The sequence below is a fragment of the Oncorhynchus kisutch genome, linkage group LG4 (assembly GCF_002021735.2).
Source record: "Oncorhynchus kisutch isolate 150728-3 linkage group LG4, Okis_V2, whole genome shotgun sequence".
NCBI lineage: Eukaryota > Metazoa > Chordata > Actinopteri > Salmoniformes > Salmonidae > Oncorhynchus > Oncorhynchus kisutch.
In genome coordinates, this window is record NC_034177.2 from 24,882,259 (window position 1) to 24,954,347 (window position 72,089).

The 72,089-nt window shown below is 42.0% G+C and overlaps 1 protein-coding gene across 1 annotated transcript; it reads right to left on the minus strand.

The window, feature by feature from the left end:
• Positions 1-25,942: 25,942 nt before the first annotated feature.
• On the minus strand, positions 25,943-53,868 carry LOC109888642 (potassium voltage-gated channel subfamily G member 4-like). Its single transcript, XM_020479801.2, has 3 exons — positions 53,349-53,868; positions 47,278-48,186; positions 25,943-27,402 (listed from the first exon to the last, which is right to left on the minus strand). The coding sequence occupies exons 2-3, from the start codon at positions 48,025-48,027 to the stop codon at positions 26,533-26,535; spliced, it is 1,620 nt and encodes a 539-aa protein (XP_020335390.1). The 5' UTR covers positions 48,028-48,186; positions 53,349-53,868; the 3' UTR covers positions 25,943-26,532.
• Positions 53,869-72,089: the final 18,221 nt, after the last annotated feature.

Here is a 72,089-nt window from a genome sequence, read left to right on the forward strand (position 1 = left end):
CGCTGCACAGCTATTTTCAGGTCTCTCCAGAGATGTTCGATTGGGTTCAAGTCCGGGCTCTGGCTGGGCCACTCAAGGACATTCAAAGACTTGCCATGAAGCCACTCCTATGCTGTCTTGGCTGTGTGCTTTGAGTTGTTTACCTTCTGGAAGTTGAACATTCACCCCAGTCTGCTGTCTTGAGTGCTCTGGAGCAAGTTTTCAACTAGGATCTCTCTGTACTTTGCTCTGTTTATCTTTCTCTCGATACTGACTACTCTCTCAGTCCCACACTATGATGCTGCCACCACCATGCTTCCTCCAGACGTGATGCTTGGCATTCAGGCCAAAGAGTTCAATCTTGGTTTCATTAAACTAGAGAATCTTGTTTATCATGGTCTGAGTGTCCTTTAGGTGCCTTTCGGCAAACTCCAAGTGGGCTGTCGTGCCTTTTACTGAGGAGTGCCTTCCGTTTGGCCACTCTACCATAAGGGCCTGGTTGGTGGAGTGCTGCAGAGATGGTTGTCCTTCTGGAAGGTTCTCTCATCTCTACAGAGGACATGTCCCATCGGGTTCTTGGTCACCTCCCTGACCAATGCCCTTCTCCCCCAATTGCTCAGTTTGGCCGGGTGGCCAGCTCTAGGAAGAAGCTTGATGGTTCCAAACTTTTTACGTTTAAGAATGATGGAGGCAGGGGCCGCTAGGGGCGCAATGTGCGACCGATGTGTTTTCCATTTGCTCCAGTAGAATTCTTACATTTTATGTGATTTTTGCAGCAAAACCATACTTATTTTCAAGTATTAGTTTGGTGATCCCTTTCCGTAATACTCAAGACTACTTTGCTTTCAAATGTCAGCATGTCAACGAAACATAAGGCCCAAAACACGGCCTACGAGACCCATTTTTATCACCACTCTCTCCTCAGAGCCTGGAGACTCGCGCTTTACCCGGGGGTGCTACTTTGCCTGGTGGCGCTGAAATGAACTTTCTCAAGACCTTCAAACTGTTATGCTCTGAGATAGTTGAAATGAATACAAGAGGTTTCTTATACTATAAAAGCAGATTTAACTACTGTATCCTGCAAAATGAGAAGGTGCCATCTATCCCATTACTCAAAACAACAACAGAGTTTCACAACATGACGATTGCAGCACTGGAGACCTCAGCTACCAGTGTCTCCGACCTGACTACCTCCCTGGAGGCTGATGTGAAACACCTGGCTGCAGATCTGAAAAAGGTACAGGAGAGATGTTTGAGCTAATAGGGATTTTCTCGCCGCAACAACCTGAGACTGGTATCGGTACCAGAGTCCGCGGAAATGCCTCAAACTATGTTTAGTTAGAACTGTACTATTCCGATATATTTCTGGAGTTGGCAAACCCACTCAGGCTTATTTGATGTGATTGAATGTTTTGATCATCTAGTGTGCTTGCCTTAAAAGCATTGTCATTTTTTTCATTTTATTAAGGTTATGTAATTCCTTAGATTCCTTGCTGTCTCATTGACCTATTGAGTTTTTTTTTACATATTGACTCAAAAATATTTTTGGTTATTTGTCAATTGGATCCGTTTGTCTCGACCCAGTAAACAGTAAATGCTCTTCAATGTTGAAGGTTTTGAACATAATTTAGACCCAGCAAATTTTCAATGTTGCACAGACGTAGTTCTGTGGTCTTGGTTGAACGTTGTCACATTTTCTAACTAGATTTCTTTTGGTAATTTTACTGTGATTTGCTTACTTCAAATGAGAAGTTTTGGGCTGAGAGCCTTGATACATTTAACTTTTTAATTCTCTCAATACCTGTTATAAGACTGAATATAACTTTACACATCTACAAGTGGTGCTTTTCTAATTTCGTTTGCACATGGGATTCACTTTTACAGTTTTTTTACTGCTTGATTCACTAACACAGAACACTACTGTAAATGGTGGGAGTGCAATGTTAAACCCTGTGAAATGTAAGAAGGTGCTGACACATTTAAAGAGTTTGAACGCAAATGTTGCATTTCTGCAAGAGCACTTTAGGATTCGCAGGGACTGGGTTGGCCAACTGTTCCACTCTAACTTTCATAGTAAATCAAGAGGTGCTGCCATTTTGGTTGACAAATCTACTCCCTTTGTAGCTTCTGAGGTTATTGCTGATCCTAAGGAATGATACGTCATAGTAACTGGTAAACAGTTTTCTACCTCTCTTGTTTTGTCTAGTGTTTATGCTCCCAATTGGGATGGCAGAAGTTTAATTTCTACCTTTTTATCTGCTATACCCAATTTTAGATTCCCATTTGTTGATTTTAGGGGGGATTTCAACTGTACAATATCCCCCGTCCTCACGAAAAACTACAGTCCCATCTAAATGTGCCCTACTTATTCAATATTTTCTTCAGAAATATACTATGTGTGAGGCCTGGTGTTTCCTACACTCTACAGATATTCCATTTTCTCTCATGTTCATCAAACATACTCCTACATTGATGACCTCTTTTTGGACAAAGAACTTCTGCCTAAATTTCAGAGTTGTATCTATGAGAGTAATGTTATTTCTGACCATTAGTGCTTGAGCTAATTTCCCCAGCAACCACCTATGTGTTACCATGGTATCTTAACTCTATTTTACTCTCAGATAAGTTGTCAATTACATTTCTTCTGAAATCATCTTATTCCTAGAAATTAATTCAACCCCTGGTATGTCCATATGTTTCTTCCATATGGTAGTCCCTCAAAGCATACCTACGTGGCCAAATAATTTCTTATACAGCCATCAAAAAAAAAGTTTGTTCTCAGTGGCTTCGAAACCTGAGAGAAGCCATAGCTACATTGGATGATAAGTATGCAACAGATCCTTCCTCTGATCTAAATAAAGAATACCAGCGACTACAATCTGAATTTGATGAGCTCTCTACCAGACAAACTGAACAATTACTCTCACGAGCTTGATACAGAGTGTATGAGTGAGGCGACAAGGCCAGTAAACTCCTTGCACATCAGATCGGTAAATCTGAGGCATCACGTTTAATCACACAAATAAGGACCCTGTCCGGTACTACCACAGTTATACATTAAAAGATCAATGATCCATTCAAACACCTCTGAATCTCCTCAAGACCCTTTTGTTGTTTCAATCTTCCATGATTTGAATATGCCTTCAATTGATACAGACTCTCATGGTGGTTTAGAGGAGGAACTTACACCTGAGGAGATTGCAACTGCAGTGTTCGCAATGAAAAGTGGTAAATCACCAGGTGCGGACGGTTTTCCAAATGAATTTTACAGGACGTTTTCCAGTCTGCTTTGCCAATTCCTGTCTGGATTATTTGCAGAATGCCTTAATACATCAACGTTTCATTACTATTAAAGAAAAACAAGGACTCCCTGGAATGTGGATTTTCCCAGTCTCACTTTTTAAACTGTGATTACAAAATCTTAGCCAAGTAATGCATCAAGTGATACAGTCTGACCATACTGGCTTTATGAGAAATAGTCATTCGTTTTTCAATATTAGAGACCTTACATACAGTACTCCCCAGGGTCGGGGTCCCTGGTCTCGCTCAATGATTTATTTCTTCGGTGGCTTCGGTACAGACTATCAAAATGTCCTCTGACTATTTTCCCTTGCACCGTGGATCCAGACAGGTTTGTCCACTTTCCCCCTTGTTGTTTGTTTTGGCAATCGAGCCCCTCACCGTCGCACTGCGCTCTAATGATGCTATTCAAGGTATACTGAGGATGGGCTTAGAGCAGAAAGTCTCGCTATATGCTGACGACCTCCTTTTGTTTATCTCCAACTCTGATACTCCGTTACCACATGCCTTCTATTCCTCAACAGTTTGGAGCAATATCAGGGTACAAGCTGAATCTAAGCAAGAGTGTTATTTTTCCTGTAAATGAGGCCGCTTTAAAAGTACTCTTTTACAAGCTTTCAGTTTGGGATTAACTGTGATAAATTCACCTACTTGGGAGTTAAAGTAACAAGGAAATATTCAAAACATTGTTTCAAACTGTCTGCAAGGGCAACAATCTTTTACTTTTTAGAAGTCTTTACCTCTTTCTCTTATTGGAAGGGTTAATGTCATGTATATGAATGTGTTGCCCAAATGTTGTATTTATTTCAATGTTTACCTGGATCAAACATGAATGTATTTTATTTGGGATGGCAAGGTACCACGGATTGGTAGAAAACATTTACAGAAGCCTAGGTCATTGGGTGGTTTAACTCTACCAGATTTTCAGACATACTATTGGGCTGCAAATTTCAGAGCCCTTTTGTACTGGCTACAGACTGATCCTACTCACCCAAGACCACTGGGTCCAGATGGAGTCTTAATCATGTAAACCTGCTGCACTTTCCTCTGTGTTGTGCTCATCTCTCCCAGTGTCCCTAGGCAAAAGGTGTCAGTTCCGTTTCGCCTTTCACCCTCGATGTTTTTCTTTATCAGGCCCAATCAATCAGAACATTTTATTTCCTCCATCTTTAAATGATGGGGCTTTGGCATCTGGCACTCACTTGGCATCTCCTCACTAGTCAAATTTTTCTTTGATGATACATTTGCCTCTTTTGCTCAGCTACAGGAAAAAAATTCAACCTCCTCCAATCCCACTTCCTACGCCATCTCCAGACTAGGAACTTTGTTAGAGCTAACACACCTGCATTTCTCAATAGGCCTGCGAGTACAGCTATAGAGACCATATTTGAGCTAAACAAGCTATCAAAGTGTGCAATTTCAGATGTACGTATATGCAATCATTAATGACTTACAGAACCCTTCTTTGTTGCCTTTTTAAGAATGGATGGGAAAAGGATTTGGGGGAGGAACTTGGGGATGACACCTGGGATTCTGTGCTGCACACAGTGCATTCTTCCTCTTTTAGCAGTAGACACAGCCTCATTCAATTCAAGGTGGTTCACCGTATCCACTGGTCCGGGGCCAAACTCTGAAGAAAATTCTCTGATTTTGATCCTACTTGTAAAATAGAACCAGCCACACGGTTTCATATGTTTTGGGACTGTCATAAACTGTCTAATTTCTGCGAATTAATATTTAAAGGTTTCTCTGACATATGACAATGTTATAGATCCGTCACCCCTTACAGCCCTTTTTGGAGTACTGCCCATAGGTTAAGAATTCAGTTGGACACTGTTGCTTATACAACTCTTTTAGCTAGACGGCTAATACTACAGAACTGGAAGATGGCAGTTCTCCCATCTCATAAATATTGTGTGGGAGATGTTGTGCTCTCGGAAATTTGTCAAATTTGTCAATACATGTGGTAACTTCAAACTGTTTTATGATGCTTTATGATTGCATTCTTATTAAAACAAAAATAAGTCTGTATTTGACACCCTTGTGATTTACTGGTTGGAGGAGCATTTCTTTGTGGGTATTTTGTGAGGACATTAAGGCTGATGATGTGCCTATTGATTCTTATTGAATGTGACTTATGGATGCCTTATTCCTCTTGCCCTGTCAGATCCTAAAATGTGAGCTTGTTTTGCCCTGTTGCAGAAATATTTTGGTACCCTTCCCCAGATCTGTGCCTTGACAAAATCCTGTCTCAGAGCTCTATGGACAATTCCTTTGATGGTTTTTGCTCTGACGTGCACCGTCTCAATGATGATCAATGAAAACAGGATGCACCTGTGCTCAATTTCGAGTCTTATAGCAAAGGGTCTGAATACTCATGTAAATAACGTATATCTGTTTTTATTTTTAAAATATTTGCACAAAAAAAAACTATTTGCTTTGTCATTATGTGGTGGTCTCAGACCTGACTGCCCTTAACCAACACAAAAACATCCTATGGCATTCTGCATTAGCATCGAACAGCCCCCGTGATATGCAGCTGTTCAGGGAAGCCAGAAACCATTATACACAGGCAGTTAGAAAAGCCAAGGCTAGCTTTTTCAAGCAGAAATTAGCTTCCTGCAACACTAACTCAAAAATGTTCTGGGACAATGTAAAGTCCATGGAGAATAAGAACACCTCCTCCCAGCTGCCCACTGCACTGAAGATAGGAAACACTGTCACCACTGATAAATCCACCATAATTGAGAATTTCAATAAGCATTTTTCTACGGCTGGCCATGCTTTCCACCTGGCTACTCCTACCCCGGTCAACAGCACTGCACCCCCAACAGCAACACGCCCAAGCCTTCCCCATTTCTCCTTCTCCCAAATCCATTCAGCTGATGTTCTGAAAGAGCTGCAAAATCTGGACCCCTACAAATCAGCCGGGCTAGACAATCTGGACCCTTTCTTTCTAAAATTATCTGCCGAAATTGTTGCCACCCCTATTACTAGCCTGTTCAACCTCTCTTTCGTGTTGTCTGAGATTCCCAAAGATTGGAAAGCAGCTTCGGTCATCCCCCTCTTCAAAGGGGGGGACACTCTTGACCCAAACTGCTACAGACCTATATCTATCCTACCATGCCTTTCTAAGGTCTTCGAAAGCTAAGTCAACAAACAGATTACCAACCATTTCGAATCTCACCATACCTTCTCTGCTATGCAATCTGGTTTCAGAGCTGGTCATGGGTGCACCTCAGCCACGCTCAAGGTCCTAAACGATATCTTAACCGCCATCGATAAGAAACATTACTGTGCAGCTGTATTCATTGATCTGGCCAAGGCTTTCGACTCTGTCAATCACCACATCCTATTCGACAGCCTTGGTTTCTCAAATGATTGCCTCGCCTGGTTCACCAACTACTTCTCTGATAGAGTTCAGTGTGTCAAATCGGAGGGTCTGCTGTCCAGACCTCTGGCAGTCTCTATGGGGGTGCCACAGGGTTCAATTCTTGGACCGACTCTCTTCTCTGTATACATCAATGAGGTCGCTCTTGCTGCTGGTGAGTCTCTGATCCACCTCTACGCAGACGACACCATTCTGTATACTTCCGGCCCTTCTTTGGACACTGTGTTAACAACTCTCCAGGCAAGCTTCAATGCCATACAACTCTCCTTCCGTGGCCTCCAATTGCTCTTAAATACAAGTAAAACTAAATGCATGCTCTTCAACCGATCGCTACCTGCACCTACCCGCCTGTCCAACATCACTACTCTGGACGGCTCTGACTTAGAATACGTGGACAACTACAAATACTTAGGTGTCTGGTTAGACTGTAAACTCTCCTTCCAGACCCATATCAAACATCTCCAATCCAAAGTTAAATCTAGAATTGGCTTCCTATTTCGCAACAAAGCATCCTTTACTCATGCTGCCAAACATACCCTTGTAAAACTGACCATCCTACCAATCCTCGACTTTGGCGATGTCATTTACAAAATAGCCTCCAATACCCTACTCAACAAATTGGATGCAGTGTTTCACAGTGCAATCCCTTTTGTTACCAAAGCCCCATATACTACCCACCATTGCGACCTGTACGCTCTCGTTGGCTGGCCCTCGCTTCATACTCATCGCCAAACCCACTGGCTCCATGTCATCTACAAGACCCTGCTAGGTAAAGTCCCCCCTTATCTCAGCTCGCTTGTCACCATAGCATCTCCCACCTGTAGCACACGCTCCAGCAGGTATATCTCTCTAGTCACCCCCAAAACCAATTCTTTCTTTGGCCGCCTCTCCTTCCAGTTCTCTGCTGCCAATGACTGGAACCAACTACAAAAATCTCTGAAACTGGAAACACTTATCTCCCTCACTAGCTTTAAGCACCAACTGTCAGAGCAGCTCACAGATTACTGCACCTGTACATAGCCCACCTATAATTTAGCCCAAACAACTACCTCTTTCCCAACTGTATTTCATTTATTTATTTATTTTGCTCCTTTGCACCCCATTATTTTTATTTCTACTTTGCACATTCTTCCATTGCAAAACTACCATTCCAGCCCTTCTCACCTCATTTGCTCACATTGTATATAGACTTGTTTATACTGTATTATTGACTGTATGTTTGTTTTACTCCATGTGTAACTCTGTGTCGTTGTATCTGTCGAACTGCTTTGCTTTATCTTGGCCAGGTCGCAATTGTAAATGAGAACTTGTTCTCAACTTGCCTACCTGGTTAAATAAAGGTAAAATAAAAATAAAAAATAAAAATTATGTGGTATTGTGTGAAAATCATGAGGTCATTTATTTAATCCATTTCAGAATAAGGGTGTAACGTTACAAAATGTGGAAAAAGTCAAGGGGTCTGAATACTTTCTGACTGCACTGTATTTACAAGTTAATTATAATTGGCTTTTTGCTTAAGCGCAATCTGTACCTGATAGAGCAGATCTAGTCCCACCGCCCCAGGACGGTCCATTTACTCTATGCTGTTATAATTTATGCTATGCAATCCTGCGATTTCATTGAGGCAGTTCCCCCTCATAGCAAATAGCTGGAAAAACTTTCCAAGCAATGTTCGCATGGCCTATGCCCACACAGAGGCGGAGCTGCTGCTGCTGGCAGTCAGCGACAGTCAATGAGGGGGCGCAGACATTGACCACTTCCTCCTGATCCGGCTCACACGAAGGCTCGAATCCAGGACCTCTGCCTTGCTAGCATACGTGACCGCCCTTCTGACACGTGACAAACTAGTGCAAGTGGTGACACTTCAGGTTGAGGAATAGGTTTCACACATCCACATGTGCTAAAGGAGCATACAGACAATGGTGTATTGTCTTGCTTCCCCCCTACTGTGTTGTTTATTTTGGTTTTTAAGATTACATCTGTTCTTACATAACACAAAGCCATGGTGTGTCAACATATTCTCAGATTTTAGTCTACACTATGCATCACTGTAAGATTCTATGATATTTTCCCTTTCAAAAAAAAGATTGCAGTTTTGAAACTGCAGTAAAAGTGCAGTAACTGCAGTCGACTGTGGTATTTTGGACGTGGTCTTACATTGTCATCGTGTGTAAATGACTTAGCACTCTGTCTTTGGGTCACATATACAGTATGCACACAGGGGATGTTGTTGGGTTGTGTGTGCGCCTGTTAGTGGTAACCTCAGGTGCTCAGCTCTTGGGGACCATGGTAACTGCTGCCATTTCCTAAATCTGTAGTAGGATTTCCACTCAAACACATCTAAGAGCATCAGGATAGGTAGTCAACACTGACTTTCATCATTTGAGATCAATTCATGCACATTCAAATTCAAACTAAACTCGGGAGTGACTATATATATGGGAGTGACTATATATATGTCACTCTGGACTCAATCACCTGCCTGATTACCTTCCATATATATATATATATATAGATAGATATATATATATATATAGATATATATAGATAGATAGATAGATAGATAGATAGATACACACACAGTATAGATATATATATATATATAAGGTAATCAGCCAGGTGATTGAGTCTGATGATACGCGTAATAATGAGCAGCCTGATGACCTCGAGCACAGGAGATGGACTACACGTGACAGCACCCTTCCCTGACGCGCGGCACTATCTGTCCTGCGTATGCAGGACGCCGACCAGGAACAGGTCGGTTGCTTCTGCTGAGGCGCGCGGGAACCTGACGAGCCGGCCCAGGCGCGGGAGCCTGACGAGCCGGCCCAGGTGCGGGAGCCTGACGAGCGGCCCAGGTGCGGGAGCCTGTTGAACCAGCTGTGGATTGAAAGCCCCAGGCATCCCTAGTAGCTTCGACAATGGAAGCCTAATGAGCCAAACGAGGCTTGAGAACCTGATGAGCCAGCTGAGGCATACCCGGTTGCTTCGAAAGTGGCCCTTGGACCTGACCAGCAAAAAAATAAAATAAAAATCTCTGTTGCTTCCATTTGTTGAGGCAGTATGCTGTAACGCATACACTTGGAGTCAATAAGCAAGTACAGGGGGTGAATTTAATAATACAAAAAACATGGAACAATCCAAAACAAGAGTAGCTTCTGGACATGAGAAACATTACTAGTACTGCCTGGAGACAGAACCAAAGGGAGTGAGATATATAGGAGATATATGCGCATAACGATGGTGGAAGGTGTGTGTAATAATAAGTAAACTGGCGACAATGAGCGCCAGAGAGGAGGAGCGGGAGTAGACGTGACACTAACCAAGAAACAAAACAATCTTAAACCAGAAAATCTATATTTTAAATCTCATGGTAAGGAATTTGGGACTAGATTAGAGTCAAATTCACACGGTGTAAATGTTGAGTCTTACCAGTAGATGTTCGCCCCTGACCTCCAGGTCTAACCTGAAGAGTTGCCCTCCCACTAGCTGTGTCAGTATCAAGTCAGCTTATATATGTAAACAGACGGATATGGCAGGAGACTAATGGTAGGCTACATTCAGTCCCTGTGGGTATCTCTGAGTTCATTAACATTTATCCTTCCTCTAAGGCCGGGATTCAATCTGATGGCTCTTTGTCAGCGATGCATATTTTAAATGCAATGTTTCTGCAGAGACCACATTCACAGTAAATGCTGCAAATTTTGGCCAAATCGAAAATAACCTAAATGACAAGCATGCTATAATGCGGATCGAATGCTAATCGGATTGATTGCAGCCTACATTTTTTACTAACAATTTGGAAAGTTAATGTAAAACTATGAAAACCATACTGCTTATACTTAATTCAGAAAGTATTCACACCCCTTGACCTCTTCCACATTTTGTTGTGTTACAGACTGAATTTAAAATGGATTAAATTGAGAATTTGTGTCACTGGCCTACACACAATAGCCCAGAATGTCAATGGAATTATGTTTTTAGAAATGTTTACAAATGAAAAGCTGAAATGCATTGAGTCAATAAGTATTCAACCCCTTTATTATGGCAAGCCTAAATAAGTTCAGGAGTAAAAAAGTCACAATAATTGAAATTAACTCACTATGTGTGCAATGTTGTTTATCATGATTTTTGAATGTCTACCTCATTTATGTATCCCAACTATCTGTAAGAAAAAGGGCACCTATTGGTAGATTGGTAAAAAAAAAAAAAAAGCAGACATTGAATATCCCTTTGAATCGCATATCAATATACCCAGTCACAACAAAGATACAGGGGTCTAACCTAAAACCGCATAGGGATTTCACCATGAGGTCAATGGTGACTTTTAAACAGTTGCAGACTTTAATGGCTGTTGTAGTTACTTCACATTACTAATATAATTGACAGAGTGAAAAGATGGAAGCCTGTACAGAATAAAAATATTCCAAAACATGTGTCCTGTTTGCAATAAGGCGGTAAAGTAAAACTGCGTGGTAAAGAAATGAACTTTATGTCCTGAATAGAAAGCGTTATGTTTGGGGAAAAGCCAACACACATCACTGAGTACCACTCTTCATAGTTTCAAGCATAGTGGTGGCAGCCTCATGTAATGGATATGCTTGTCATTGGCAAGGACTAGAGTGTTTTTAAAAATTTGTTTAATGAAACGGAATAGAACTAAGCACAAGTAAAATCCTAGAGGAAAACATGGTTCAGTCCGCTTTCCAACAGACACTGGGAGACAAATTCACCTTTCAGCAGAACAATAACCTAAAACACAAGGCCAAATATACAATGGAGTTGCTTACCAGGACCACATTGAATGTTCCTGAGCGGTCTAGTTACAGTTTGACTTAAATCTGCTTGAAAATCTATGGCAAGTCTGACAAATGGCTATCTAGCAATGACCAATATGAGCTTGAATCATAAAAAAAAAAGTGCAAACATTGTACAATCCAGGTGTGCATAGCTTTAGAGACTTACCCAGAAAGACTCACACCCTGTTATTGATGCCAAAGGGAATTTTAACAATGTATTGACTCACGGGTATTGAATAGTTATGTAAATTAGATATTTCTGTATTTAATTTTCAGTTTAGCAAATCCATTTTAAATTCGGGATACATATTCATTCAAACATTTGATGAATTACATTCATATTTTTTTAAATTTTAAAGTCCACATTAGTATTCATAAAACATGCATGTGGTCCCTATACTCAGGGGCTGTCACGGTCGTCATATGGAGGAGACCAAGGCGCAGCGTGGTGAGCGTACATACTTCTTTAATTAAAGAACACTGAAGCTAATATGCGTCGTGCAAACAGACAACTAAACATAGACCAAGAACCCACAAACTACCCAAGGAATATGGCTACCTATGGCTACCAATCAGAGACAACGATAAACAGCTGCCACTGATTGAGAACCAATTCAGGCAACCATAGCCATATAAACACCTAGACATACAAAAACCCCTAGACAATACAAAAACTAACAAACCACCCTCGTCATACCCTGACCCAACCAAAATAATAAAGAAAACAAAGATAACTAAGGTCAGTGCGTGACACGGGCATCATGCATCCATTACTTTAGAGGGGGCACAAAGTATGTGAGGATGTACACTACCGGTCAAAAGTTTTACAACACCTAGTCAGTCATTCAAGGGTCTTTCTTTATTTTGACTATTTCCTACATTGTAGAATAATAGTGAAGACATCAAAACTATGAAATAACACATATGGAATCATGTAGTAACTAAAAAATTGTTTAATAAATCAAAATATATTTTATATTGGAGATTCTTCAAACAGCCCCACCCTTTGCCTTGATGACAGCTTTGCACACTCTTGGTATTCTCTCAACCAGCATTAATGAGGTAGTCACCTGAAATGCATTTAAATTAACAGGTGTGCTTTCTTAAAAGCTAATTTGTGGAATTTCTTTCCTTCTTAATTAATGTGTTTTAGCCAATCAGTTGTGTTGTGACAAGGTAGGGGTGGTATAAAGAAGATAGCCCCATTTGGTAAAAGATCAAGTCCATATTATGGCAAAAACAGCTCAAATAAGCAAAGAGAAACGACAGTCCCTCATTACTTTAAATAAAGGTTAAATAAAAATACAATTTAAACATTCTAAAATTGATAAATTCATTCCCCCCTCATCAATCTACACACACAATACCCCATAATGACAAAGCAAAACTTAAATGTTAAAAAATGTATACAAAATAAAAAACTGAAATATTTACATAAGTATTCAGACTCTTTACTCTGTATTTTGTTGAAGCACCTTTGCCAGCGATTACCACCTCGAGTCTTCTTGGGTACAGTGGCTTGTGAAAGTATTCAACCCCCTTGGCATTTTTCCTATTTTGTTGCCTTACAACCTGGAATTAAAATAGATTTTTGGGGGGTTTGTATCATTTGATTTATACAACATGCCTACCACTTTGAAGATGCAAAATGTATATCTTTTTTTTAAAGTGTGCATAACTATTCAACCCCCAAAGTCAATACTTTGTAGAGCCACCTTTTGGTCATCTAGCCACTGAGATTTTTGCCCATTCTTCAAGGCTAAACTGCTCCAGCTCCTTCAAGCTAGATGGGGTCCTGCTGGTGTACAGCAATCTTTAAGTCATACCACAGATTCTCAATTGGACTGAGGTCTGAGCTTTGACTAGGCTATTCCAAGACATTTAAATGTTTCCCCTTAAACCACTCAAGTGTGGCTTAACAGTATGCTTAGGATCATTGTCCTGCTGGAAGGTGAACCTCCGTCCCAGTCTCAAATCTCTGGAAGACTGAAACAGGTTTCCCTCAAGAATTTCTTTTGGTGAACACCAAGCATGTTCGCTTATTCTTTTCTGGACACTCTTCCGTAAAGCCCAGCTCTGTAGAGTGTACGGCTTAAAGTGGTCCTATGGACAGATACTCCAATCTCCGCTGTGGAGCATTACAGCTCCTTCAGGGTTATCTTTGGTCTCTTTGTTGCCTCTCTGATTAATGACCTCCTTGCCTGGTCTGTGAGTTTTGGTGGGCGGCCCTATCTTGGCAGGTTTGTTGTGGTGCCATATTCATTCCATTTTTTTATAATGGATTTAATGGTGCTCCGTGGGATGTTCAAAGTTTCAGATCTTTTTATAACCCAACCCTGATCTGTACTTCTCCACAACTTTTTCCTTGACCTGTATGGAGGGCACCTTGGTCTTCATAGTGTCGCTTGCTTGGTGGTGCCCCTTGCTTAGTTGTGTTTCAGACTCTGGGACCTTTCAGAACAGGTTTATATATACTGAGATCATGTGACAGATCATGTGACACTTAGATTGAACACAGGTTGCACCAGATCTTATTTAGGGGCTTCATAGCAAAGGGGGTGAATACATACGCACGCACCAGTTTTCCATTTTCTTTTTAAAATAATCATTATTTTCATTTCACTTCAACAATTGTACTATATTGTGTATATCCATTACATGAAATCCAAATAAAAATCTATTTAAATTACAGGTTATAATGCAACAAAATAGGAAAAACACCAAGGGGGGTGAATACTTTTGCAAGGCACTGTCTGATGCTGCAAGCTTGGTTCAACTCTATTTGAGAGTTTCTCCCATTCTTCTCTGCAGATCCGCTCAAGCTGTTGTAAATGAGAACTTGTTCTCAACTGGCCTACCTGGTTAAATAAAGGTGAAATAACAAACATTAAAGAAAAGCTCTGTCAGGTTGGATGGGAAGTGTCGCTGCACAGCTATTTTCAGGTCTCTCCAGAGATGTTCGATAGGGTTCAAGTCCGGGCTCTGGCTGTGCCACTCAAGGACATGTGTTGTCTTGGCTGTGTGCTTAGGGTCGTTGTCCTGTTGGAAGGTGAACCTTTGCCCCAGTCTGAGGTCATGCTCTGGAGCAGATTGTCATCAAGGATCTCTCTGTACTTTGCTCCATTCATCTCTTCTTCAATCCTGACTAGTCTCTCTGTCCCTGCCACTGAAAAACATCCCCACAGCATGATGCTGCCACCACCATACTTCACAGTAGGGATGGTAACATTTCCTCCAGACTTGATGCTTGGCATTCAGGCTAAAGAGTTCAATATTGGTTTCATCAGACCAGAGAATCTTGTTTCTTATGGTCTGAGAGTCCTTTAGGTGCCTTTTGGCAACCTCCAAGTGGGCTATCATGTGCCTTTTACTGAGGAGTGGTTTCTGTCCTCCACTCTACTGTAAAGGCCTGATGGGTGGGTGCTGGAGTGCTGCAGAGATGGTTGTCCTTCTAGAAGGTTCTCCCATCTCCACAGAGGAACTCTGGAACTCTGGCAGAGTAACCATTGGGTTCCCGGTCACCTACCTGACCCAGGTCCTTCTCCCCCGATTGCTCAGTAAGGCCGGGCGGCCAGCTAATGGAAGAGTCTTCGTGGTTGCAAACTTCTTCCATTTAAGAATGATGGAGGCCACTGTGTTCTTGGGGAACTTCAATGCTGCAATATTTTTTCGGTACCCTTCCCCAGATCTGTGCCTCGACACAATCCTATCTTGGAGCTTGTTTTTTTCTCTGTCTTGCACTATCAACTGTGGGATCTTTTTTAAACAGGTGTGTGCCTTTCCATCTCATGTCCAATTAATTTAATTTACCACAGGTGGACTCCAATCAAGTTGTATAAACATCTCAAGGATGATCAATGGAAACAGGATGCACCTGAGCTCAATTTTGAGTCTCATAGCAAGGGTCTGAATACTTATGTAAATAAGGTATTTCTGTATATCATTTTTTTATAAATTTGCACAAAATAAACTGTTTTCACTTTGCGATATGGGGGTAATGAGAATCCATTTTAGAATAAGGCTGTAACAAAATGTGGGAAAACGTGGAAAAATTAAAGGGGTCTGAATACTTTCCGAATACACTGTATATGGAAAATACACATTTTAACATTTCAACCAGTCGATTGGTCGAAAGAACAAAGAAGATGTTTTTTAATCTGGGACAGCCCTACTAAAATGTGCAGTTTTGTCACACAACAAAACAAACATTAGATTAGAAATAATGGGAATTAACGGTAAAGGTACTACTGGTGATACTGGTGTGCCATCCCTGGGGCTTCCGCAATGGATTAGTCCACTGAGACAGGCGTCAATCAAGATGTGCCATAAACATTTATTTTTTGTATCTCAGTCGACCAACAGCCTATTGACCAAACAATCAACCGGTCGACTAAATGGGGTCAGCCCTACATTTTAGAGTGACATTTTATTTTCCCCAGCACAAGGTGCATCTGTGTAATGATGCTGTTTAATGCTGTTTAATCAGATTTTTTATATGCCACACCTGTCAGTTTGATGGATTATCTTGGCAAAGGAGAAATGCTCAATAACAGTGATGTAAGCAAATTTGTGCACACGGAACATTTCTGGAATCTTTTATTTCAGCTCATGAAACATGGGACCAACACTTTACATGTTACGTTTCGATTTTAGTTCAGTATAGATGCAAAAGCCTTTTCAAATTTCTAACAGCAACCTCTTCTATCACTTCTTCCCTCATTTCATTGGTGTTGTTAAAAGGTAGGCAGGATATGAAAACTAAGACCATTGATTTCACATTGTTTGTATCATATCCTGTTACAGATCTCCACTCCCTATCCATTTACACGCTATGGAGCTGTTCTTCCCCCACATGGCCACAGCCATGGTAACAAGTTTAGGCTATTGTCAATAATTCATAGGTACTCATTGAAAAAGTGAGTCTGAAAAACCATTAAACCTCCACTGCTGTTTGAAAAGTCCTGTTGATTTATTTAAAAAAAACGTTGGTCTAAGTTAGAGTGCTGAATCGTAGAGAAAAGGTTTGATCGGAGTCATGACGCTGGTGAAAGCGTTCTTCTTTTAGCTTTCAAGTTTTTTGTCTTCGTCAGAGTTTTTAATGTCACGGTGTTACCAGAGTTGCTCTTGCTGGAGGGAAGAGGACACAGAAAGCAAATACCCACTGGGCACAAACTTCAATTAAACGTCTATTCCATGTTGGTTCAATGTAATTTCATTGAAATTATGTGGAAACAATGTTGATTCAACCAGTGTGTGCCCAGTGGGCAGCTGTCTTGGTTCTGTTTAAAGTTCAACACCTTGCTCCACACCACACTACACTATGTTGTTCCTGTCATTGTGATGGATGACAGGCAAACTGCTACACTGACTGTGCTACCACCATGACAGAGCAAGAAGAAACAGGGAAAGATGTTTATCTGCACGTCCGGCAGACGTGTGTGTGTGTGTTGTTGCTTTTACAACACAGCACTCATTTGATCACAGTCAGAGTTTTCAGATATGAGCTTCCTGTCTGGTGTGTGGATGCTGGAGGTTCTGTCTGCTTTGCCTCCTGCTGAGTCTCCATTCAAAGGCCTGTCTGACTGATATCATACCACACTACATGTTCACTCAACAACCATCTACTACTGTCAATGGACAGGTAGGCTCCTGTAGGAAATAGACACAGACAGACAGACAGACCCACAAACACACACCAGTGGTGGTCGGTGCCAGTTAAGGTGAGGGAGGACACTTTTTTTTACGAGCATGGCCTTATTTCTATTACAGCATACTGAATGACTGTCATTCATATTCCATTCACCCAGTTCAATGTAACATTGATATGTTTAGGCTACTGCATGATACCCAAATGTCCCTATACCCATTATGAGGTTGATACAACCTAGTGTACAAATGAAAGTTTGCAACTTAATCAAGGTGACAGACAGTGACACATTCAATACTGCCTTGCACACCATTGCCTACATCTAGCTGATCTAGGGTGTAATCAGTAGTCCAACAATTGCAAACAATAGTTTATTTTGGACAAAATCAGGTATGTTTATCCCTGTTTCATTCCGTTTGCTTCTGTTCAAGAAACATTTTTCAACAGAATAGGTGGAATGAATACACCCCTGATCACCCACAAACACAGTTCACTTTCATAGCAGCAACATACAAACAGCATGATCACTTTGCCTATTATAGAATTCCTTCTCACATCTACTCATTCTCCTCCTCTCACCTTTTCCCTTCACTTGTGGACTTCACTGTGAAACACAACAGCTCTCTGTGACAAGGCAAAAAAAACTTTCCAAGCCAAACCTTCATACCATAAGCGCTAACCGCTACACACAGCCTACATCGTTGTCACCATATTAGCTAACGTCATAGTCAACATAGCTACTAGAACTAATGGGTTAGTAAACCCACTACAATCATGTAGTAGTGTACAGCAAGCAGTTTAACAGATACACTCTCTCTCTCCCTCTCTCTTGTTCAGAACTGTTCAACTGTTGGCTTTCTCTCTCTTCGAGTCAACTACTTACCACATTTTGTGCACTGCAGTGCTAGCTAGCTGTAGCGTATGCTGTCAGTACTAGATTCATTATCTGATTCTTTGTTTGGGTGGACAACAGTCTGCAGACTGACGGATCTGGAAGAGTCTGGCAGACTGACGGATCTGGAAGAGTCTGGCAGACTGGCGGATCTAGAAGAGTCTGGCTGACTGGCGGATCTGGAAGAGTCTGGCTGACCTGGAAGAGTCTGGCTGACTGGCGGATCTGGAAGAGTCTGGCTGACTGGCGGATCCTGGCAGACTGACGGCTCTGGCTGCTCCATGCTGACTGGCGGCTCTGGCTGCTCCATGCTGACTGGCGGCTCTAGCTGCTCCATGCAGACTGGCAACTCTGGCGGCTTCTTGCAGACTGGCAGCTCTGGCTGCTCCATGCAGACTGGCAGCTCCTTGCAGACTGACAGCTCCTTGCAGACTGGCAGCTCCTTGCAGACTGGCAGCACCTTGCAGACAGGCATCTCCGGCTGCTCCATGCAGACTGGCAGCTCTGGCTGCTCCATGCAGACTGGAAGCTCTGGCTGTTCCATGAAGACTGGCAGCTCTGGCTGCTCCATGAAGACTGGCAGCTCTGGCTGCTCCATGCAGACTGGCAGCTCTGGCTGCTCCATGCAGACTGGCAGCTCTAGCTGCTCCATGCAGACTGGAAGCTCTGGCTGTTCCATGAAGACTGACAGCTCTGGCTGCTCCATGCAGACTGGCAGCTCTGGCTGCTCCAAACAGGCAGGAGACTCCGGCAACGCTGTAGAGGCGGAAGGCTCTGGCAGCGCTAAACAGACGGGAGACTCCAGCAGCGCAGGAGAGGAGGAAGGCTCTGGTAGCGCTGAACAGGCGGGAGACTCCGGCAGCGCAGGAGAGGAGGAAGGCTCTGGCTGCGCTAAACAGGCGGGAGACTCCAGCAGCGCAGGAGAGGAGGAAGGCTCCGGCAGAGCTAAACAGGCGAGGCGCACTGTAGGCCTGATGCGTGGTGCTGGCTCTGGTGGTACTGGGCCGAGAACACGCACAGGAAGCCTGGTGCGGGGAGCTGCTACCGGAGGGCTGGGGTGTGGAGTACTGGATAGACCAGACCGTGCAGGCGCGCTGGAGCTCTTGAGCACCGAGCCTGCCCAACCTTACCCGGTTGAATGGTCCCGGTCGCCCTGTCAGTCCGGCGAGGTGGAATAGCCCGCACTGGGCTATGCAGGCGAACCGGGGACATCGTGCGCACAACTGCATAACACGGTGCCTGCCCGGTCTCTCTAGCCCCCCGGTAAGCACAGGGAGTTTGCTCAGGTCTCCTACCTGGCATAGCCATACTCCCTGTGAGCCCCCCCCCAATACATTTTTGGGGCTGACTCTCAGGCTTCCATCCGCGTCGCCGTGCTGCCTCCTCATACCAGCGCCTCTCCGCTTTCTTCGCCTCCAGTTCTTCCTTGGGGCGGCGATATTCTCCAGGCTGAGCCCAGGGTCCTTCACCGTCCAGTTCGTCCTCCCATGTCCATTCCTTCTCTTGCTCCACCGTGGGGCGGCTACACTCCCCTGGTTTAGCCCAGGGTCCTCTCCCGTCGAGGATTTCCTCCCAAGTCCAGAAATTCTTGTCACGCTGCTCCTGCTGCTGTTGTTGCCTGTTACCACGCCGCTTGGTCCTGTTGTGGTGGGTGATTCTGTAACGGCTTTCTTGTGGTGAAGGAGAGTCGGACCAAAATGCAGTGTTGTGATGATTATTTTAATAAAGGAAAAAAAGGATAAAGGAAAGGAAAAACCTATACATGAAAAACTACCAAAATAAAGAAACTGTGAAAACCGAAACAGTCCTATCTGGTGCAAACACAGAGACAGGAACAATCACCCACCAACACACAGTGTAACCCAGGCTACCTAAATATGGTTCCCAATCAGAGACAATGATTAACACCTGCCTCTGATTGAGAACCATATCAGGCCAGACATAGAAATAGACAAACTAGACATGAAACATAGAATGCCCACTCAGCTCACACCCTGACCAACCAAAACATAGAAACATACAAAGCAAACTATGGTCAGGGTGTGACAGCTACGGACTGTTTTACTAGCACAGACTGGAATATTTCCCCGGGATTCATCCAATATAGCGTAGCATCTGCGTCATCTGAACAAAAAGCTGAGGAGTATACCACCTCAGTCATTGGCTTCATCAATAAGTGCATCGACAAAACGACATTCCTTCAGTGACCGTATGTACATATCCGAACCAGAAGCCATGGATTACATGGAACATCCGCATCAAGCTAAAGGCTAGAGCTGCCGCTTTCAAGGAGCGGGATACTAATCAGGATGCTTATAAGATATCCTTCTACGGCCTCAGATGAACCATCAAACAGACAATATAGGATTTAGATTGAATCTTACTATACCGGCTCTGGCGCTCGTCGGATGTGTAAGGGCTTTAAAACCTTTACTGACTACAAAGGGAAACCCAGCCGTCAGCTGCGAGAGCCTACCAGACAAGCTAATTGTTTTTTATGCTTGCTAACAAGGCAAGCAACACTGAAGCATGCATGAGAGCCCCAGCTCGGTAATTGATGTGAGCAAGACCTTTAAACAGGTCAACATTCACAAAGCCACTGGGCCAGATGGATTACCAGGATGTGTACTCAAAGTATGAGCTTACCAACTGGCAAGTGTCCTTATTAACATTTTCAACCTCTCCTTGACCGAGTCTGTAATACCTACATGTTTAAATTAGAGCATCATAGTCCCTGTGCCCAAGGAAAAGAAGGTAACCTGCCTAAGTTATTAACTCGCGTTAGTAGCCATGAATTGCTTTGAAAGCCTGATAACGGCTCACATCAACAGCATCATCCCAGATACCCTAGACTCACTCCAATTCACATACCGCCCCAACAGATCCACAGATGACACAATCTCAATCTCACTCCACACTGCCATTTCCCACCTGGACAAAAGGAACACCTATATGAGAATGCTGTTCATTGACTACAGCTCAGTGTTCAACACCATAGTGCCCACAAAGCTCATCACCAAGCGAAGGACCCTGGGACTAAACACCTCCCTCTGCAAATGGATCCTGACTTCCTGACAGGCTGCCCCCAGGTGGTAAGGGTAGGCAACAACACGTCTGCCACGCTGTTCCTCAACACTGGGGCCTCTCATGGGTGCATGCTTAGTCCCCCCCTGTACTCTCTGTTCACCCACAACTCCATGGCCAAACACGACTCCAACACCATCATTAAGTTTGTTGATGACACCACAGTGGTAGGCCTGATCACCAACATTTATGAAACAGCATATAAGGAATAGGTCAGAGACTTGGCAGTGTGGTGCCAGGACAATAACCTCTCCCTCAACGTGAGCAAGACAAAGGAGCTGATTGTAGAATACAGGAAAAGGAGGGCCAAACAAGCCCCAATTAACATTGACGGGGCTGTAGTGGAGTGGGTTGAGAGTTTCAAGGTCCTTGGTGTCCACATCACCAACGAACTGTCGAGGGCATGACAAAACCTTTCCTCCCTCAGGAGACTGAAAAGATTTGGCATGGGTCCCCAGATCCTCAAAAGTTCTACAGCTGCACCATCGAGAGCATCCTGACCAGTTGCATCACCGCCTGGTGCGGCAACTGCTTGGCACTATGGAGGGTATTGTGTATGGCCCAGTACATCACTGGGGCCAAGCTTCCTGCCATCCAGGACCTATATACTAGCTGGTATCAGAGGAAAGCCCCAAAAAACGACAAAGACTCTAGTCACCCAAGTCATAGACTTCAGCTACTGCACGGCAAGTGGTACCGGAGGGCCAAGTCTAGAATCAAAAGGCTCCTTAACAGATTCTACCCCAAGCCATACGACTGCTGAACAATTAATCAAATGGCCACCAGCACTATTTACATTTACACTGCTGCTACTCACTGATTTTTATCTATTCATAGTCAATTTACCCCTACCTTCATGCACAATTGACCTCGAATAACCTGTACCCCCTGCACATTGACCTGGTACCGGTACCCCTTGTATATAGCCTCTTTATTGTGTTACTTTTTATTATTTTTTACTTCAGTTTATTTGGTAAATATTTTATTAACTCTTTCTTGAACTACATTGTTGGTTAAGGGCTCGTAAGTAAGCATTTCATGGTAAGGTTGTACCTGTAGTATTCGGCTTATGTGGCAACAAAGTTTGATTTGATTCAATCCTATTGCGTCGTCAAACTGTAGATTGCCTTCAGAAAGTATTCACACTCCTTGACCTTTTCCAAATTTTTTTGCGTTACAGCCTGTTAAATTTAGATTTTGTCTCACTGGCTTACATACAATACCCCATTATGTCAAAGTGGAATAATGTTTTTAGAATTTTGTACAAATTAATAAAAAATGAAAAGCTGAAATGCCTTGAGTCAAGGCAAGCCTAAATAAGTTCAGGAAGAAAAATGTGCTTATCAAGTCACAAAATAAGTTGTGTGGACTCAATTTGAGTGCAATAACAGTGTTAATCATGGTTTTTCAATGGCTACCTCATCTCTGTACCCCACACATACAAATGTCTGTAAGATCCCTCAGTCGAGCAGTGAATTTCAAAGACAGATTTAACCAATGCCTCGCAACGAAGGGTGCTGGTATATTGGTATGGGTAGATGTGTAAAAAAAAGCAGACATTGAATTTTCCTTTGAGCATGCTGAAGTTATTCATTACAGTTTGGATGGTTAATCAAAACACCCAGGCACTGCAAAGATACAGGTGTCCTTCCTCACTCATTTGCCGGAGAGGAAGGAAACCATTCAGGGATTTCACCATGAGGCCAATGGTGACTTTAAAATTATTAGAGTTTAATGGCTGTGATTAGAGAAAACTGAAGATGGATATACAATATTGTAGTTATTTCACAATACTAACCTAAATGACAGAGTGGAAAGAAGGACACCTGTACATAATACAAATATTCCAAGACATGCATCCTGTTTTCAAAAAGGCATTAAAGTAAAACAGCAAAATAATGTGGCAAATACATTTATTTTATGTCCTGAATACAAAGCCTTGTGTTTTCGTCAAATCCAGCACAACACATCACTGAGTACCACTCTCCATATTTTGAAGCATGGTGGTGGCTGCATCATGTTATGGGTATGCTTTTCATCGGCAAGGAGGACTAGGGAGTTTTTTGGGATAAAAATAAATGGAATACAGCTAGACACAGGCAAAATCCTAGAGGAAAACCTGGGTAAATCGTCTTCCCAATTCACCCTTCAACATTACAATAACCTGTAACACAATGCCAAATATATGCTGGAATTGCTTACCAAGACAACATTAAATGTTTCTGAGTGGCCTAGTTACAGTTTTGACTTAAATCGTCTTGAAAAGCTATGGCAGGACTTGAAAATGGCTGTCTAGCAATGACGAATAACCAACTCGAATTTTTTAAAGAACAGTTAGCAAATATTGTACAATCCCTGTGTGCAAAGCTGTTAGAGACTTACCCAGAAAGACTCACAGCTGTAATTGCTGCAAAAAGGTGATTTTAACATGTATTAACTCAGGGGTGTGAATACTTACGTAGATTCGATATTTCTGTATTTCATTTTAAATAAATGTGCAAAAATGCTTCAAAACATGTTTTCACTTTGTCATTATGGGGTATTGTGTGCACATGGGTGAGACAATTCCTATGATTATTTCATATACATCTGGTGTTAACTGCACAACTGGACAGTTAATGCAGTCATTAAAAGAAGCAGAATTCCCATCGATTAATACCCAAGTAGCTTGACTTTTCACTTAACATTTACACAGACAGGTCGCTGAAGATCCACGTTGAAATTGGATGTCTGTCCAGGTACTAGGGACAACAGTGAGCGCTATTACCATTAAGTAGGCTTGGGTTTTGCTAGGGCATTGTGGTGATGGCTGTAAGCCGCGAACTCCGAACTCTGAACTCTTGGTCGTGTGATAGGCACTCATTAAATGTTTTACCATATCGCAAACCTTAACCCTTAACTTGGACAAACATCAGAATCTGAAGTCAAATTGGTCAAATCATGAGATTTTGTTGCATTTACAATCCAACATCATATTTATTTTAGTGGGTTCTCCCACCACAAAATTTAAGTTGCTATAGAAGTACTTTCCAACTTTTCAATCGGTCTTTATACATCGAGTCCAATTAAAGATTGTTCACTGACATGCACCAACCTGACTACCCGCTACATGATCCTACCACAGAGAAGGGGATACAGCACTGGCAGAGTCCTCCGCAACCAGAGTCAACTGTCCAGCATCAATGCAAGAACTTAATAGACTGAACAATTTGACCATAGCCACTGCCGTCAGACTTTTTAATAACCAAATAGACTTTTAAACTGTAATTGGTTAGGACCTTTTTAATTGAACGTAGTATCTTGTGTTTTTTTAAGCATTTATCCAAATGTAACTGCATTCTGCATAATTAAGTTTCGTCGACTGCGAGCATGAATGAAATAAATCAAAATAAAATGGTTAGAAGTGATAAATTAAAATAACCTACCAAGAGATCTGGTTGAGTGGCTGCTGACATACCCAAATTGTTCCAAGAGTCCAGAGAGAGAGGAACAATAGTATCAATGACTGTGGCTTTAGACATGAATGATGATTTTGATAGACCAATTGATCTGAAGAAGTGATATGTCAATCGCCTTATAGAGCAATAATTAATGAGCTGTATTGCTAAAAGCATCTTTATAGCTAGGTTTTGTGCATGCGAAGAGGCATCCATCCACCAGTGCAGTTAAAAGACACAGCTTGTGCCTCCTGAGTGGCGCAGCGTTCTAAGGCACTGCATTGCAGTGTTGGGGTGTCACTACAGCCTGGGATTGAACCCATGCTGTGTCACAACCGGCCGTGACCAGGGGTCCCATAGGGTGCAATTGGCCCAGCGTCGTCTGGGTTAGGGGAGGGTTTGGCCGGGGGGGCTTTACTTGGCTCATTGCACTCTAGCGACTCCTTGTGGCGGGCCGGGCGCCTACAGGCTAACCTCGCTCGTCAGTTTCCTCTGACACATTGGTTCAGCTGAATTCCGGGTTAAGCGGGCGGGTGATAAGAAGCGTGGCATGGCAGGTCATGTTTCGGAGGATGAATGACTCGACCTTCACCTCTCCAGAGCCCATTGAGGAGTTGCAACGATGAGACAAGATTGTAATCAAGAAAAAGGGGGTGAAACATTTTTTTTTTTACACCGCTAATATGTCCAAATGAACCATTATGTTTACAATGACTCACTACTCAAATTACAATCTCAATGCCCAGCTATACAGATGGATTTACAGTGTAAGGGTAACATGCCAACTGTTCAAGTATGTTACATTCTATAACGTCTTACATCATTGTAAAAAATAGTCTCGATATATTCAGATAATTATAAGTTTACAAGAGTCTCGTGTGATTGGATCATAAAGAAAATTCAAAGCAATATTAGAGGGTTTTCAACCTTCTGATTCTGGCAGGTCACATTGAGATTGACTTTAATTTAAAGGTAGACTCAGAGAGATGACGTTGCCATGAGAAGCACAACAGATATTGGTTGTGTTCCACTTCTTAGACGTTGACAGATCTTACAATGCCTGGATAGGTATTTTACCTATCAGCTAACCACATCATATGTTGTAGCAATCTGTCAGTTGATGACACAATCGATGACGTGGCACACAACCATTGGTTGATGCATGCAACTTCTAAGCAGTGGAACGCGACCATGTTCCCTGCTCAGACGCTGCATGCTTTAACAAATAGATGTATAATTTAACAATATGTTTATTATTGCCTTGGATTGAATTAGAACATATGGATTTAATTAGAACGTATGTTTGGATACTTAATTATTTTGTTTTATCGTTTTTTGGGGGTGGAACTGCAATTTGTACCACTTCTGTAGAATCACCCATATATCTTCCCAGAAAGACAAAAAAACAACGACTGCGTAGTTGAGATCACTTGTGTTTTTATTTAGAGCCTTACAAAGTTAATTCTACACACGTTTCTCTTTCTCAAGCAGATTATAAAAGCTCTATGATCACTGCTTGTCGAAGCGTGTGGTGGCAAATAACTCCATCTCCGTGACTCCAAACACTCAAGCAGCCAAATCCAGGGTAGTCTGTGTGTATCTTTGCATTTGTTGCAGCTAAAGAGAGAGGACTTATCCAGCACGGGAGAGTCAGAACCATCCAATATGATATCTGAGGTCTTTTAAGTACAGCTTTTAAAGCCTCTCAAAAATAAAATCGCTTGAGCTCAGTACAGATGTCTAGGGTAGACAGGTGGCTACGGCTTCCATTTGTCCTTCTGGACCTTCTGATCTCAGACAGAGATTGAAACTAAAATGAAAACAAGTATGTGGTGAGTGAACTACGCAATATTTTCGAAGAGAGAAGAAAGCAATGGAGAGAAAAAAATGACTTTGGATTGGATATTTTACTGCATCATCTATTAAGTCTATGATGAGTGAGCCTGCTGAGGCCTCCCTGTCCCCAGTATGTGGGCCGGGACAGGTGGGGTCTGTTTGACTGTCTAAAAGGCTCCTGCTGGCAGCCTGGGGCTGTGGCTACGCTGGTTAGCCTCAACACCATTCTCCAGCAATGACAGGGACTCCAGAGAGCGAGTGCTCTCCGTGTCTGGACAAATGTGGCGCAGTCCTGGGGGCGGGAAGTCCTCGCTCCCCTCCTGGCCCTCCCCGCTGGCTGCCGCTAAGGCCGCTGCCGCTGCACACTCCTCCTTAAACAGGCGGTCATGCTCCCGCTTGAGATCCTGGTAGCTCTTAGAGAACATGTGGAAGATGGAGGTGGCAGGGAAGGCCATGATGAGGATGCCACTCAGGATGCTGCTCAGCGCCACCACCTGGCCCGGGATGCTACGTGGCACCATGTCTCCATAGCCCACCGTCGTCATGGAGATGATGGCCCACCAATAGGAGGCAGGGATACTGCTGAAGTCCTCGACTCCGGTCAGCTCACTCTCAGCCAGGTGGACCAGCGGGGAGAAGAGGGTGACGGCCACACACAGGAAGAGCAGCAGCAGGCCAAACTCTCTGGTGCTCCTCCTCACCGTTAGGCCCAGGGTCTGCAGGCCCAGAGAGTGACGGGCCAGCCTCATCACATACAGGATCCTTAGGGCCCTCAGGATCCTCAGCACCAGGCCTAGCTTGTCCAGGTAGCTGGTCCCTCCGGCCTTCTCATGGTCCATGGCCGGGTCATCTTCATCCACCACCAGGGACACGTAGTAGGGCAAGATGGCCATGGCGTCAATGACGTTGAGGGGCCCACGGATGAATTCCAGCTTGCTGCGAGCCTGGATGAAGCGCAGGATCCACTCCAGGGAGAACCAGGCCACACACACTGTCTCCACAATGAACATATTGCGACACTTCTGAGAACACTCACCCTGAGAGAGAGAGAGAGAGAGAGAGAGAGAGAGAGAGAGAGAGAGAGAGAGAGAGAGAGAGAGAGAGAGAGAGAGAGAGAGAGAGAGAGAGAGAGAGAGAGAGAGAGAGAGAGAGAGAGAGAGAGAGAGAGAGAGAGAGAGAGAGAGAGAGAGAGAGAGAGAGAGAGAGAGAGAGAGAGAGAGAGAGAGAGAGAGAGAGAGAGAGAGAGAGAGAGAGAGAGAGAGAGAGAGAGAGAGAGAGAGAGAGAGAGAGAGAGAGAGAGAGAGAGAGAGAGAGAGAGAGAGAGAGAGAGAGAGAGAGAGAGAGAGAGAGAGAGAGAGAGAGAGAGAGAGAGAGAGAGAGAGAGAGAGAGAGAGAGAGAGAGAGAGAGAGAGAGAGAGAGAGAGAGAGAGAGAGAGAGAGAGAGAGAGAATATTTGGGGGGAAGGGGGGATGGAGAGGGAGAATCAGAAAAACAGAGAGAGGAGTAGGTAGACAGTGGTCAAGTGGAAGAAAGAGAGAAGGACACACAAGGGGAGGGACAGATATCAGTGGGTTAGATAAACATCTAGTAATTAATATATCAGCTTACACCTACTCTACATGCTACACTGATAGATAAGTGGGAAGCAATCAACTCATTAGGCAGGATCAAAGATTAATTCGACACACTCTGAACACGAACACAAAAGACAAACAGGCCAGAATTCCATTTAACTGCCTTGAGAGGGGCAGGTAATTAAACACTCATAGGCCAGTAAAAATACTATTCCCAGCCAGCTACGCAGATCACAGACGCAGGCGCACGCACGCACGCACACACACACTTTCCCTGTCTCATCCCTCACACAAACACCCTCTCATTTATCGACTCCCTCCCCCACTTTCTCTTCTTCTCACACATCTCTCGCCCTAATTTCTCTCTCTCAAATCAATTTCAATTTAAGGGGGCTTTATTGGAGTGGGAAACATATGTTTACATTGCCAAAGCAAGTTTAATAGATAATAAACAAAAGTGAAATAAACCCAAAAAATTACAGTAAACATTACACTCACAAAAGTTCCAAAAGACATTTCAAATGTCATATTATGTGCAAATATTTAAAGTACATTAGGGAAAATAAATAAACATAAATATGGGTTGTATTTACAATGGTGTTTGTTCTTCACTGGTTGCGATTTTCTTGTGGCAACAGGTCACAAATCTTGATGCTGTGATGGCACACTGTGGTATTTCACCCAATAGATATGGGAGTTAATCAAAATTGGGTTTGTTTTCGAATTCTTTGTGGCTCTGTGTAATCTGAGGGAAATATGTGTATCAAATTAAGTATTCTGCCTATGTGTACTCTCTGTTTAGGGCCAAATAGTATTCTAGTTTGCTCTGTTTTTTTTGTAAATTGTTTACAATGTGTCAAGTAATTATTATTTTGTTTTCTCATGATTTGGTTGGGTCTAATTGTGTTGCTGTCCTTTTTCATGTCACCTTTATTTTACTAGGCAAGTCAGATATGAACAAATTCTTATTTACAATGACGGCCTAGGAACAGTGGGTTAACTGCCTTGTTCAGGGGCAGAATGACAAATTTTTACCTTGTCAGCTCGGGGATTCAATCTAGCACCCTTTCGGTTACTGGCCCAACTCTCGAACCACTAAGCTACCTGTCGCCCATGCTGAAGCGTTACAGATTGTGCAATATAAATGTAAAGGTCATTTCCGATTGAGGTGACATATGCAGCTTTTGCAGTAATTGCAGCCTCCGCTAACACGGGAACATTGCCTTTAAATTTCAATCACGTTGTGATACGGAGCTAAATAGGTCATATTGTATATTTGCATGTTTCCAATTCATGATGCGTTTCTGTTGTATGTGTGTTTGCCATTAATCCCCTGTCAAGTGTGTGTACCCCTTCTACGGGCCAATGGAGAATACAATTAAAAGGCATGCCGGCTCCAAAGCCTACTAGGAGGGACTGGAATGGTGTAAAGTCAAGTGTAAAGTCAGTGTTATCTTCCTGTGTGTGTCTCCTGCCTTCCTTTTCAGGGCAGTGGTGGTAGAGTCAGGGCTGCTCTAACCTATGGCCTGCTGTAGGGTTATTGGCCTCTGTGTTGAGAGGTTAGTCACTGTCCCTCCAGCTCTCACAGGCTATCATGCATCTGGCCACTGGAGGGGAGATTTGTCCTTCTCTCTGTAGGACTTTACCTTTCCTCCACTACAGAGATCTGGCAAATATTTCATACACTACAGGGATCTGGGAATCTTTCCTCCACTATAGAGATCAGGGAATCTTTCCTCCACTACAGGCATCTTGGAATCTTTCCTCCACTACAGGGATCAGGGAATCTTTCCTCCACTACAGGGAACTGGGAATCTTTCCTCCACTACAGAGATCTGGGAATCTTTCCTCCACTACAGGCATCTTGGAATCTTTCCTCCACTACAGGGATCTGGGAATCTTTCCTCCACTACAGGGATCTGGGAATCTTTCCTCCACTACAGGGATCTGGGAATCTTTCCTCCACTACAGGGATCTGGGAATCTTTCCCCCACTACAGGGATTTGGGAATATTTCCTCCACTACAGGGATCTGGGAATATTTTCTACACTACAGGGATCTGGGAATATTTCCTACACTACAGGGATCTGGGAATATTTTCTGCACTACAGGGATCTGGGAATATTTACTACACTACAGGGATCTGGGAATATTTCCTACACTACAGGGATCTGGGAATATTTCCTCCACTACAGCGATCTGGGAATATTTCCTACACTACAGGGATCTGGGAATATTTCCTACACCACAGGGATCTGGAAATATTTCCTCCACTACAGCGATCTGGGAATATTTCCTACACTACAGGGATCTGGGAATATTTCCTACACTACAGTGATCTGGGAATCTTTCCTTCAGTACAGCGATCTGGGAATATTTCCTCTAGTATGGGGATCTGGGAATATTTCCTTCAGTACAGGGATCTGGGAATATTTCCTCTAGTACAGGGATCTGGGAATATTTCTTCACTAATGGAACTTTAACCTTTACTCTTCCTTTCCATTATTCAGTCCATCTATTGCTCATTTCTTAACCTTCTGGGACTTGTCTACCTTATAATGTCAAATCAAATCACATTTTATTTGTCACGTTTAGCTAACAACAGGTGAAGACTAACAGTGAAATGCTTACTTATGGTCTCTTCCATAAGTAAGCATAAGTAAGAATAAATACACAATGAGTAATGATAACTTGGCTATATACAGTACACAGGGTACCAGTAGCAAGTCGATTTGCAGGGGTATGAGGTAATTAAGGTAGATATGTACGTATAGGTAGGGGTAAAATGAGGCAACAGCGTTTGTGATGAGTCAAAATAGTTAGTGCAAAGGGGGGTCAATGCAGATAGTCTCTGTAGCTATTTGATAAACTATTTAGCAGTCTTATGGCTTGGGGGGTACTTTTTGTACCAGTCATGGTGCATCGGTACCACTTGCCATGCGGTAGAAAAGAGAACAGTCCATGATCTGGGTGGCAGGAGTATTTGACCATTTCTAGGGCCTTCCTCTGACCCACTGGTAGCAGAGGAAGGCAGGTACAGTAGCTCGGCCCCAGTGATGTACCGGGCCGTATACATTACCCTCTGTAGCACCTTGCGGTTGGATGCCAAGCAGTTGCCATACCAAACAGTGATGCAGCCAGTCAAGATGCTCTCAATGGTGCAGCTGGATCTGATGACCTCTACCTCTATCCATTTAGAGAGCTGACCTGAGCTGAGAGGTAAATCTGCCTTACACTCTGGGACATTGAGCACATTAAGGCAGAGTGCCACTCTCCCACTCATCTGCATAATGGTTCATTTCTCACAGCTAATGCACTCCCTCTGACCTTATCTTACTGACTCGTTCTGTACCAAATCTCAATGACGTTTCATTTCAACAGCAGCAGTCAATTCAACCCGGCTGCTGCCAAAGTGCCTCTGACTGGAAAACACATCATCATGGTCAGTATTGAGAAATTCCAAAGTCGGAATGTGACAGGTATAGTGATGGAATAGAATAATTGAAAATAGTAAATGAGAGTAACATACTTTACAACCAACAGCTGCAACTGAATAATATGCCTGCCATGTACAACAGCTACCTACCCTCAGAAAGGGTTAGCAACATTCTCAGAGATGCTTCTAACAGAATAGCAGTGGAGTTATCATTCAATGGCACCCCAATTACTAGAGTGAAATTTGTCTACTCATCTGCAAGGCTTTGGTTCAAAACCTAAACAGCTGAATAATTCAAATCAGCTGCCATTCAGGAAAACCACTTTTGAAACATCTGACAGTAAGAGAGAGGGAGAGAATTCTGACCATGTACAATGCATGTTTTTAAGCCATTAATGAAGGGATACTTTGTAATATTGGTCATGAAGCCCTTTATCTACTTCCCCAAAGTCAGATGAACTCATGGATACAATTTGTATGTCTCTGCATCAAGTATGAAGGAAGTTAGAGGTCGTTTTGAGTGCCAATGATAAATTGCGTTAGCGCAATGACTAGAAGTCTATGGAATCAACTAGCATGCTAGCAGTTACCATAGACATCCAGTCATTGCGCTAAAGCTAGCTAGCAATTGCACTAAAGCCAGTTAGCTTCAAACTGCACGCAGACATTAAAATGGTATCCACAAGTTAACTCTGAGGAAGTGGATTACAGGTCTTCATTGCCAAATCCTGAGGCATCCCGTTAAGCAAAAGAAAGATGAATTAAATCCTTTGTTTACATGGCTATAGAGTCTACGGCTTGACCTTTTCCAAAATGTTGTATTACAGAATTTATTTTAAATGGATTAAATTGAGATTGTATCACTGATTTACACACAATACCCAATAATGTAAAAGTGGAATTATATTTGTTTGAAATTACAAATTAATAAATAATTAATAAGATGAAATGTCTTGGGTCAATAAGTATTCAACCCATTTGTTATGGCAAGCCTAAAAGAGTTCAGGAGTAAAATGTGCTTAACCAGTCAGAAAATAAGTTACATGGACTGTGTGGTTTGCAAAGTAGGCAAATGGTTCGCAAAAGCAGACATTGAATATCCCTTTGAGCACGTCGCAGTTAGTGTTATTAATTACACTTTGGATCATGTAGGCTGTCATTGTAAATAATTATGTTTTCAACTGACCTAAATAAAAGTTTAATCTTTTTTTTATTTTTATGTATCAATACACCCAGTCACTACAAAGATACAGGCACCCTTTCTAACTCAGTTGCTGGAGAGAAAGGAAACCCCTCAGGGATTTCACCATGAACCCAATGGTGATTTTAAAACAGTTCGAGTTTCATGTCTGTGATAGGAGATAACTGACGATGGATCAACAACATTGTAGTTACTCCACAATACTAACAAAATACTCCAAAATATGCATCCTGCTTGCAAAAAGGCACTAAAGTAATACTGCAAAAAGGCACTAAAGTAATACTGAAAAAATATATATTTTTGGCCTGAATACAAAGCGTTATGTTTGGGGCATCACTGAGTACCACACATTTTCAAGCATGGTCCTTGCCCTAGTCAGGATAAAAAGAAAAAATCCTAGAGGAAGACTTCCAGACACTGTCACAGTTTTCCTCCTCTTCGTCTGAAGAAGAGAGGCGAGAAGGATCGGAGGACCAATATGCGGCGTGGTAAGTGTCCATGGTTTTAATAGGAAACCGCAAACATGAACACAACTACAAAACAAGAAAACTGAAACAGCCCTATTTGGTGCAGTAAACACAAAGACAGGAAACAATCACCCACAAAATACTCAAAGAATATGGCTGCCTAAATATGGTTCCCAATCAGAGACAACAATAAACACCTGCCTCTGATTGAGAACCAATCCAGGCAACCATAGATTTACCTAGACAACTAAACTGAACACAACCCCATAAATCTACAAAAACCCCTAGACAAGACAAACACATAAATCACCCATGTCACACCCTGGCCTAACCAAAATAATAAAGAAAACAAAGATAACTAAGGCCAGGGCGTGACACGCTGGAAGACAAATTCACCTTTCAGCAGGAAAATAACCTAAAACACAAGGACAAATATACACTGGAGTTGCTTACTAAGATGACATTGATTGTTCCTGGGTGGCCTAGTTACAGCTTGAACATCTATGGCAAGACTTGAAAATGGCTGTCTAGCAATGATCAATCAACTAACTTGACAGAGATGGAATAATGTTTGAAAGAATAATGTGCAAATATCGTACAATCCAGGGGTGCACAGCTTTTAGAGACTTACTCAGAAAGACTCACAGCTGTAATCACTGCCAAAGGTGATTCTAAAATGTACAGTATTGACTCAGGGGGTTCAATACTTATCTTATTAAGATATATTAGTGTTTTACTTTCCATTAGTTTTTCATTTAATTGTACAATTGATCTTCCACTTTGACATTTTGTGTAGATCGTAGACAATTTAAAAAAATCAAATACATTTGAATTGACTTTGTAACACAACAATGTTGAAAAAGTCAAGGGGTGAGAATACTTTCTGAAGGCACTGCTTTAGGGCTCTATTCAATCTGTATCGCTGAAGTTCAGATTGAATAAAACCCCTAGTGTTTATAGTCTCTTGTACATGCCTTAGCTGATTCAGTTCTAGGTGCTGAGATTAGTGTGTATAGCAGTGTGAAACTATGAACATTTCTCTGTGAAGGACCAACTCTTCACATAAGAGGCAATAACAATAGAGCTCTAAAAACAGTCAAGTGTTCTTTTCACAGTCAAGACTCCCACAGACTCATTACCCTGGAAAAGAGAAGCTTAAGTACGACTGTAAGAGTGAAAACTCCTTTTTTGGTATTGATCTTGTGATTGCCCATGTAGCAGATTTATTGTGTGATTTTGTCCCTCTCGCACTGTCACTTGTCTTCAGGTACTTCAGACGTGCTGCAGCTCTAACAAGGACATGGATCCGGATGAACTCCCTTACCATCAAATCAAATGAAATTGAATTGGTCAAACACATATTTAGCAGATGTTATTCCGGGTGTAGCGAAATGCTTGTGTTCCTAGCTCAAATAGTGCAGTAGTATCTAGCAGTTCACAACAATACACACTAATCTAAAAGTAAAATAATGGAACTAAGAAATATATAAATATTAGATTGAGTAATGTCGGAGTGGTATTGACTAAAATACAGTAGAATAGAATACAGTATATACATATTAGATGAGTAAACCAGTATGTACACATTATATAAACATTATTCAAGTGGCTATTGTTCCATTATTAAAGTGACCAGTGATTCCAAGTTTATGTACAGTATATAGGGCAGGAGCAAAATGTTGTTTAGTTTGCTGTTATAACTGTATGTGTCTATGGCTGCGTACAAATGTAACCGATGTAAAAGGGCTAGCTAGTTTACGGGGTGCGCGCTAATAGCGTTTCAATCGGTGACATCACACGCTCTGAGACCTTGAAGTAGTTGTTCCCCTTTCTCTGCAAGGGCCGTGGCTTTTGTGGCGCGATGGGTAACGATGCTTCGTGGGTATCAGTTGTTGATGTGTGCAGAGGGTCCCTGGTTCGAGCCCAGGTAGGGGCGAGAAGAGGGACAGAAGCAATACTGTTACACCTACAGTATGTGAATGTGAGTTCATTATGTGGATAGATTGTCAAAGAGCTGTGTGTGTTTGGGCGAGTGTGTGTGTGCGGGTGCGTTCGTGCATTTATTTCTGTGTGCATTTCTATGCAGAGAGACACTGAGGAACAAGAGGAAGCTCCTCTTATTGAAGTTAGACTGCAATATAAATAAGTGAAGCCAGTAAAAAGGACTGACAGCACAGAGGATAGATCACAAACCAGGGGCTGCTGCTCTGTCATAGAAGAAGGTCTATAAACTTGGCTTTTGCCTCTACTGTCTTTCACTAGCCTCCATCTTCCTGCCTCTGCAACTTTACCTCTTCCTTTCCCGCCTAACTATATCTCTCTCTCATTCTTTCTCCCTGTCTCTCTTTACATTCCTTCTCATATCAGCAGTGAGCTACCAGGCTGCCAGGCTCATCATCATGCTGGATCATCTCTATAACTACCCCACTCTTCTGCCTCTGGGCCTCCAACACAGCAAAGGACACATTTTTGAGAGGAGAGGGAGAAAACCAGAAAGATTCAGCTCAAAACTATATTCAGTTCATCCATCATGTTTACCTTCAACAGGACCTTCATCATACTGTGCACCAATGGACACATATTTCACTGTGACCTTGTGCTCACTTTTCAAGCTCTGAAGCACAAAGGGGAGCGGGGGTTTGGATGCCAAAATGTCTCATCATGTCCCCACTCGTCTGTTCACTTCCTGGGGTAGCATAACACCCAGGGAAAACTACAGCCAGACGCCAAACTGTTACATGACCACTAACTCACTTGTGCTTAGACTCAGATTCAAACATAACTCACACACTGAGAGATACACACACACACACACACACACACACACACACACACACACACACACACACACACACACACACACACACACACACACACACACACACACACACACACACACACACACACACACACACACACACACACACAAACAGTCCCAAATCTTTAATCTTTATAATCCAGTCTTGACGCAGGGTACACTAGATGAGGCAGACAAACACACTAATGCCTCTACTTTCCTGACACTGTAGTGTAGACTTTGAGGTGCCAGCTACATATGGGTGGTGTTAACCTGGAGCGGAGCTTATAGTAACCCAGCCTAACAGGCATTTATCTCAATATCTCTGGTTGGGCACAGGAGAGAACAGCTTTCCCATTAACAGTCCTTTGTGTCTTAATGGAGGAGAAAAATGGTGCGCTCAGGGTGAGAAGTGGGATGAGTGGATGGATAAAGATGAGGTGACATGGAAAGCATGTGGTCCCGTCACACATCATAACTCTCTATTAATGCCATGGCATGCAGCAGTAGCAACAGCAGTAGCAACAGCAGTAGCAGCAGCAGTAGCAGGCGCCTTATCTGACTGAACCATCTGTTCTCTTTTTTTATGTACCTTAAATAGAAACACATTTCTAGAAGGGAGTTATGTCTTTTAACACAAAAAACAAACACTCATAGGTTCAACAGGCACATAGATTTTTTTCTTCAACACACGCACACAGACACACACTTACACATACTCGTGCATACTCTCTGTCCCCACTGGGGCATTGGGGCTTCTGCTCGCAGAGAGATGAAGCACTTGGTTGCGGTCTAGCTCCCGGCAGAATGGGATTCTGATGTGCTGCTCTGGTTAGCTGGGGACAGCAGCATTGTAGGGGGCTTCCTGAGTGCTGTTGACTATGGTCCGGGGGAGAGAGGGAGACACATGGGGAACAACTCTCTCACAGTCTCCCCGACAGGTCTCACTGAACACAGAGGAACAACACCTGGCTGGGCCGGGCTTGGGCGTCCACATGACCAGGGAAGCCTTCAAACCACAGTACATCCACTATTAATTCTACTGTAGTGTCCATCTGTGTATGACAGCTTGTCTGCAGAAATATGTGATGTGCTGTATATTAACAGATTAAAGTAAACTCATACTGCTTTTATGCGTTATCTAAACGCAACTTGACAACCATACAGCACATTATCACACTGAGTGTATAACCAGATAGGCAGTAATATCCATTATAGTCCTTCCTTATAGAAATAAGTCATCCCACAACTTCAGCTCTGTCTCTCTCCACAGTACCTCATTCCTCCACGCCTCTATGACATGTCACAGCTCTTTAGAGAGCGAAATCCCCTGTTCCATCTCCATCTCAGCTCTTAAGCCCAGACATGCAGACACTGAGCAGGCCTGAGTGCCTCGGTGTGTATGTATGTGTGATGTGGTGTGGTGTGGTGTGTGTGTGTGTGGTGTGGTGTGGTGTGTGTGTGTGTGTGTGGTGTGTGTGTGTGTGTGTGTGTGTGTGTGTGTGTGTGCGTGTGACTCATAAGAGAGACTCATAAACACCTCTGTAGAAGCGAGGTATATTGGGTCAGCCACAGATATGTTTACTTTATCCTGTCTCAGCAGCCCAATCCACCAGTCTAGTCTGCTTGACTTCCACATCCCAGCCCGGCACAGAAAGTTAAGATGGAGACTTGTTTATACCACATTTGATATAGAGGAAAGCACAAAGAGCGATACAAATTTAGAAAACATAAAACATCTTTAATTCACTGATGTTGTTACATGTGAAATGAGGCTGTTGATTAATGATACTGTTTGTTTCAGTGAGTATGTCTACGTTTGGAGAATGAAAAATTAGAGAATGGGATGTGGACAAAGAAACGAGCATAAGCGCTTCAAAAGCACAGGTCGAAACCGGACACAAATAATGCATAGGGACTGCCGTTCAAAGTTTGCTGACTGTCCTGAAAAACCACAGCAAACTCAAGTAAATATATAGGACACACACATGCGCACACACACACACACACACACACACTCACAAAAGTAATATATGGGCTTGTTATCACCTGTCCATCACCCGCCATGTGTATGGGATCCCTACGTTTAGATGAATCACCAGAAAGACATGGGGCTGAAGAGTTTTATATGTAGAAATCAAATGACTGAAGCAAAACAGAAACATAGCTCAGTTTAGGAAAGTTAAGATAAGGGCTACAACATGTAGTCCTAAACCAAAGTCCTACGGTCTCCAACTCTATAAATAACCTGACCCTTCTGGTTTCTCTCAATGAGTCTTCTTCACTGGTCAAGTGTGAGAATCTGCCAGCCAACTGGTATTGGCTAGCTCCATCACTGGGACAGAGCAAAGATGGTTGTGGAGGAGGATGGAAAAAACATTTCTATCATTTTCTTCAGGAAGTGTGAATATCCACCATGAACAGTGGATATTCACTGGAGGAATGAGAGAGTAGGAGAGAACAGGAAAGAGTAGATGAGAGCAGGTGAACACACTCTCATGTCTCTTCCTAGATTACTAACCACATCTACTGTACGTATCACTCTTCTATGTTTCTATATAACCAGTCTCTGCTGGGCTAGTACCCTAACACCACCCTGTCTGAGCGTGTAAAAAGCTCCTAACGCTTAATAAATGGGTTATAACCCCACCCTGTCTGATCATGAAAATAGCTCCAAACACTTAATAAATGGGTTATAACCCCACCCTGTCTGATCATGAAAATAGCTCCAAACACTTAATAAATGGGTTATAACACCACCCTGTCTGATCATGAAAATAGCTCCAAACACTTAATAAATGGGTTATAACACCACCCTGTCTGATCATGAAAATAGCTCCAAACACTTAATAAATGGGTTATAACACCACCCTGTCTGATCATGAAAATAGCTCCAAACACTTAATAAATGGGTTATAACCCCACCCCTGTCTGATCATGAAAATAGCTCCAAACACTTAATAAATGGGTTATAACACCACCCTGTCTGATCATGAAAATAGCTCCTAACACTTAATAAATTGGTTATAACACCATCCCTGTCTCTCACACTCAAGTCTATAACTTAATCAGATGGTGACTGTGAGAGTGCTGTAATGCAGGTGATAGTAGGCTGTTTCTGAGTAGAGACAGTCTTTAACATCAGCTCTGCAGGAAGGGAGAGATGCAGGGCTGGTTTACACTGGCCTCCTGATTAATGCTCTGGGAGCAATGCTGCCCTGAGAGGGAGGCTATTAAACAGCACATAGAATCCACTCAAATATACTGCAAAAAAATCTAATAAGAACATAAAACCACCATTCAATTACTCCCCCAGTCTGAGTCTCTGAATTTAACGAGGAGCATATTTGAAAAACTTTTCTTGGCGCCGCAGGGCAGCACAGTTAGAAGACATGAATCAGAGAGAAATATTGTACTGTATACACGCTGTGTTGCAAAAATAAATGTTTTCCTTCTGCAATGTCTGAAAACACCATCTACTGACAGAATAAACAACGTGTTTGAGAAAAGGCCAATAGCTGTCTGACATAGGAAAGAAGATGTAAATAGCTTGTTATGATCATTCAAAATAATAATAATAATAATCTGACAGTGTGGGAGTGAATCAACATTTTTGTTGTGGAGGTCAGAGTATGGTAAAGAACTCTTGCCCTGTGGGTGTTGTTAGGGTTGAGCTTTTTTATTTATCTGCTGTGGCCTAGCTCAGGGTTTACACAGCCACACTCTTACTCTCTTTACTCTCGCTAAGTTTATACACTACGCATTTGTATTTCATAACTACATCAGGGATTTCTCGCCTTTTCCTTAGTCTTACTATATTGCCTGAGGTTCCAACAGAGCTAAATGAAATGACATGTTGGAACATACTCTCTAAGAGAAACTGTAGTGATTTACTAACAGCAAAAAGCTATTCTGAATTGTATGCCTCCAAACCATTTACTGTACATATAGTTAATGTACATATAGTTACTGTACATATAGTTCCTGCACGTGTAGTTACTGCGCATATAGTTACTGTGCAAATACTTCATGTACATGTAGTTACTGTACATATAGTTCCTGAACATATAGTTAATGTACATATAGTTCCTGACCATGTAGTTACTGTACATATAGTTCCTGAACATATAGTTAATGTACATATAGTTCCTGTACATATGTAACAGCATAGCTTCCGTCCCTCTCCTCGCCCCGAACCAGGGACCCTCTGCACACAGACAACAGCCACCCTCGAAGCATCGTTACCCATCGCTCCACAAAAGCCACTGCCCTTGCAGAGCAAGGGGAACAACTACTTCTAGGTCTCAGAGCGAGCGAGTCACCGACTGAAACACTATTAGCGTGCACCACCACTAACTAGCTAGCCATTTCATATCGGCCACACATATACAGTGCCTTCAGAAAGTATTCACACCCCTTTACTTTTTTCACATTTTGTTGTGTTACAGCCTGAATTAAACATTTATTAAATTGAGATTGTGTGTCACTGATCTACACACAATACCCCATAATGTCAAAGTGGAATTTTGTTTTTAGAATTGTAAAAGCTGAAATGTCTTGAGTCAATATGTATTCAACCCCTCTGACATGGCAAGCCTAAACAAGTTCAGGAGTAAAAATGTGCAGTTAGAGGTCGTTTTGAGCGGCAATGATAAATTGCGATAGTGCAATGACTGGAAGTCACAGGAGTGATGGTTGCTGGTATTGGGCCTCTGTACGCCTATGTAGATATTCCATAAAAAATATTCAATTTACAGCTACAATAGTAATTTGCGACATTAACAATGTCTACACAGTATTTTTGATCAATTTTATGTTATTTTAACGAACAAAAAACATTTCTAAGTGACCCCAAACTTTTGACGCTGGGGTATATAAACTGACTGTGGTTTTTGATTCATCCTGAAAGTTGTCATCTTCAAGTTCGATGAATTCAATATTGGAAGGTGGAAAAAAAGTGTTCAATATTCCTGTAAATCTACCCTAATTCTCACTAACCCTTGAACTGTATGACAACAACAGTCCAGTTGTCATGAACCACACGCCAGGCTCCAGGTTTATTTAACCTGCTAAGTGTGGTCTGAGTTCTATAACGATTCAAATAGGGTACGTGTCCCTAATTAATTCACAATATTAGCCTAATAAGATCCACTAATGCTAACGACCCTCAGGAACAACTTACATGGCGTGACAGAGGAAAGAAAGGTAAACGGAATGGAATGGAAAGATGCTAAATGTAAGCTACAAATTTAAGAAAAATAACACTAAAGTGACAGTTCTAAATGTATGTGGGTATTACTCACGAAGGCTCCCGATAGTGGCTCATATTTAACATGATACAAATTGTAAAACAAAACAGAGAAAAGCCTGGGCATTGGCTATAATTAAAACATTCTAAAGTGCATACATCAACTCGGCAGGTTCAGTCCTTGGCAGGTTCAGTCCTCGGCAGGTTCAGTCCTCGGCAGGTTCAGTCCTCGGCAGGTTCAGTCCTCGGCAGGTTCAGTCCTCGGTGTCCAAATTTCATCCACGCAAATGATGAGGGCACACAATTAAAATCCGGAATAATGGCACAGCTATATGTATCCTATTTCCCTATGGAAAAGGGCAGCAATACATGTCATGTTGATATGATATTTTCAGTTTGGCTCGTTTCACATTCTTCTCCAGGGATCATAAGGAAAAGAAAATCTAAAACAATTGCTATGTGTATTTACAATCCCAATCTCCAAAAGGATTACTCATTTACCTAGCTCTTATAAATATATCTCATCCATTTATTAATGGATGGAGAATGCTGTTATTTCTATCGGGAAAAAGAAAAATGCTTTTTCCACTTGGAACCGGCAGACTTGCTTAACCTTATTCGTGGTTTCCTTGCACGTAAAGGTGGGGAAATTATTAAGGAATTAACTAGTTAAAACTTCACTAGGGTAGGGGGCACTATTTTCACTTCCGAATGAAAAGCGTGCCCAAAGTAAACTGCCTGTTACTCAGGCCCAGATCTAGGATATGCATATAATTGGTAGATTTGGACAGAAAACACTCTAAAGTTTCCAAAACTCTGTGAGTATAACAGAACTGATTTGGAAGGCGAAAACCTGAGAAAAATCCATCCAGGATGTAGGATTCTTTCATGTTTGTAGTTTTCTATTGAATGCCATTACAGTATCCATTGACTTAGGACTCAAATTGCACTTCCTATGGCTTCCACTAGATGTCAACAGTCTATAGAAATTGTTTCAGGCTTGTATTCTGAAAAATGAGGGAGTAAGACCTCTCTGAATGAGTGGACACTACAGTGTCCCAGAGCTTTTTCATGCGTGAGACCGAAGGCGCGCCTTTCTTGTTTACCTTTTATATTGACAACGTTATTGTCCGGTTGAAATATTATTCATTATTATGACTAAAAACAACCTGAGGATTGATTTTCAACATCGTTGACATGTTTCTACGAACTTTACGGATACTATTTAGATTTTTCGTCTGCCTGTTGTAACTGCGTTTGAGCCTGTGGATTACTGAACAAAATGCGCTAACAAAACTGAGGTTTTTGGATATAAACATTGACTTTATCGAACAAAATTAACATTTATTGAGTAAATGGGAGTCTTGTGAGTGCAACCATATGAAGATCATCAAAGGTAAGTGATTCATTTTATCACTATTTCTGACTTGTGTAACTCCTATACTTGGCAGGTTACTGTTTGTAATGATTTGTCTGCTGGGCGCTGTTCTCAGATAATCACATGGTATGCTTTCGCCGTAAAGCCTTTTTGAAATCTGACATAGCTGTTGGATTAACAAGAAGTTAATCTTTAAACCGATTAAAAAAACATGTATGTTTTCTGAAATTTTATATTGAGTATTTCTGTTTTTTAATTTGGCGCTCTGCAATTTCACTGGATGTTGGCCAGGTGGGACGCTAGGTCAGAATAGAGCTTATCTGTTGACACACCTCCGCCACACCTTCAACTCTTAGATCTCCACCTCGAACGAATAGCGGGTGAATAGCATGCTATTCTCAAGCTTAAGTTCAAGGTCAGAATACGCATAGAGAGAAAAGAGAAAGGTGTATAAAAATGGAATCAGGGCCTTAAGCAATACTGCAAATGGTGACTTTAAAACAGTTACAGAGAATAATGGCTGTGATAAGAGAAAACTGAGGATGGATCAACAACATTGTTGTTACTCCACAATATTAACCTAAATGACAGAGTGAAAAGAAGGAAGCTTGTACAAAATAAAAATGTTTATTTACACATATCCTGTCTTCAATAAGTCAGTAAAGTAAAACAAAAAATGTAGCAAAGAAATTAACTTTGTCCTTTTTATTTTTTTATTTCACCTTTATTTAACCAGGTAGGCTAGTTGAGAACAAGTTCTCATTTACAACTGAATAGAAAGCTTTATGTTTGGGGCAAACACAACACATCACTTAGTACCAGTCTTCATATTTTCAAGCATGGTGGTGGCTGCATCATGTTATGGGTATGCTTGCCATCGGCAGACACTGGGAGTGTTTTAGGATAAAAATAAATTAAATACAGCTATAAGCACAGGAAAAAACCTAGAGGAAAACCTGGTCCAGCCTGCTTTCCAACAGACAATAACCTAAAACACAAGGTCAAATATACACTGGAGTTGCTTACCAAGGTGACATTGAATGCTCTTGAGTGGCTTAGTTACAGTTTTGACTTAATCTGCTTGAAAATCTATGGCGAGTCTTGAAAATAGCTGTTTAGCAATGATCGAAAATCAACTTGACAGAGCTTAAAGGATTTTTTAAAAGAATAAGGGGCAACTACTATACTGAAAAAGTGGAGTCTCATATCTCCCTCTCTAACTTTAAGCATCAGCTGTCAGAGCAGCTGACCGATCACTGACCCTGTCCACAGCCAATCTGTAAATAGCACACCCAACTACCTCATCCCCATACTATTACCTACCCTCTTGCACCCCTGTCTCTCCACTTGCACATCATCATCTGCACATGTATCACTCCAGTATTAATGCTAAATTGTAATTATTTCTCCTCTATGGCCTATTTATTGCCTACCTCCCTACTCTTCTACATTTGCAAACACTGTACATAGATTTTTCTATTTTTCTTTTGTATTGTGTTATTGACTGTACATTTGTCTATGTGTAACTCAGTGTTGTTGTTTTTGTCGCACTGCTTTGCTTTATCTTGGCCAGGTCGCAGTTGTAAATGAGACCTTTTTCTCAACTGGCATACCTGGTTAAATAAAGGTGAAAATAATATAGATTTTTTTTAATACAATCCAGTTGAGCAAAGTTCTTAGAGACTTACCCAAAAAGACTCACCGCCAAAGGTGCTTCTACAAAGTGTTGACTCAGAGGTGTCATTATGGGGTATTGTATGTAGATGGGTGGGGGAAAAAAAGATTGAATCCATTCTGAATTCACGCTGTAACACAACAAAATGTGGAATAAAAAAGGGGTATGAATACTTTCTGAAGGCACTATAGTTACTGCACATATAGCTTCTGTACTTATATCTCCTGCACATACAGTATACTGCAGTTCCTATACATATATTCCTGTACATATACAGTGCATTCAGAAAGTATTCATACCCCTTGACTTACAGTATTCCACAGCTTGTTGTTACAAACTGAATTCAAAATTGATTAAAAAAAAAATTCTCACCCATCTACACACTACACCATAATGACAAAGTTAAAACATGGTTTTAGAAATTTTAGCAAAAGTATTGAAAATTAAATACAGAAATACCTCATTTACATACGTATTCACACTCCGGAGTCAATACATGTCAGAATCACCGCTTACAGCTGTGAGTCTTTATCTTTATGTCTCTAAGAGCTGTGTCCACCTGGACTGTACAATATTTCTTCAAGCTCTTTAAGAATTTCTTCAAATTCTTCAAGCTCCATCAAGTTGGTTGTTGATCATTGCTAGATATTCATTTTCAAGACTTGCCATAGATTTTCAAGCCAATTTAATTCTAAACTGTTAGTACCACAGGCCACTCAAAAACATTCAGTGTCGTCTTGGTAAGCAACTCCAGTGTTTGGCCTTGTGTTTAAGGTTATTGTCCTGCTGAAAGGTGAATCTCTCTCTCTTTCTCCTTCAATCTACCTCACTCTCACTCTCTGATTAACACACTACCCTCACTAGCATGCTCACATACACACAGAGCAGAGATGAATGAGCAGATAGGGGAGTGTGACCCATGCCACCATGCCAGCTAGAAACAGTGACTAACAGCCTTACTGTGTGAATGAAATATGACAGGCCTGCAGCTCCTCCAAGACCCAGCTTGCTGCACCTTCTCTAGCCACTCTCCATTTTAAATATAACTGAGACTGTGGATCTTTTACCAGATAGACAAACAAAAAAAACGACCACACTCAGGCATGAACGGACACACACACCACACACGCACGCACACAAGTTAGCACGCACAGGCAAAAAAAAACACACACACACACACAAAGTTGACACACTCTCCCTCTCTGTTTCCAATACCGGGGCCCCTGCTATGATATGATTGTGAGCGTGATTCCTGCCGTGAGAATGTGATTGTTTTTCCCATAGAGCTCCAGTGTCTATGGAAATGGGCCCCTGTGCACCCACTGCAACGCTGTGGTTGCGGTGCTGTTAGCTATGTGTGTTCTCTGACATTGTGGAAGTCTGGCTGGGCCCAGTTCATTATCTCCCAGTGTTAACTGACATTAGGGAGGTCTGGCTGTGCACAGTTCATTATCTCCCAGTGTTTACTGACATTGGAGAAGTCTGGCTGGGCCCAGTTCATTATCTCCCAGTGGTTACTGACATTGGAGAGGTCTGGTTGGGCCCAGTTCATTATCCCCCAATGTGTACTGACATTAGGGAGGTCTGGCTGGGCTCTGTTCATTATCCCCCGGTGTTTACTGACATTGGAGAGGACTGGCTGTGTCTGCTCATAGCAGCAGGGAAGGTCTGGCTGTGCCCAGTTCATTATCCCCCAGTGTTTACTGACATTGGAAAGGTCTGGTTGGGCCCTGTTCATTATCCCCTAGTGTTTACTGACATTGGAAAGGTCTGGTTGGGCCCTGTTCATTATCCCCTAGTGTTTACTGACATTGGAAAGGTCTGGTTGTATATATTCCCTGCTGCTATGAGCAGACACAGATGGGAGAGCAAACACACGCACACAAACACACACAAAGTTGGCGCACTCTCCCTCTCTCCCCTAGTGTTTACTGACATCGGGGAGGTCTGGCTGGGATGCCTTCAATATTTCCTGCTGCTATGAGCAGACACAGATGGGAGAGCACACTAAGTTAGGGAACACCTCCACAGGCACAGACAATGTACCTGAGGCAACAGAGCGTATGTTAATGTGTGTGTGTGAAAGAGAGCGTGTCATGCATTCAACTTTTGGTGGTCAGTGTCTGAAAGACCAATTTAGCTGTATTATACTGTATGCACCCAACTGAGAAGTGCAGAAAGTTAATCAGTTAGAACACACACAAACACAACAACAAGTATACAAATACTGCACACACGCATGCACACAAGTACAACTACACATACACACACACGCACACACACACGTGCATGCACGCTGACATTGGGTGCAGGATAATAAAGTGGGAAGTAATTTCTGAGCTTGTTTATGCCGTTTGTGCTGTGGCCAGCATATTGATCATCGTGGTTCATGATCACTCACTCAGTCGCTAAGAATATATCTGCTGTGAGGATAAATCACTGTAGCTTTAAGCTTCCTTAATCACCAAACGTTAGGAAAATGACACGCACATGCAGGCATGCACGCACAGACACACATATAGACACACACACACACACACACACACACACACACACACACACACACACACACACACACACACACACACACACACACACACACACACACACACACACACACACACACACACACACACACACACATACTCTCTCTCTCCAGGAAGGGTGACAAATGCGAGTTATCTTGGTGGATATTTATAAAGCTACAGCCTGATGGCACTGCAGTGGTCATTGTTTATGTGTTGGTGGAAGTTATATACAGTATATAAACCCTGATGCTATGTACCCATTGCTGATGCTATGTATTGGCCAATGAGAGGCTTTGAAGCCACCGGTTGGCCATATTGGCACTCCCCAGGAGAAGCATTCCTCCACAGGAATTCATGTAATTCTACAGTATTTCAATTAAATGTTTCAAGGCCAAAATTAAATGTATATAAGTATTTTTGTTGTTGTAGTGGCGACCGTAACATTTATATTTTTTCATAATATGATTTAAAAGTATGCATTTTTTTACAATGGTGGGGGACTGCCAAGATGCAGGTGCGGTGGCTTCAAATCAGTGCTTCCTGTCAGAAATCTAGTGTATATATATATATATCATTGGCTGGGGGTAGCAGGGGTTGGCCTCACTCACTCTGTCTTCCTCCTCCCTGAGGTCCGGCATGGTGCTGATGCACAGGCTTATTACGGTCACAGCCACCATCACCACCGACAGGCAGGCAAAGATCTTCCCTGGCAATCCAGACTGGGGGTTCTCCACCATATCCCTCAGCTGGTTCATGAACTTGCGATAGCGAGTCTCCTCAACTGGGGGGCGCAGCAGGGCGTGCCTCTGCCTCTGCTCCTTCTCCTGCCTCTCGTGCTCATTCATTTCCTCGATGCGCGTGTACATCTTCCTCTTACAGCAGCGCTCCATGTAGGTCATCTCCACGCCCCAGTAGAGCAGCTCGTCGTGGAGCGACAGCACACACATCTCCCTCAGCATACGCAGCTTCCCTGCCGCCAGGAAGTTGAGGATGACGCGGAAGGCCGAGGGGCTGCGGTCAAAGAAGAACTCCCGCCGCGTCTCATCATAGTCGTCACACACGCCGGCAATCTCCTCTGGGCTGCTGAGACCACAGAGCCGTCCCAGCCGGGTAAGGGGGAACTGCTCCAGTGTGCTCCAGGGGAAGGTGTATTGGTTGCCCCCCACGTTGATGACCGCTAGCAGGCCGTGGTCAACTGACAGCAGGTCCTCTGGGCGTCTAATGAACTGGGCCCTCTGATAGTAGACCCCCTTGACCGACTCCGTCTCTGGGATTTGGGTGAAGATGGCGTCGAGGCTGCTGTCATCGCTGGCCGAGAGGTTGCTGAAGTCGTGGTTTGCGTTGCTGATGATGGGCATGGCGGCATCCGGGTGGGTGGGTGGCCGGCTGGGCTGGTCACATTGGGAGCTCAGTGGCTGTTCTGGGAGTTGGGCATCGGGGGGCTGGGGGACAGGTGTGTCCCTTCAGGCTCTGCAGCAAGATCAAGGGGGTCCCAGGCAGGTGGCGTCATGCAGACACTGATAGGAGAGGGGAAGAAGAACATCAAACCTCAGTTAGACTGCAGTGGTATAGGCTTCTCCTTCTCTGCCGTACATTTCTAGTCCAGAGACTGACAGACACATCAGACAACAGACTCTGCAAGGCAGATGTGAGGATCAGTGAAGCTGAGGATTAAGCTTGAGATATTTGTGGCGCTCTCTGGTCATGTCTGTTTCAAAGAGGGGCTGGAACAAAAATCATTTTCCAATTGTTTTTTCAATCGTTTTTTCCAATTATTTTTTTCATTCCATCCCACTGTTCTGACCAGCAAAATAAAGTTCTGAACCGGTTCGAACCAAAACAAAGTACTGGTTTATATTGTTCCTTTCTGTTCCTTTCTAAACCTCTGAAATATATATGTATAGATTTTACATTTAGCTCAACATTAAATTACTTCACCAGTTAGCTAGCCTTTTTGGGATAGGGGGCAGCATTTTCACTTTTGGATGAATAGCGTGCCCAGAGTGAACTGCCTCTTACTCTGTCCCAGATGCTAATATATGCAAATTATTATTAGTATTGGATAGAAAACACTCTGAAGTTTCTAAAACTGTTTGAATGATGTCTGTGAGTATAACAGAACTCATATGGCAGGCGAAAACCTGAGAAAAATCCAACCAGGAAGTGGGACATCTGAGGTTTGTCATTTTTCAAAGCTTGGCCTACTGAATACACATTGAGATATGGATAAAGTTGCACTTCCTACGGCTTCCACTTGATGTCAAACGTCTTTAGAAACTTGAATGAGGATTCTACTATAAAGGAGTGGCTCATGAGACCTCTTTGAGTCAGTGGTCTAGCAGAGTGCCTTGGTCTCATGACGCGCGCTCCCGACAGAGTTACCTCTCGTTCCAGTGCTTTTCTTCAGACAAAGGAATTCTCTGGTTGGAACATTATTGATGTTTTATGTTAAAAACATCCTAAAGATTGATTCCATACATCGTTTGACATGTTTCTAAATGCCTGTAACTGAACCTTTTGAGTTTTTGTCTGGAAGAAGTGCCTGTGCCTCATGAATATGGATTACTGTGCTGAACACGCTAACAACAAGTGGCTATTTGGACATAAATTATGGACTTTATGGAACAAATCAGTCATTTATTGTCGAACTGGGATTCCTGGGAGTGCCTTCTGATGAAGATCATCAAAGGTAAGTGAATATTTCTAACTTGGTTGACTGCAAAATGGCAGATATTCCTCTGGCTGTTTTGGGTTCTGAGCGCCGCTCTCAGATTATGCTTTTTCTGTAAAGTAAAAAAAAAATCTGACACAGCGGTTGCATTAAGGAGAAGTCTATCTTTAATTCTGTATCTTTTATCAATGAGTATTTCTGCAAAATCACCGGATGTTTTGGAATCAAAACATTACTGCACGTAACTCGCCAATGTAAACTGAGATTTTTGCATATAAATATGCACATTATCGAACAAAACATACATGTATTGTGTAACATGATGTCCTATGAGTGTCATCTGATGAAGATCATCAAAGGATAGTGATTAATTTGATCTATATTTCTGCTTTTTGTGACTCCTATCTTTGGCTGGAAAAATGGCTGTGTGTTTTCTGGACTTGGCTATGACCTAACATAATCATATGTTGTGCTTCCGCTGTGAAGCATTTTTTAAATCGGACACGATGGGTAGATTAACAAGATGTTTATCTTTCATTTCAGTTAATAAATCCAATGTGAAACGTGATAACCATAGTATCGTTATTTAGCATTGAAAAAGACAATCGATTCTTCTCTAATTAAACATATCTCCATAATTTCTGAATTACGCTTGTAATGTTGTCAGTAGGCTACAGTAACCTATGCTGCGGAGGGGAGGGGCAAGTATCCTACACACACACCCACACCCACTAGCAACATTTCCAGCTGGCAGGTAAATGCTGGAATAAGTTTATTAGTGACAGAGTGAGGGCTTTGCATAGGCACTTTGTTGCGATTTTTTTGGGACTAGAAAAAAATGCCTGGAATGTAAAATAAAGTTATTAATAGGTTCTCATGCTTTAAAATAACGGTTCTGTTCCGGAACTGTCACGGATCCCTCCGGAACTGTCATTACGCACACCTGGTCCCTATTCCCATTTGATTAGTAATTGTATAAGCGTGTCTTTTGTTACCATTGTCCCGTCGATTACTGTTCCAATGGTCGTTGGTCGTGCGAGTACCTGTCCTGTGTTGTTTTGGCTTTTGTGCCACGTGTATTGTGCAGATGATTACGGGTCTCATCCTGTGTGATAATCATTGTGCGATTGTGTATTTATTTTGAGGTACTCCTCGCTTTGTGGTTTGGGTCTCAACTCTGTGTTTGGTATAAGTATTTGTTTGGTCTTCGTCCCCGTGCCTTTACACGGCACGCTGTAATTTGGGAAATAAAAAACCCTATTACGCATTCATGCTCCTGTCTCCCGATTCCTTTATACCGACGTGACAGGAACAGTATAGATCACTTTAATTTTCAGTTTGGGTTCTGTTCTTCAAATAATTTCTTTACTTTCTGGTTTTAGGTTCTGTTCTCTGAACCAGTTCCAACCCTGGACAGGGATGATCTTTTCTCAAGATATTTATGACACTGATCTGACTACTTTTTATATTTTCTGCACAGTGGTGTGCTTTTCACGCCGCAACCACTGCAAATATTAATTGGGGTATAAAATTACACAATCAATTTAAAACAGGATCAGTGGGTCCCCCATGGGACAGTTTAGCTTATGTGGGCTAGTGTGATTAGCATGAGGTTGTAATTAACAAGAACATTTCCCAGGACATAGACATATCTGATATTGGCAGAACACTTAAATTCTTGTTACTCTAACTGTACTGTCCAATTTACAGTAGCTATTACAGTGAAAGAATATCATGCTATTGCTTGAGGTGTTACGGCACTCTTCTATCTCCTCCTCTGACGAAGAGGTAGAACAAGGATCGGACCAAAATGCAGCGTGATGATGATTCATGATATATTTTAACGAAGGAAAACCTATACATACAGAAACTATAAAACTAACGAAATGAAATAATGAAAACCGAAACAGCCCTATCTGGTGCAAACACAAAGACAGGAACAATCACCCACAAACACACAGTGAAACCCGGGCTACCTAAATATGGTTCCCAATCAGAGACAACGAGAATCACCTGACTCTGATTGAGAACCGCCTCAGGCAGCCATAGACTCTGCTAGAAAAACCCCACTAAGCCACAATCCCAAAACCTATGAAAAACCCCAATACATAAACACAACACAAAATAAACCCATGTCACACCCTGGCCTGACCAAATAAATATAGAAAACACAAAATACTAAGACCAGGGCGTGACATGAGGAGAGTGCACAGTTATGAACTTGAAAATGTATTAATAAACCAAGTAGGCACATTTGGGCAGTCTTGATACAACATTTTGAACAGAAACGTGATGGTTCATTGGATCAGTCTAAAACTTTGCACATACACTGCTCCCATCTCGTGGCCAAAATATAAAATGTGGCTGTGCTGGAATAATACATTATGGCCTTTCTCTTGCATTTCAAAGATTATTATTTTTCCTTTGTATTTTCTTTCACAATATCTAATGTGTTATATTCTCCTACATTCATTTCTACATTTCACAACTTCAAAGTGTTTCCTTTCAAATGGTTTCAATAATCTGAATTTCCTTGCTTCAGGTCCTGAGCTACAGGCAATTAGATTTGGGTATGTCATTTTAGGCAAAAATTTAAAAAAAAAGGGTCCGATCCTTACCATGTGGGTTAAGGCTATTAGCCAATTCCTTAGAGAACATTAGGGACGTGAATAATAGTCTGTGGATAATAGTCCAAATCAGGGGTGGGCTACTTAATGTACATCCTCTAGTTTTACATAGGGGATTCAGTGCTCGATTCATCCACATCGCAAAAAGGTAAGTTCTGTTTGAGCTGATATATGCAGCGTTTATCATGAATGCAGTCTCCACTAACGCTAGAGCAAATATGAATCGTGCTATTGCGCTGAACTTCTGCGTTACGGATTGAATCGAGCCCTTAATAAATCACTGCTGTCAATGTGTTTCATTTAGATCGTGGTGGGGGAAGAAAGAATTATAAACCATTTATTAATAGAATCACTGGTAATACAGTATCCCTGTCAGAGTGTTGGTTGCTTTGCCTAGTGGAAAGTTAATTGAAGGAAGTGTTTTAGCGGCACAGTGACATCAGCAGGAACATTCCCTCCACTGCTCTCACTAGTGACAGACATGAGATACAGATGTGGGATCTTAATTTGAGCTTGTTTGCTACAACAGGAAAATAATCCTGCAGCAGGGTGACCAGATTAGGATCCTACATCTGTAAACGCAATGAAGTTGCCATCCGCTGTTGGTCCACTACAAACCCTTTGCCTGGCATTTAATGAAACAGCTTCATGTAGAAGAATCATGTAGCCTTTGTGACACTCATTCACTCTCACACACACACACACACACACACACACACACACACACACACACACACACACACACACACACACACACACACACACACACACACACACACACACACACACACACACACACACACACACACACACACACACACACACACACGAACACACACATACCACTATGGGTCATTTTGTATAAAAGTCTTCTTTAAAAAGGAAAGGAGTTTATGTCAAAACTAATCACAGGAAGGCAATACTAGGCTATTATAGACTACCTTTATGAGTATTTTATGGAACACATAATAACCTTTAATGTTTTGTTATAAAGCATACCGTTAGGCTATGTGCTTAATCATTCCTTGTCTTGTTGTCTTCAACGTCCCACTAAAGCATTGACCATCACTGTACAATATGGTACTCAATTCTAAACAGTGGAGACTGCTTTAACTATTCATTCAGATATATAGTTGCTGCTAGGAACAGCTCTAATAGCTGTTTTGGTTATTCCAATTGATCAAATCTAGGCTTTATATCGAATCTAGGCTACTTGCTATTCTATCACAATAATATCAATATTTTCTAAATATTATGATCAGATTGGTAGTTGACATTAAACTTCAATATAAGCGCAATGATCATGACGAATATAGGCCTACATTATTCGATAGTGAACGTTGAATAATAAGAATGAAGACTACAGAAACTTGTCACGTACCATATTAGTGAAGAGAGCAGCTGATCACCTCTCTAGTTGTCAGTCCGTCTGATCATTCAATATCAGTCACACAAGTCTCACCGAAATATATCAGCTGCCACATGTTGTACAGTGTCACAACCTATAAACTCGATTAAAAACTCTTCAAAATACGAAGAGAGAAAATGATTCGAGCTGAGTGTCCCGTTACAGATCCGTACTGCAGAGGCTGTGGAGTGCGCGCGCAATGCACAGCTGTGTTACGGGTAGGTTAGGGTACCTCAAGTTTGCGAAGAGTAGGCTAGGTGAGCATCGTGAGTAACGTAAGTGACTTTCCCTTACCAAGTCACCTAACAAAGTCTAACTTTGACTAACAAATATTGCCTTTCCCTTTTCGGCGAATTGCTACGGTAATACCACGGGAAATATTCGATGCCCTCTTGTGCCACACAGCCCCAGCAAAAAAGAAAGTATGTAAGCTATCCCAACGTATTGTTGCGTTATTAGATACAGTAGTTTTGTTCGACTGACAAACTATGGAGTCGAGTTAACCTTTAACATCCCGTAACCAGCAAGCTGCTCTGCTTTTATGCTTTTCAAACCTCCCAGCGGCGAGCGCGGATCATTTCGATCCCAATTATGTTTTTATGCAGCGGTGGATTACGGTCGCAGTGGGGAATCAACTACACAGTCTGATACTACTAGGCATGATTCTAATATACACCTATAGGTATGCTCTTGTAAAATATAAGAGAAGTGTTATATTTGTAAACCATTCTAAAGGCTAAGGTCAATGTGATGAATTCTGCTAAAGGGTTTCATTTCTTATCGCCAAGGTTTTATTAAGGCTTCCTGAAACATTGGTGGTACTGAACATGGTCAATGTTGTGAATTTGTTAAAGGATTTGATCATGTCTGACCACTGATGTTTTAAGACATGTCTTTATTACAAACATCATGACTAGTACAGTTGATGTGGTCACTAGTCAGTGTATCAGCACTGCTCCCTTACAGAGCCAATTTGAAAACTATTACCTATTGTACAGGAAAAACTGCATGATCATCACCAAATAACAAGAAGTCAATAGTCTACCAAAGATTTATTCACAGAAACATACACTGAGTGTACAAAACATTAGGAACACCTGCTCTTTCACGATGTAGACTGACCAGATGAATCCAGGTGAAAGCGAAATCCCTTATTAATGTCACCTGTTAAATCCACTTCAATCAGTGTAGATGAAGGGTAGGTATTTGTATTTATTATGGATCCCCATTAGGTGCTGCAATGGCAGCTGTTGCCTGTGTAGCGTGGTTCATTCTGGGTTGTGTACTTTTAATTAGGACACTGCCACAACTGGAGGTCTGCTGGTTGAATTATTTTTATTTGTCCTGCACACGAAGAGACAACACACAGTATTTAAGCCCTTGGCGCAGTCATAGCTCTCAGGCACCTGCGCAAGCACATGGACACTCACTCAACCACTGTCCCAAGTACTCACAAGTTACAATAGATACCCAAGTTAGCAAGCTCAGTGAAACTTAACATACATCTTTATATTGTCCACATTGAAACACACTTATGGTTGCATAACAGCAAATTGTGTAACATTACCACGGTTTTATATTGAACAATTTCGGAGCCAAGGACAACATACCTTGCTATGCCGGAAGGTCAGGCAAAAGAGAGCAATGGAAATACAGATAACCCGCGATGGGCCAAACCAAAATATACAAAACTTTTACAATCACATGTACTATATTGAAATGAAAAAGTGTTTGTACACCAAAGAATAACATTAGCTATGCAGCTGTAATTACATTTAAAAAACAAACAGAATTATTATCAAATTAACATCCCCTCTTGACCTTGTTACGGTTTTCTTGCGGTGAAGGAGAGTCGGACCTAAATGGAGCGTGGTATTCTTGATACATGTTTAATGACGATGAAAACACGAACAATACAAAACCAACAAACGTACCGTGAAAACCTATACAGCCTATCTGATGCAAACAAACACAGAGACAGGAACAATCACCCACGAAACACTCAAAGAATATGGCTGCCTAAATATGGTTCCCAATCAGAGACAACGATAATCACCTGCCTCTGATTGAGAACCACTTCAGGCAACCATAGACTTTTCTAGATAACCCTACTAAGCCACAATCCCAATACCTATTAAAACCCCAAGACAAAACACACCACATAATAAACCCATGTCACACCCTGGCCTGACCAAAATAATAAAGAAAACACAAAATACTAAGACCAGGGCGTGACAGACCTGGCCTATTTGAATTGGTCCTTGTGTGCAACTTGGTGCATAATCTAGGGGAACAACATCACACTGCTACACCTGCTCTTCCTGGGGTCCGGCAAAATTAAGGCAGCTATACAATTTTAAAACATTACAATACATTCATTAAAGAATTCACAACACACTAAGTGCCTCAGGCACCTACTCCACTACCACATATCTACAACACAAAATCCATGTGTACGTGTGTGTATAGTGCGTATGTGTGCATGTGTCTGTGCCTATGTTTGTGTTGCTTCACAGTCCCTGCTGTTCAATAAGGTTTATTTTTATCTGTTTTTTAAATCGGATTCTACTGCTTGAATCAGTTACCTGATGTGGAATAGAGTTCCATGTAGTCATGGCTCTATGTAGTACTGTTCGCCTCCCATAGTCTGTTCTGAACTTGGTGACTGTAAAGAGACTTCTGGTGGCATGTCTTGTGAGGTATGCATGAATGTCTGAGCTGTGTGCTAGTCATTTAAACAGACAGCTTGGTGCTTTCAACATGTCAATACCTCTCACAAATACAAGTAGAGAAAGGGGGATACCTAGTCAGTTGTACAACTGGATTCATTCAACTGAAATGTGTCTTCTGCATTTAATCCAACCCTTCCGCATCAGAGAGGTGCGGGGGGCTGCCATAATCAACATCCACGTCTTCGTCACCCGGGGAAGGTGGGTTAACTGCCTTGCTCAGGGGCAGAGCGACAGATTTTTACCTTGTCAGCTCTGGGATTCATTCCAGCAAACTTTCGGTTACTGGCCAAATGCTCTAACCACTAGGCTACCTAGTGATGAAGTCAATCTATCCTCTACTTTGAGCCAGGAGAGTTTGACATGCATACAGTATTATTAATGTTTGCTCTTTGTGTACATCCAAGGGCCAGCCACGCTGGCCTGTTTTGAGCAAATTGGAATTTTCCTCTTTGTGGCACCTGACCACACGACTAAACAGTAGTCCAGGTGCGACAAAACTAGAGCCTGTTGGACCTGCTTTGTTGATAGTGTTGCTAAGAAGGTAGAGCAAATCTTTAATATGCACAGACTTCTCCCCATCTTAGCTACTGTTGTATCAATATGTTTGACCATGACAGGTTACAATCCAGGGTTACTCCAAGCTGGTCTGACCAATCGGAATCTGCCCTAAAAGATTGTATTGATCACGCGGACTGGGACATATTCCGGGTAACCTCAGAGAATAGTTTTGATTCATACACTTATTCGGTGAGTGAGTTTATAAGGAAGTGCATAGGAGATGTTGTACCCACTGTGACTGTTAAAACCTACCCGAATGAGAAACCGTCGATAGATGGCGGCATTCGCTCAAAACTGAAAGCGCGAACCACCGCATTTGACTGGGAATATGGCCAAATACAAACAGTGTAGTTTTTCCCTCTGCAAGGCAATCAAACAAGCAACATGTCAGTATAAAGACAAAGTAGAGTCGTAATTCAGCGGCTCAGACACAAGACTTATGTGGCAGGGTCTACAGACAATCACGGACTACAAAAAGAAAACCAGCCACGCCACGGACACCGACGTCTTGCTTCCAGACAAACTAAACACCTTCTTTGCCAGCTTTGAGAATAATGCAGTGCCACCGACGCGGCCCACTAGCAAGGATGGTGGGCTCTCCTTCTCCGTGGCCGACGTGAGTAGGACAATTAAACGTGTTAACCCAGCAAGGCTGCCGGCCCAGATGGCATCCCTAGCCTCGTCCTCAGAGCATGCGCAGACCAGCTGGCTGGTGTGTTTACAGACATATTCAATCTCTCCCTATCCCAGTCTGCTGTCCCCACATGTTTCAAGATGGCCACCATTATACCTGTTTCCAAGTAGGCAAAGGTAATTGAACTAAATGACTATCGCCCCGTAGCACTCACTTCTGTCATCATGAAGTGCTTTGAGAGACTAGTCAAGGATCATATCACTTCCACTCTAGACCCACTTCAATTTGCGTACTGCCCCAATAGGTCCACAGACAACGCAATCGCCATCACACTGCACACTGCCCTATCCCACCTGGACAAGAGGAATACCTATGTAAGAATGTTGTTCATTGACTACAGCTCAGCATTTTCCACCATAGTACATTCCAAGTTCCTCATTAAGCTTGAGGCCCTGGGTCTCAACCCCGCCCTGTGCATTTGAGTCCTGGACTTCCTGATGGGCTGCCCCCAGGTAGCTATTTAAAAATCATACAATGTGATTTTCTGGATTTTTGTTGCAGACTCCGTCTCTCACAGTTGAAGTGTACCTATGATAAAAATTCCAGACCTCTACATGATTTGTAAGTAGGAAAACCTGTAAAATCGGCAGTGTATTAAATACTTGTTCTCCCCACTGTATATACTGTATATACCATCTATTGAAACTTGCCTATGCCGCTCGGTCATTGCTCATCTATATATTTATGTATATATATTCTTATTCCATTCCTTTACTTAGATTTGTTTGTATTTGGTAGTTGTTGTGGATTTGCTAGATTTCATGTTAGATATTGCGGCACTCGCAATAATATCTGCTAACCATGTGTATGTGACTAATAAAATTTGATTCGATTTGAAAGTCTGTTGTCAAATTTGTTTACAGGAAAATAGCATTGTATCTGGTCAAACACATTATTTTCCAAAACTTTACTAAGGGTTGATTACAGGCCGCTTTGTCGGCTATTTGAACCAGTAAAGGGGGCTTTACTATTTTTAGGTACCGTAATATCAGAGTGAGCTGCACACAGTGGACTTCCTACTAGGGCACACCGCCTCAGTGCTAACAGCATACATTTGGTTCATAGACACATGATTGCTGCATACAATAGCTGTAGGATCAGCAGAGGTATTCAGGGCAGTTTGAGGGACATACATTAGGTTACATACATTGTGTCTACCAATGCCCCTAGTACAATGTACATTTGCTAAAGCATTATGATGACTCAGCAACACAATGGTAGGGATTAACTGAGCTGGGCTTGGGTCATTGATAAGTAATTGTCGCAACAGAGCTTTATAATGCTGTGAAAGGATCCAGGAACCCAAATTATTTGGTTGGACCCCATCCTCCTTGTGAAAAGTGTTTTGTTTCCAAAAGGTATGGAAATTGTCAACCGAAGTTACACCCATTGAGCTGCAATAATCACATAGCCAGTTGTGAAGAGAAAGAATCCTGCTAAAGAGTTCAATGCCATGATTCAGAGAGGACACAATGCCAGATATGATGGGTCTTTTATTAGTGTCTAGCAGAGAGTCAATCAGCTCTTTGAAATCCAGTTTCAACTGATTAGAGCTGCCTTTCATAATGTCATTAAATCCCAAGTGGACTACGATAGAATCGATGTCCATGTCCTGGCGTAGTACATTCGGGAGCAGCTTAGTAATGTAATTTACTCAAGCTCTGGGATAGGACAGTGTTTTTGCACCAGGAACAGTCACATTTCTTACCATGGAGTCACATTTCTTCCCCCCCCAAAAAAGGACGAGGAAATCGTCCCACTCCCACGCTTCCCAGGATGGTGCAGGCCTCCGACTGATGAAGAAGCCCCGCTCGATCCAGAGCAGGGACGGATGGTTGACGATTTCGACTTTGAAATCGTAGGGGAAGGAGTAGGAGTAGGCACAGCGACCGCAGACAAAGGTACCCCCAGCGACGAAGGTGCAGGAAGTTCAGGCTCCAGGGCGGCAAAACGATTCATTGTTTGTATCTGCTCCATGCCTCTCGTTTGGGGGGTAGGCTGCTTTGCTGCAGGCCGCTGTCTTTCGGCTTCCCAGGCTCGTGACATGCGACCATCGTTGATTGCTTATGACCCTCTTGCTGTGCTCCTTTGACTCCACTATCAGATGGCGGAGGAGAGGCAAGAGATAGCTCCCCTGGCGAATGAACTCGGCCAGTCGACCAGTCGAATAACGCAACAACGGCCAGTCGAATAACGACAAACAAAAAGACAGAGAAGCATCATACATGTGCGAACGCCGTCCAGCCACTAGCATAGAAAAGGTAAACATTCCACTTCTGCTTTTTACACTGCTGGAACCGTTCATTCACCTCTACAGACAAAGAGGGCTCCATTGGAAATCTCATCTGGGACTAACTCCGTTAGCTTGATGGCTAATGTTAGCAGCTTAGCTAAATCATTATATTTAAGCCTTGAAACATTTAAGACATTGATTGTGTATGTGTGGCATTCAGAGAGTGAATGGTGAAGACTAAATATTTAAGGGACTTTGAAAGCGGTATGGTAGTAGGTGCCAGCCACACTGGTTTGAGTGTTTCAAGAACTGCAACGCTGCTGGGTTTCCTGAATGGTCCACCAACCAAAGGACATCCAGCCAACTTGACATAGTGAGAAGCATTGGAGTCAACATTGGCCAACATCCTTGTGGAACACCTTCAACACCTTGTAGTCCATGCCCCAACTGAGGCTGTTCTGAGGGGGGGGGAAGGGTGAAACTCAATATTAGGAAGGTCTTGTAAACTCTGTGTATATTATGGATTGCTTAGCCTACTTACATCTAATGCAGTGATCTCGCCAACCAAACACACCTCATCATGTTGCTATCATACACCTCAGAGTAATAACATCCAGACATTCATTGTGGTGTACAGTACACATCTTCAGATCAGATCACCTAATCAACAGTACATCGGCATCATGCAAACACTCACATTATCCTCAATCACCAGACTCATGTAATATTCTATGCATGCACTAAGTACATATACCCACACCCACTTTTTCCTTGAGAAAGTTCATTATCATCATTCTAAAACAACAAAGCACTTATGTATCAATCCTTATGGTTAACAGGCTGAGTTGAGGAGGGAATATATTAGTGGGAGAGATGAGAAGTAAGAGTGGGCAAGACAGACAGTGACCCAGGCACAGCTTATTGTCACTGTTTACCTAGGATTGTTCGTATAGGAAACATGATATTAATCATGCATACACTGTACATTTCATGTCAGCATTTTGTGACAAAGGGAAAGAGCGACGCAAACAACACAATTGAATAGATTATATGCATCACAATACCTCTCATTTTCATTCTGTCTGACCATTATGCAATCTCCACCACTCTGCCCATCCACCAAACACAAACAAACAGATTCATACGTGCTCAGCCACTCCTCTGGGTATGGCTTATAGAACTGGATGGTAGCTCCATACACCTGCAGAGAAAGAGATATGGGCAAACACACACACATTGATTCCCATTCAAAATCCTATTTTCCATAACCCCTAAACCTAACCTTAACTCTAACCTAAACCCCTAATCCTAACCCCAAACCTAATTCTAACCCTAACCCTAATTGTAACCCTTACCATAAACCTAACCCCTAAGCCTTAAAAATTCATATTTCCTTGTGAGGACTAGAGAAATGTCCCTACTTGTCCGAATTTTCCTTGATTTACTATCCTAATGAGGACTTCTGGTCCCAACAAGGATAGTAAAACCAAACACACACACACGCCTAAATGATTATGTTCCACTGTGGCCCCCTGCTCTCTCAGCCATGCACTGTGGGTGTCCTCATTAGAGGGACTGTAGTCGGTGACGCCGGCAGAACAGCGATCCTAGTTTTGATATAAAAAAATCTACCCAGGGATTAGGCCCTAATCCCCAGCATCGGGGAGATGAGATCGGAACAGCGAGCATGCTGGGACAGCAGGGGTCTGATGAGCCATGAGGCGCGGTGTACGAGTGCAGTCATCTCTGAAAAGCCCTTGGCAGCCCAAAGACCCACACTCTGACTGACATACGTTTGATCCATCTCCAGGTTATATCAGGCTAATTGCCCTCAAAGCAGATGTGTGAATAGACAGATTAAGAGGATGGAGTCAGGGGGGCTACTGCAGGAGCCCCGCTAGCTGGAGGCCCTGTAATTGCCTTCTTCTATTAGCTCAGCCTGACTCAGATAACAGATGACACAGTTCAAAGGGTCTCAGACAAATGTTACACAACATTGCGTGATAATCTGACAAATGGGACATGGCACTTGATCTAACTAATGCTATAGAAACAATGCTACTTAAGAAAGGGTAATTATGAGTTAACTACAGTATTATGTTATTACCATCCGGACATTTAATTAGCCCCCAGGTAAATAGCAGACCACGCCACCCATTATTTGATAATCACGTATATTATTCCTAAAGACTCAGTGCTCCCAGGGGACATACAGTTGAAGTCGGAAGTTTACATACACCTTAGCCAAGTACATTTAAACTCAGTTTTCTCAATTCCTGACATTTAATGCTAGTAAAACATACCATGTTTTAGGTCATTTAGGATCACCACTTTATTTTAAGAATGTGAAGTGTCAGAATAATAATAGAGAGAATGATATATTTCAGCTTTCATTTCTTTCATCACATTCCCAGTGGGTCAGAAGTTTACATAGACTCAATTCGTATTTGGTAGCATTGCGTTTAAATGGTTTAACTTGGGTCAAACGTTTCAGGTAGCCTTCCACAAGCTTCCCCCAATAAGTTGGGTGAATTTTGGCCCATTCCTCCTGACAGAGCTGGTGTAACTGAGTCAGGTTTGTAGGCCTCCTTGCGTGCACACGCTTTTTCAGTTCTGCCCTCAAATTTTCTATAGGATTGAGGTCAGGGCTTTGTGATAGCCACTCCAATACCGTGACTTTGTTATCCTTAAGCCATTTTGCCACATCTTCAGACGTATTCTTGGGGTCATTGTCCATTTGGAAGACCCATTTGCGACCAAGCTTTTCCATCCATCTATTTTGTGAAGTGCACCAGTCCCTCCTGCAACAAAGCACCCCCACAACATGATGCTGCCACCGCTGTGATTCACGGTTGGGATGGTGTTCTTCGGCATGCAAGCCTCCCCCTTTTCCCTCCAAACATACTGATGGTCATTATGGCCAAACAGTTCTATTTTTCTTTCATCAGACCAGAGGACATTTCTCCAAAAAGTACAATCTTTGTCCCCATGTGCAGTTGCAAACCGTAGTCTGGTTTTTCTATGCTGGTTTTGGAGCAGTGGCTTCTTCCTTGCTGAGCAGCCTTTCAGGTTATGTTGAAATAGGACTCGATTTACTGTGGATATAGATACTTTTGTACCTGTTTCCTCCAGCATATTCACAAGGTCCTTTGCTGTTGTTCTGGGATTGATTTTCACTTATCGCACAAAAGTATGTTCATCTCTAGGAGACAGAACGCGTCTCCTTCCTGAGCGGTATGACGGCTGCGTGGTCCCATGGTGTTTAAACTTGCGTACTATTGTTTGTACAGATGAACGTGGTACCTTCAGTCATTTGGAAATTTCTCCCAAGGATGAAACAGACTTGTGGAGGTCTACAATTTTTTTCTTTTGAAATAAGCTATGATGTCAATGTTACGGCTCTCATCGGACGGCTTGGACCAAAACGCAGCATGGTAAGTGTTCATGATTCTTTATTACTCAAAAACACTCAAACAAGACTACAAAGTGAAAAATTAACAGTTCTGTAAGGCAAATAAACTATACAGAAAATAACTACACACAAAACACAGGTAGGAAAAAGGCTGCCTAAGTATGATTCCCAATCAGAGACAACGATAGACAGCTGCCTCTGATTGGGAACCACACTTGGCCAAAAACAAAAAAAATAGGAAACATAGAAATAAAGAAACTAGAATGCCCATCCTAGTCACACCCTGGCCTAACCAAAATAGAGAATAAAAGCCTCTCTATGGCCAGGGCTTGACAGTCAAGCTAAGTGGCACTGAGTTTGAAGGTAGGCCTTGAAATACATCCACAGATACACCTCCAATTGAGTCAAATGATGTCAATCAGATGCTTCTAAAGCAATGACATCATTTTCTGGAATTTTCCAAGCTGTTTAAAGGCACAGTCAACTTAGTGTATGTAAACTTCTGACCCACTGGAATTGTGATACAGTGAATTATAATCTGTCTGTAAACAATTGTTGGAAAAATTACTTGTGTCATGCACAAAGTAGATGTCCTAACCGACTTGCAAAAACAATAGTTTGTTAACAAGAAATTTGTGGAGTGGTTGAAAACAAGTTTTAATGACTCCAACCTAAGTGTATGTAAACTTCTGACTTCAACTGTAGTTGCCAGTCACCTGAGACCTGAACCTGTAGGCAGGTAAATCAGAAAAGCTTTTTGTTGGGGTGAAACATGCGAATAGAAAAAGTCTGACACTGCTCAGTGTGAAATATTGATATTGGAGGCTGAAGAGGCGCTATCAACAAGGTTCCCTGCCGACATCAAAATCTCTTTGAGCGTAAAAGGGAATACAATACGGGCCATGGCCTCGCTTGCTACGCTGCAGCCTTAGCCTCAGTCTCAGACCAGACCAGTCCTTCCTGTCTCCCCACTTTCCTCTCCCTGTGTGCCTCTCAAGCGACTGGACTGGAAAGCCCTCCAACAGGATTGCTACAAATACCACCCGTTTCTGATGCTAAATATACAGTCAGGCATCCGAGTCAGCTCCTCACAAATAGACTATCTTACACTCATCACAATATTCAAGGAGCACATCCTCATCATACTCACTAATCCTTCAATTACAGTGCCTACAGAAATTATTCATACACCTTGACTTTTTCCACCTGATGTTATAGCCTGAATTCAAAATGGATGAAATATTTTTTTCTCACCATCTACAGACACTACACCATAATAACAAAGTGAAAACATGTTTTCAGAAATTTTGCAAATGTATTGAAAATGGAATACAGAAATATCTAATTTACAGAACTTTTCACAGCCCTGAGTTTGAATCAACTTCGGCAGTGATTACAGCTGTGAGTCTTTATGGGTAAGTCTCTAAGAGCTTTGCTCACTTGGATTGTACAATATTTGCACGTTATCATGTTTTAAGTGGCTCAGCTGTCTAAGGCACTGCATCTCAGTGCTTGAGGTGTCCCTACAGGCACCCTGGTTCGAATCCAGGCTGTATCACAACTGGCCGTAATTGGGAGTCCCATAGGGCGATGCACAATTGGCCAAGCGTCGTCAGGGTTTGGCCTGTGCAGGCTGTCATTGTAAATAAGAAGTTGTTCGTAAACCTCTACATGATCTATGTCCCGCCCTAGTGATGGTCGAGCTAATGTAGGCTAATGCAATTAGCATGAGGTTGTAAGAAACAAAAAAGATTCCCAGGGCATAGACAGAAAGTTTAAATTCCTGTTAATCTAACTGTACTGTCCAATTTACAGTAGCTATTACAGTGAAAGAGTACCATGCTATTGTTTGAGGAGAGTGCACAATTATGAACTTGAAAATGTATGAATAAACAAATTAGGCACATTTGGGCAGTCTCGATACAACATTTTGAATAGATATGCAATAGTTCATTGGATCAGTCTAACACTTTGCATATACACTGCTGACATCTAGTGGACAAAATATAAATTGTGCCTGGGCTAGAATAATTCATTATAGCCTTTCTCTTGCATTTAAAAAATGATGGTACAAAAACAAAACGTGTTTTTGTCTTTGTATTATCTTTTACCAGATCTAACGTGTTATATTCTCCTAAATTAATTTCACATTTCCACAAACTTCAAAGTGTTTCCTTTGAAATGGTATCAAGAATATGTATATCATTGCTTCAGGTCCTGAGCTACAGGCAGTCAGATTTGGGTATGTCATTTTAGGCAAAAATTGAAAAAAAGTTGCGGATCCTTAACTGACGTGCCGAGATAATGAAAGGTTAAATAAAATATAATTTAAAAAAAATGTATTCTTCAAGCTCTGTCAACTTGTTTGTTGATCATTGCTAGATAGCCATTTTCAAGTCTTGCCTTAGATTTTCTAGCCGACTTAAGTCAAAACTGTAAGGTTATTGTACTGCTGAAAGGTGAATTTATCTCCCAGTGTCTGTTGGAAAGCAGACTGAAATAAGTTTTCTTCAAGGATTTAGCCTGTGCTTAACTCTATTCCTTTTCTTTTTATCCTAAAAAACTCCCTAGTCCTTGTCGATGACAAGCATACCCATAACATTATGCAGCCACCACCATGCTTGGAAATATGGAGAGTGGTACTCAGTGATGTGTTGAGTTGGATTTGCCCCAAACATAACGCTTTGTAACCAAAACATAAAGATTCTTTCTTTCCCACATTTTTCACAGTTTTACTTTAGTTCCATATTGCAAACAGGATGCATATTTTGGAATATTTGTATTCTGTACAGGCTTCATTCTTTTCACTCTGCCATTTAGGTTTGTATTGTGGAGTAACTACAATTTTGTTGATCCATCCTCGGTCTTCTCCTATCACGGCCATTAAACTCTAACTGCTTTAATGGTTAAATCAAAGAGCCGTTTCCTTCCTTTCCGGCAACTGAGTTAGGAAGGACGCCTGTATCTTTGTAGTGACTGGGTGTTTTGATAGATCATCAAATTGTAATTCATAACTTCCCCATATTCAAAGCAATATTCAAGGTCTGATTTTTTTAGTTTTGTTATGGCAGGCCTCCCTGGCTTGCCATAACAAAGGGGTTGAATACTTACAGACTCAAATGTATTAATTTGTGAAAATATCTAAAAACATAACTCCACTTTGACATTATGGGGTATTGTGTGTAGGCCAGTGACACATAATGTCAATTTTATACATTTTAAATTCAGGCTGTAACACAACACAATTTGAAAAAAGTTGAGGTGTGTGAATACTTTCTGAAGGCACTGTATACATATATGATTTATACTAATCATTATAATGATCATATGCTTGAATCAGAAGGCAATAAAGGATCCTCTCCACAGGTTTAGATCTACAAGTCAATTAACTTAAATTAATGAGGAACATACTCATGTGCTCGCTGTATAAGGTTAATGTACTCAGTGCTTTGTCTGTATCAAGATGCTCTATTTTGATCCCCTAGCCTACCCCTGTGTCTAATGTTGCCTGAAATGAGATAGACACGCCTGAGTGAGAACCTGAGAGCGAAACATGAACTCTGTGGCTGATGGCTCATCTTCCAGTCGGCCAGCTAGTGTTTCCTGTCTCTCGTCTCCTCAGGATCAAATCAGGGCATTATATAAACAGTGCTAGAAATGATGCTGTAATCAACCTAAAGGGGTTACTGAGTTTGATTCCACCACTCCACAATCTGCTTGCAGAAACTCATAACACGTATTAAAAAAATATACAGTTGGGCAAAAAAGTATTTAGTCAGCCACCAATTGTGCAAGTTCTAACACTTAAAAAGATGAGAGAGGCCTGTAAGACAGACAAAATGAGGGGAAAAATCCAGAAAATCACATTGTAGGATTTTTAATGAATTTCTTTGCAAATTATGGTGGAAAATAAGTATTTGGTCACCTACAAACAGTTACAGACCTGTAACTTCTTCTTTAAGAGGCTCCTCTGTCCTCCACTCGTTACCTGTATTAATGGCACCTGTTTGAACTTGTTATCAGTATAAAAGACACCTGTCCACAACCTCAACAGTCACAATCCAAACTCCACTATTGTCAAGACCAAAGAGCTGTCAAAGGACACCAGAAACAAAATTGTACCAGGCTGGGAAGACTAAATCTGCAATAAGTAAGCAGCTTGGTTTGAAGAAATCAACTGTGGGAGCAATTATTAGGAAATGGAAGACATACAAGACCACTGATAATCTCCCTCGATCTGGGGCGCCACGCATGATCTCACCCCGTGGGTTCAAAAGGATCACAAGAACGGTGAGCAAAAATCCCAGAACCACACGGGGGGACCTAGTGAATGACCTGCTGAGAGCTGGGACCAAAGTAACAAAGCCTACCATCAGTAACACACTACGCCGCCAGGGACTCAAATCCTGTAGTGCCAGACGTGTCCCCCTGCTTAAGCCAGTACATCTCCAGGCCCGTCTGAAGTTTGCTAGAGAGCATTTGGATGATCCAGAAGAAGATTCGGAGAATGTCATATGGTCAGATGAAACCAAAATATAACTTTTTGGTAAAAACTCAACTCGGCGTGTTTGGAGGACAAAGAATGCTGAGTTGCATCCAAAGAACACCATGCCTACTGTGAAGCATGGGGGTGGAAACATCATGCTTTGGGGCTGTTTTTCTGCAAAGGGACCAGGACGACTGATCCGTGTAAAAGAAAGAATGAATGGGGCCATGTATCGTGAGATTTTGAGTGAAAACCTCGTTGGTCTTTCGGCATGACAATGATCCCAAACACACCGCCCGGGCAACGAAGTAGTGGTTTCGTAAGAAGCATTTCAAGGTCCTGGAGTGGCCTAGCCAGTCTCCAGATCTTAACCCCATAGAACATCTTTGGAGGGAGTTGAAAGTCCGTGTTGTCCAGCAACAGCCCCAAAACATCACTGCTCTAGAGGAGATCTGCATGGAGGAATGGGCCAAAATACCAGCAACAGTGTGTGAAAACCTTGTGAAGACTTACAGAAAACGTTTGACCTCTGTCATTGCCAACAAAGGCTATATAACAAAGTATTGAGATAAACTTTTGTTATTGACAAAATACTTATTTTCCACCATAATTTGCAAATAAATTCATTAAAAATCCTACAATGTGATTTTCTGGATTTTTTAAAATCTCATTTTGTCTGTCATAGTTGAAGTGTACCTATGATGAACATTACAGGCCTCTCTCATTACAGGCCTTTCTCTCTCAGAACTTGGAAAACTGGTGGCTGACTAAATACTTTTTTGCCCCACTGTATCTATCTACCTCATCCTCATACTGGTATTTATTTATTTAGCTCCTTTGCACCCCAATATCTATACCTGCTCATTCACCTTCTGCCGATCTACCATTCCAGTGTTTACTTGCTATATTGTAATTACTTTCGACACCATGGCCTATTTATTTCCTTAACTTACCTCATTTGCACTCACTGTATATAGACTTTTTGTTTTATTTTGTTCTACTGTATTATTGACTGTATGTTTTCTTTATTCCATGTGTAACTCTGTGTTGTTGTGTGTGTCGAATTGGTACGCTTTATCTTGGCCAGGTCGCAGTTGCAAATGCGAACTTGTCCTCAACTAGCCTACCTGGTAAATAAAGGTGAAATAAATAAATAAATAAAAACTCTGAAGGATCCGCCCCTTTTTTCAATTTTCGCCTAAAATGACATACCCAAATCTAACTCAGCTCAGGCCCTGAAGCAAGGATATGCATATTCTTGGTACCATTTCAAAGGAAACACTTTGATGTTTGTGGAAATGTGAGAGGAATGTAGGAGAATATAACACAGTAGATATGGTAGAAGATAGTACAAGAAAAAAACAACCGTTCTTTTGTATTTTTTTTTGTACCATCACCTTTGTCATTTAAGAGAAAGGCCATAATGTGTTATTCCAGACAAGGTTTAATTTAGATTCTGGCCACTAGATGGCAGCAGTGTATGTGCAAAGGTTTGGACTGATCCAATTAATTAGTTTATTAATAGCTTTTCATGTTCAAAACTCTCTTCAAGCAATAGCATGGTATTATTTCACTGTAATAGCTACTGTAAATTGGACAGTGCAGTTAGATTAACAAGAATGTAAGCTTTCTGCCAATATCAGATATGTCTATGTCCTGGGAAATGTTGTTGTTACTTACAACCTCATGCTAATCTCATTAGCCTACGGTAGCTCAACTGTCCTGGGGATGGGACACCGATCCCAAAGATGATTTATTAAGAGGTTAACGGAATATCTACATAGGCGTACAGAGGCCTATTATCAGCAACCGTCACTCCTGTGTTCCAATGGCACATTGTGTTAGCTAATCCAAGTTTATCATTTTAATAGGCTAATCGATCATTAGAAAGAGGAGTGGGAGGCCCCGGTGCACAACTGAGCAAGAGGTTAGTACATTGAAGAGCCGACTCCGAGATGCTGGATTTCTAGGCAGAGTTCCTCTGTCCAGTGTCTGTGTTCTTCTGCCAATCTTAGTCTTTTATTTTTATTGGCCAGTCTGAGATATGGCCTTTCTTTGCAACTCTGCTTAGAAGGCCAGCATCCCGGATTCGTCTCTTCACTGTTGATGTTGAGACTGGTGTTTTGTATTGACTATTTAATGAAGCTGCCAGTAGAGGTTTCTCAAACTAGACACTCTAATGTACTTGTCCTTTTGCTCAGTTTTGTTCCGGGGCCTCCCACTCCTCTTTCTATTCTGTGAAGGGCGTTGTACGAGATCTTCAGTTTCTTGGCAATGTCTCATATGGAATAGCCTTCATTTCTCAGAACAATAACAGACTTGTTTCTGGCCATTTTGAGCCTGTAATCGAACCCACAAATGATAATGCTCCAGATACTCAACTAGTCTAAAGAAGGACAGTTTTATTACTTCTTTAATCTGATTAACAGTTTTCAGCTGTGCTAACATAATTGCAAAAGGCTTTTCTAATGATCAATTAGCCTTTTAAAATTATAAACTTGGATTAGCATACACAACGTGCCATTGGAACACTAATGGACCTCTGTACGCCTACAGTATGTAGATATTCCATAAAAAATGGCAGTTTCCAGGCAAAATAAGTCATTTACAACATTAACAATGTCTACAATGTATTTCTGATCAATTTTCTGTTGTTTTAATGAAATTTGCTTTTCTTTTGAAAACTTTTGAACAGTAGTGTATACAGTGCATTCGGAAAGTATTCAGACCCCTCACTTTTTCTATATGTTATTACATTGCAGCCTTATTCTAAAATGGATCTGGACATTTTTTTCAAATGTTTTAACCCTCCTGTTGTGTTTGTTTCATGTTAATGAATTCAGTGTTCCCGGTCCAAAATGACCACCCCATTATAGCCGATTATAAATCCTTAATAATACATATATTACCACCTAATGTTGTGTTAGATCTTTTTATCAACTTAAGCTCTTGTGAACATTACAAGATTTGAATGTTTATCTGCTATTTATGGCCTGTAGGCCTCATTGACATGAGCTCATACAATTAATTTTTGAGTAAAAAAAGCATAATGTATGGATTATTTTGACTATAACAAATACTCAGATGAAACATATTGTGCTATTTATCACAGACTACTTTGTGTCAAAGTTTAACAAGGACTCTCAACTCCGCACCAGTGTCATGATCAAAGATATGACCAAGAGCCATTTCACACTGGTTACATAAGCAGGCATCGCCGATATAATCCAGGACTTTCTTATACAGTACTGTACAGGCACTTAATAGAACAACAAGTCAGTGGTGATTTTTGTGTTATTCAGACAATGATTGGATCCAGTTTAATATTTCCAAGGACCTGTTTCACATTGGTTACTGTATAAATGCCCTTTTGTTATATACATTATATTATGATTGTGTGCAATTACACATAGCACACAATCACTTAGTTAATAGAAGGGGACAATTGTCTTTTCTTTTTTAAGTGTATTCTTTTGACCCCAGGCATTTATAGCCACAGAGGAAATTATTTTCAAAGCAGAGCCCAGGCCAATGTGAATAGATGAGGCATGATTGAAATTCAGTGCACAGGGACTCAGAGGGGAGGCTTGGAAGCCAGCCACACGTACCGCCATCTCTCTCTCGGTGTCTCTCTCTCTCAGTGTCTCTCTCTCTGTCTGTCTGTCTCTCTCTCTGTCTCTCTCTCTCTGTCTCTCACACTCACTTTATGCACATTCTATACACTCACTCACTCTCTTTTAATTTTTTAAATATATTTTTTAATTATTTTACCCCCTTTTTCTCCCCAATTTCGTGGTATCCAATTGTTGTTAGTAATTACTATCTTGTCTCATCACTACAACTCCCTTCGTCTCGGGAGAGACCAAGGTCGAAAGCCATGCTTCCTCCGAAACACAACCCAACCAAGCAGCACTGCTTCTTAACACAGCACGCCTCCAACCCGGAAGCCAGCCACACCAATGTGTCGGAGGAAACACTGTGCACCTGGCTACATTGGTTAGCGGCACTGGGCCCGGCCCCCCACAGGAGTCGCTGGAGCGCGATGAGACAAGGATATCCCTACCGGCCAAACCCTCCCTAACCCTGACGACGCTCGGTCGCAGCCGGCTGCGACAGAGCCTGGGCGCGAACCCAGAGTCTCTGGTGGCACAGCTAGAGCTGCGATGCAGTGCCGTAGACCACTGCACCATCATATATGCTGCTGCTACTCTGTTAATCATATGTCTTTATGCCTAGTCACCTTAACCCTATGCATATCTAACCCCACCACTTAAGTATCCCTGTATGTATATTGTCATTGTGGTATTGGCACTGACCCTGTATATAGATGGCTTACTTTCTCGTGTTCTTCATATTTCTATTTCTTGTGTTTTTGTTCGACTTGACTTAATTGTTTATAGTACCACTGCATTGTTGGGAAAGAGCAAGCAAGGTAATTCACTGTACTATTGAACATGACAATAAAAACTTGAAACTTGAAACTCTCTTTTCACTTCTAATGTAACAGCCCCTATGTACTGTACACAAAAACTCTAGGGATGGATTTGCATTTCAGAAACCTATCTCTCTTTAACCCTCTACTATTGTGGAAGGTTAAAT

Bases quoted from the DNA above. Each gene is read 5' to 3' on its own strand.
- LOC109888642 (XM_020479801.2), bottom strand. From the start codon at position 48,027: ATGCCCATCATCAGCAACGCAAACCACGACTTCAGCAACCTCTCGGCC. The intron at 27,403-47,277 runs GTGAGTGAGGCC...TCTCTCTCTCAG, and splicing joins TCAGGGAGGAGGAAGACAGA to GGTGAGTGTTCTCAGAAGTG.